General features: G+C 34.4%; 1 protein-coding gene and 1 pseudogene across 1 annotated transcript; one reads left to right on the forward strand and one right to left on the reverse strand.

Annotated features, from left to right (window-relative positions):
• Positions 1 to 16,246: 16,246 nt before the first annotated feature.
• On the reverse strand, positions 16,247 to 31,361 carry LOC114323860 (protein CLMP1-like; annotated as a pseudogene).
• Positions 31,362 to 52,492: 21,131 nt separating this feature from the next.
• LOC114304260 (F-box/kelch-repeat protein At3g23880-like) lies at positions 52,493 to 57,570 on the forward strand. Its single transcript, XM_082887110.1, has 3 exons — positions 52,493 to 52,744; positions 52,990 to 53,050; positions 56,169 to 57,570. The coding sequence occupies exons 2-3, from the start codon at positions 53,046 to 53,048 to the stop codon at positions 57,451 to 57,453; spliced, it is 1,290 nt and encodes a 429-aa protein (XP_082743236.1). The 5' UTR covers positions 52,493 to 52,744; positions 52,990 to 53,045; the 3' UTR covers positions 57,454 to 57,570.
• The last annotated feature ends 14,519 nt before the right edge of the window (positions 57,571 to 72,089 follow it).

The following is a 72,089-nucleotide window of genomic DNA, read 5'->3' on the forward strand; positions in this document are numbered from 1 at the left end:
TCCTAAGTTTTGGGCTGAAGCCTTAAATACTGCTGTTTATGTCATAAATCGTGTGTATTTAAGGCCCGGCACTTTACAAACTCCATATGAATTGTGGAAGGGTTTGAAACCTAATGTAAAATACTTCAAAACTTTTGGGAGTAAGTGTTACATCTTCAAAGATAGAGAGCCTTTGGGCAAATTTGACTCCCGAAGTGATGAAGGTATTTTTCTAGGGTATTCAACCACTAGTAGGGCTTTTAGAGTTTATAACCTGCGAGCTTCATCTTTAATGGAATCTATCAATGTGGTTATAGATGACACAGGTGCACCTACTCCAGCAACAAATGAGGATGATAATGATGAGTCTCCAATCTTGGATACGGAATCACCAAATCAAGGAGAAGGTGCGGACCCATCACAAGAAATGGTTACAGAACCATCTTCACAGGTAAGGTCAAGTCCAAAGAGTGCTCCAAGGGACATCACTCCTATTGCCCCTGTCACCGCAAGTCCTGAGCTTAAACCATCAGCTAGGGTGAAACTGAATCATCCAGCTCAACAGGTGATTGGAAGTGTCTCGGATCGAATGAAAACCCGAAGACAGATTCGGGATGAGGTATCACATATGTGTTATGTTTCATTAATTGAACCTAAGAATTTTAAAGAGGCCTTGCTAGATGATAGTTGGGTCAATGCTATGCATGAAGAATTAGGTCAATTTGAACGTAACAAAGTTTGGACTCTAGTTCCCAGACCTAGAGACATGAATGTGATAGGTACCAAGTGGATCTTTAAAAATAAATCTGATGAGAATGGTACAGTTGTTAGGAACAAAGCTAGGTTGGTTGCTCAAGGCTACACACAAGTAGAGGGTGTTGACTATGATGAGACGTTTACCCCAGTTGCACGTCTCGAATCTATTCGTATTTTGCTTGGTGTTGCATGTTTTCTTGGCTTTAAATTGTTTCAAATGGATGTGAAAAGTGCCTTTTTGAATGGGTACTTGAGAGAAGAGGCATATGTTGAGCAACCAAAAGGGTTTGAAGACCCTAAATGTCCTAATCATGTCTACAAGTTAGACAAGGCTTTGTATGGATTGAAACAAGCCCCTCGAGCTTGGTATGATAGACTTACTACATTTCTTCTTGACAATGATTTTCAAAGGGGTAGTGTGGATAAGACTTTATTTGTGAAACATACTAAGTCTCATATTCTTGTTGCTCAGATTTATGTTGATGATATTGTGTTTGGATCCACTGCTGAACATCTTGTGAAATATTTTTCGGATTACATGACACATGAGTTTGAGATGAGCATGATGGGAGAGTTGTCTTATTTTTTGGGTCTTCAAATTAAACAGTCTCCTTCAGGTATTTGTGTCTCAGTCTAAGTATGCGAAAAATCTTGTGTCTAAGTTTGGTCTTGAGTCTGCCAAACATGCACGCACTCCCATGAGCACCAGTCTTCACCTCTCCAAAGATTCCTCTGGTATTGATGTTGATCCTACCCTTTATAGGAGTATGATAGGGAGTCTTTTGTACCTCACAGCTAGTCGTCCCGATATTGCTTTCAGTGTAGGTGTTTGTGCCCGTTACCAAGCTAGTCCTAAGGAGTCTCATCTACTTGCTGTCAAACGCATCATTAAATATGTTAATGGGACTTTGGGGTATGGGGTTTGGTTTTCTACTGATACTACAGCTGAGATTACTGGTTTTTCTGATGCCAACTGGGCAGGGTGTGCTGATGATAGGAAAAGTACATCCGGGGGGGTGTTTTTACCTTGGGAATAATCTAGTTTCCTAGCATAGTAAAAAGCAAAATGCCATTTCTCTTTCGACTGCTGAGGCTGAGTACATTGCTGCAAGGAGTTGTTGTGCACAAATGCTGTGGATGAAGCAAATGCTTCATGATTATGGGATAGAACAGAACACTCTTACTCTTTTCTGTGATAACACAAGTGCCATAAACATTTCAAAAAATCCTGTCCAACACTCTCGCACCAAACACATTGACATTCGTCATCATTTTATTCGAGAGTTAGTGGAAGAGGGCCTTGTTGTTCTTGAACATATTCCCACTGAGCATAAAAAAACTGATATTTTTACAAAATCCCTTGATCTTCATCGGTTTGAGTTCCTTAGAAAGACCTTGGGTGTCATGCTCGATCACTAGAGTGTTACTTGTTACTTGAGTAGGTGTAAGTGTTTTGCCTTATGTATGCTTGGATGTCATAATCTCATTGTCATTGATAGCTGGTGTACTTGCATCTATCTTTTTATGTACACTACTCATGCTGCTTACAAGATCTCATTGTTCATTGGTCATAGCTCATTTTGAATGCCCATGCTCATTAACCTCATGATCTCATTCTGTACACATCCTTGAGATTAATTGTTGCAGGGGTTTCCGCACATGTGATCAAAGTTCTCTATGGACCACTAACAGTGTTTCTTGTACTTTTACAGTGGAATTGACCAATACTAGCATATCATGGGTGATGTTGAGTCTCTTAACCATCTACCATCTGTTTTTACTTCCACGGTTTCTCCCTCAAGTTCCTTGAAGTCCGGGCATTAGGAAAAGGCTACCTCAGAGGCACCAACCAGGCCATCCTTTATGATTTCATTCTTCTCTGGTTTGGTTTCCATACTCTTGAGAGTGAAAGCTACCAGTGAGTGCTCATAAGAAAGAAAATGTTAAAAAAAAAATAAAAAAATAAAAAAAGGGACTCATTGATTGAGGGGGAGCCTCCGCATTTACTGAACAAATACCCCGTGATTCCTAGTGGTTTGACTTTTCACAGTATTGTTGAGTTACTCTTGATGGAGGTCCAGCCATCCGATCACTACTAGGATTAACTCTAGCTCAGTGACCTCTCATGGATTGCACACACACACTTTTTATGTGAGCTCTCATATTGAATTTTGAGTTGTACATTCTCATGTAGCTTATGATCATTGATTATATTTTATCTACTTTGCTCATGATTCCCAGTGTCATTTTTTTTTAAATTGCAAGTTCACAGGATTCATGAATTGCGGATTATTTCATCTTAGTATTCACTTTTGGCTAAATATGATCATCTATTTTTGTTTTAGGTCTCACCTCTTGATTTTGAGTATAGTGTTGTTTTTATATTATTACAAAAAAAAAAAAAAATTGGTTTTTTTTCTTTCTTGGCTCGAGCAACGATTGCTTCGCTCGAGCGTGCTTTTTCCACTGCATTAGACCTGAGAACATGTTTTTTTGGCTCGACCGACCCATTCTTGGCTCGAGCGACCGCCTGGGCATTTTTAGCTCTCGATCGAGCGAGAAAGTATTCGCTTGAGCAACCTGTCGCGGTTCAAATTCTGAATTTGTGTCTTTTCGGTTCATTTTTTCCCCCCTTCGTCTTTTCTCTCTCTCTCTCTCCCCTAGGGTTTTTTGGTGGTTATCTTTGCTACGATCTTTTGCTATTTTCCCTCTTGATTTCGGAGTTTTTTTTTTTTGTTTCTTCATCTTCTCTCTCCGTTTCTGGTAAGTTTTTTTTTCTTTCTTCGTTTTATTTTTTTTCTTGGGTTGAGATGTGGTTGTAGTTTTTCTTTGTTAGACTCTAGGTTTTATTTTTGTTGGTTGTGGTTCTTCCCTCTAATTCTCGAGCCTCACTCTTGCATCTAGGGTTCATGATTTTGTCTATTGCACTCTCCATTGTGCTTAGGGTTTACCATTGGGGTTTTGTTAGGGTTTAACATTGGGGATTTCATTTACATATACATATATTGCCATTATGTGATTGTAATCTGTTTTCTCTCTATTGTTTCATACATTGATGTTTCGATTCTATAATGGCTGTAATATCTTTTTTTCTTTGTGGCTGATTGTTTGTCTCTTTAGCACTGCTAATCATTTCATTTCTTTTATGCTAATGTTACGAGTTTCACTGTTTTTCTAACCCCTGTTGGACTAATTTGTTTTGACTGGCTCTTTGTGTTTTGTTTTGGGGGTTTTCTGGTGCTGTTTATTGGATGTTCCTTGTCTTTCTGGGCTCTTGTCTATGTTGCTCTGTTTGGGTTGTATTAGTCATGGCCGAGTCCTCCAAGCGCCGTAAAGCTACGGTTTCTCGTTCTTCCTTCAACTCTGAAAAGTTCCCATCTAAAGAAAAATCTAAGTTGTTTAGGGAGTCTTTTGCATCTCGTAAAGTACATTTAGAGCGCAATATCCTCCCAACTGCCTTTGAGGTTCTTCCCATTCGGTCTTTATTTGATTCGTTAGGCGGAGATCAAGTGTTGCATTTCTCCAGGCCACAAAATTTGAGTCTCATCCGGAATTCTATTGCAATATCCATTCAATTCGCAAAGAACTTCCGGCATCCTTTGAGACTTGGGTTAGGAAGAAGTCACTTGTTATCACTGGGGATGTGTTTCGGGTTTTACTTGGTCTTCCTGAAGTTCGTAATTGTCATTTTCCGTTTCTTACCCGGTCAGGTGTTGATTTTAATTGTGTTGCTTCTGAGTTATGTGGTGTTGACCGGACTTGGATCACTGGGGATCTACTTCAGCAAAATGAGTTGCTTCCTCGGTTCCGTCTCTTGAATATCATCGTGTGTGCGAATCTTTATGTCACCACCCATTCCTCGCATATTACTCAAGACCAAGGTTATGTTCTGTATTGTATTCATCACCGACTACCTATTGACCTTCCGGAAATGATTGTTTAAAAAATGATTGGGGTCTCTGAGGGTAGAAAATCTTTGGGGCTTCCTTATGGGTGTTTGCTTACTCGTTTTCTCACTGCCCTTGATGTTCTTTTTTTTTGATGATGATGAGTTTGCTTACCCTATCAAACCCATTACTAAATTGACAGTCTCTCAGAGTCAGGCTCATGTAAGGGGGAGTGTGTCGGGGGTTGGGAGTTCTGGTGCAGGTATTGATGATCCCCTTGCCGAGGAGGAGGAGTTTGAGGCCGCCAATGCCGGTGCCCTTGATCTTCCTGAGCTACGTCCTCGCTCATTTCGTGGCCAGCTACAGCACTTTGAGCAGTCTGTTACACGTCGCCTTGATCTTTTGGCTACACGTCTTGATGCTTTTGAGGGCCGCCTTGATGAGCAGAGTGCCATGCTTGCTCAGATTCTTTCTCTTCTTCAGTTGCAGCAGCAACCATCTTCTCCTTCTTAGCTTTTGGCATATGCTTCTCTTGGACAGTTTTTGTTCTTACTTTGGATAGTGTTTTTTTTTTATGCTGTATCTGCCTGTTGTTGTTTTTGGGTCACTCCCGGACAAAAAAGCGGAGTAGTTTTGGGGTACTCATGATTTTTTTTTGCAGTTTTGGGGTACTCATGATTTTTTTTGCAGATGAGCATTTGGACGTTTATATGATGTGGCTATTATTGATATGGATATTGGGTTTATATGTTGTGGCTATTATTGATATGGATATTGGGCGCTATATGTTTTTATTTTATATCTTGATGGTTTGTTTTGTTATGTTACATTTCAGGTTTGATGGAGTTAGATTTCATTACAGGTTTTCCTCAAGTTTGGTTTATTGTTTCAAGATGTTAGTTCCAGTTTGTTTTGAGATTGGTTGCATAGTTGGTTTGCCTTGAGTTGTAATCGTCTTAGCTAGTTCGTTTGCTTTGAGTTGTAATCGTTTTAGCTAGTTCGTCTGTTTAGGAAATTGTGTTAGGAAGTTTTGTCCGGGTATTGACAAAGGGGGAGATTGTTAGGTCCCTAAATCTTGTCAATTCCACGAACAAACTTGTGTAATCGAGTTGTAATTTCTGTGCTGTTTTGTGTTTCTCGCTCGAGCGAAGGACTGCGTCTGGCTGCAAACCTGAAAGTGGTCATTGTGCGCTCGAGCGAAGCATTGGAGGCTCGAGCGAAGAACTGCGTCTGCATACAAACCTGAAAGAGTTTATTCCTTGCTCGAGCGAAGACTTTATGGCTCGAGCGAAGGTAGTTATGGAAGTCACCCGAGATAAGCTTCTCGCTCGAGCGAGATAAGCTTCGCTCGAGCGAGCTTCAGAATCCGGAATTCTATAAGTAGTTGGTTTCGCCAAACTTTAGGATTACTTTTTTAGATCTACTTTGAGATTTTCTGAGGTTTTCTTGTGGAGAGATTTTTGTGAGTTTTTCCTTGATGTTTTGAGAAGAGTTCTTCACCCATGATCTAAAATACATACATCAAGGAATTGGTTACTTTAAAATCAAGAGAGAGTTCTCTTCGGTGGATTCCGAAGATTCAAACGTATAGTTTCAAAAGGCGTTTGATTCTATACATAGTCGTTAAATCGACAAGTGAGGTTGTGGAATCAACTTCAGGATTGATCAGTTCCAAGACGAAGTCGTGGAGAAAGAGTTACAGAAGATTCGAAGACAAATTGACTGAGTTGGGTAATTTGTATGTTATCTTTGTAATCTTTTTTACTTCAGTAGTGGATTGATTAGTGGCGTTTCGCCCGTGGTTTTTTAATCACAGTTGGAGGTGTCCAATTGTGGTTTTTTCCACGTAAAAATCGTATTGTGTCGATTTATTATTTAATCTGAAAAACAAGCAATCTAAATCACTTTCGTAAGTGCTTGTTGATTTAGATTGTGTGTTTTGGATTTTTGGGATTTGGAATTTTTTTAATCTTGATCTAATCACGAATCACTTAGGATTTTCATGCTCAAAAAATAAAAGGAAAAGAAACGAGAATTGGCACAAACATTCCAAATTATCAGTGACATGAACAGTTGAATACTACCAATATAAGATCTTAAAAAAAATACATGATTATAATGAACTATCATCATATAAAAGAAATGGGAACAGATAATAAAAACGATAATCACATAAAAAGACACAAATGTGCAAGAACAAAACTTCACCTCAAATAAAATTTTTTTTTTCACAAATGGAAAATCAAATAAAAGCATAAGTTCCACAAAGAACTTATGACTAAAACAAGCTTTTGTTATAGTGAAGTCGCGGCCCAAAAATCACATAAAATTTCCATGTCGAATGACAAATAAACTTTCCTAAATCACTAACACATCTAGAATTTAAACAATTTCAAGGCAAACATATATAGTGGCATTGAACGGTCACACATATTAGCTTTCATAACAGCCAGAGAAGACAAATCTAGTCATTTTGAACATTCAAATTCTTCCAAAGAGAGGATCTGACAAACACACAACAACAACATAAAAGCTGTGGAAGCAACATAGCTCATGTAGAATTTGTGCTACGAAGTACAAGTGCGGGTAAGGATATAGGTACGGGTATGTTATACTGATATAGTAAAATTTAAAATAAAATAAGATACGGATATGACTGGGGTACGTCAATAATTTTTTTTTTTTTTTTTTTTTAATTTATAGTTTTAGATTCAATTTACAAATCAAAGTTTAATACCAAAAGTAAAAGAAAAAATTATAAAACTAAAAGAGAAATCGTAGTTTAACAACACTAATATGAAAGCAAAGTCTATAAGCTGTTTTAATGCCATCAAATAGGAAAAATTACAAAATAAAGTTTCATTCTAAAAGCAAGTTAAGCAAAATTTGAAAACTAAAAATTTCAATTTTCACTTCCATCAATTTCAACATTGAATAATATATTTTTCATCTATGGAACATCAAGTAAAGGATTTGCAATTTCAAGTAAATCAAAATTGTCTCATAAATTAAACATATCTCCACCAATATCTCATAGTTTATGTACCCTCGATATACCCATCATGTACCATGAAGTACCCACGAAGAAACTAACTGCCAATTTTTTTTTCATTGTTGTTCTCATTAAATCTTGAGTGGAGGAGTGCTTGTTTAAATGATTTAGCAGTCGTCCCGTTTTCATCTCTTCCCTTTTCTTCGTTCACTTCCATCATCTCTGTATCCGAGTGCGATTGCACTGTGGCTTCTGTCAATCGGGATTAGATGAGTCTAACTGTAAGAGCTGCATGGTCGATGACTATTCCCCCATGGGCACATCTAATTGTTCCGATTGATCGCCTTTAATTTTCTTCGTACTCCTGGCAATATGATCATCTTCTTCAGGCGAACGGCCATGGAAGGAAGTTTCAGCAGCGATGGTCATATTCTAGAGAGAGAAAATTTTCATCTAATTATATTTGGATAAATTATAAATGCACCGTAGGATCTTTAACCAGGGGGTATTCAACGAAAGGGTGAGCCGGAGTCACTTTAATTACATTCTTGAAAATCTTCAAACTAAGCTGGCTAGATGGAAAAGGAATGTTCTATCCTTGGCTGGTAGAGCTACCGTTGTACAATCGGTTACTATTGCTCTGCCTACTTACACTTTGCAAACTTTGGAATTACCTATAAGAGTGTGCAATGATATTGATAATTTAAATAGAAATTTTCTTTGGGGTGATACCCTAGAGAAAAAGAAAATCCACCATGTCAATTGAAATGAGGTTTGTCAACAGAAGAAGCATGGCGGCCTTGGCATTAAGAAGGCTAGAGATCATAACCTTGCCTTACTGTCAAAATTGAGTTGGAAACTCATTCACAGCGAGAATGGGTTGTGGATAGACGTACTGAAAGCTAAGTACCTGAAAAGCCTTCACTTCCTAAATGGGAAGAAGACTAGTAGAGCATCTCCTGTGTGGAGAGGCATGTTGAACTCTAGAGGCATCTTGAGAAAAGGTGCGAAATGGTCCATTGGTGATGGCACTAATGTTAATCTTTGGACAGATTGGTAGTGTAGGGAGAGACCCATTGAGGAGGTCATGACCTCAATGTCTCTCACACCAGCTGCTACTGCCATATCCAAGGTTAGAGATGTTATTGATGCGGATGGTGATTGGGATGTTAACATTATTAATCCCCCCCCCCCCCCCCCCCACTGTGGCTGCCTCTGTGTTCAAAGAGAAAGCCCCCAAATATAATCCTAACCTGGATCTACTGGTTTGGAAAGGGGCTTATGATGCTTCATTCTCCACCTCTAGTGCTTATGAGGTGGCTTCGAACTATGATGGCAAAAAGGTGGATTGGCACTGGATATGGAAAAAAAAAGTCCCACAGAAGCTTAAAGGCTTTCTGTGGACTCTCTTTCATGGGAAACTCCTCACTAACAGTATGAGAATGAAAAGAGGTCTGTCAGATAATTCTTGCTGCCCCTTTTGCAGTGAACCTGAAGATCTTAATCATCTGTTTCGAAAAGCTAAGGAAATTTGGACTGCTCTCCGAAACCCAAATTGGTATTTGCAGATGTCTGATGTGAATTGGATGCATTGGCTGCTATCTAACTATAAATCAAATGAAAATTTTGGAACCTAGTCTTCCTGGAGCACTATTTTCTTGGTCACCCTATGGAAAATTTGGAAAAACAGGAACTTGCATGTGTTTGAAAACAAATTGTTTAATCAGTTTGAAAGCTTGAAATTTATTTTTGATTATTCCACTGAAATTGATTCTGCTTTCAGTTCTTCTATTCTTAATCCTCGACCTCCATTTCATTTAATTTCTTAGCTTCCCCCTCCTATAGGTACCTTGAAACTGAACATTGATGGCAGCAAATAGAGCAGTGGACCAAATGGCTTTGGGGGTCTTATTCGTGATGAAAGGGGAGCTTGGATTTGTGGATTTTATGGGAGGATGGACAGTTGTACCAGCGTTGAAACTGAACTGTGCGGGGTATACAAAGGATTGACCATCATCCTTCAAAAAGGTTTCCACAACGTGATTGTGGAAATCGATGCTCAAGAAGTTGTCAAGCTGCCAGAGGAAGGCCCTGGAGACAAACCCCCTTACAGAGGTCAGGTGGAAGATGAGAGGATCATCTTCAATGGCTGCCAATGCACTGCCCAACATGTTTCTCATGAAGGGAACTTATGCGCGGATGCTCTAGCGAAATTGGTAGCTGTCCAACCTAAAGACATCCTAGTTGTTAATGATCCCCCAGCTGCGATTCGCGAGTTGCTTGTGGCTGACATGCTGAGGATGGGTAGAGAGAGGGCTTAGTTCTTTGTAATATGTTTTATTTCCGTTGTTAAAAAAAAAAAAAAAAAAGTGCCAATGAATGTATAAGAAGTGCCTGGTACATATTTCAAGTATTTACGCTATGTTTGGAACTTAGGAGAGAAAAGAAAAGAAAAGAAATAATTATTTAAGTTACAAGAGAAAAGGAAAGAAAAGAAAAGAAAATGAATGATTGTGATTTCTTACCTTCTTATTTGGATAAGTAAGAAATTAAAAAAAAAATGATTGTGATTTCTCTCCTTCTTGTTTGGTTAGATTTCATAAGAGAAAAGAAAAAAAAAACTGTTTTTTGTTATATTACCAAAATAACCTTTTTATATTTTGTCAATCGTTTTATTTCTTTAATTTTTACAGGGACAAAATTAGTATTATGAAAATATAATAATTTGTTAGTTTCTTTTTTCTCCCAATCTCTCAACTTTTGGGAAGATTGAAAATAAGGGTTATAAGAGAAATGGGTTTTTCTCTATTTCTCCTCATTTCTCTCTACTTAAGTTATTCAAACAAGTAAGAAAAATACATATATCTAAATTCTTTTCTTTTCTTTTCTCTCCAAATCACTAAATCCAAACATAGTGTTAGTACACATGCAACCCTATTAATATAAATACTAGTTCCGGGTACGCATGCAGCCCTCTCAGTATAAGTATCAATATCAATACCCAATAAATACCCAATATGAGTACGATAATATTTTTGAAGTAACCATCCTTTATAGTTTTTGTGTAAGCAGATGATTTCTTACCTTATGATTGTTGGAGGGCGGTGAAAGCAGAGCAACACTACCGTCCAGGCCATTGGGCCTTTCTATACAAGAAAGTTCTATGAGATAATGCAATCAATCAGCCACATAAGCCCACATCACTGCGAAACATCATTGGGTTGAGATTTACAATCAAGATGAGCATGAAAAAACAAGCGATTCAGTGCACAAGACCTATGTAAAAGCAAAATCTGAGGGGGTAAAATTTCAGAGCCGGCCCTGGCCCAATCCAATTTTTTGTCAAATTTTAAGGGCGCCCAATTAATTTTAGGGGCACATAGTAGTAAGTCTCATATATAAAATTCAAAACTTATCCAATCTCAAAACAAAATACTTGTATCAATTAGTCTTATATATTTTTAATTGTTACAAAAAAATCTCTTTTATTTGTATATATATATATATATTTTAAAACGATATTACATCCCACTACCGCTAGACTTCCGTTAGACGATCAACGGAGACTCGCCGGAATATTCAATGTCACTGAGAAGTTCATCGGAGTATCACCGGAAGTTCGCCGGAATATCATTAGAGTGTTCTAAGTGTGACTGGAAGTCGTCAGAATATCCAAAATGTTGGTTGGACGTCAAGAAAATCATTGGACCGAAATGTCCAGAATATTGCAAGGAAAAAAAAAAGAATAAATGGAGAAATTGTAGTGAAAAAAATAACAAAATGTGCTAAATATTGATAACTTGAAAAAAAAAAAACAAAACAAAAAAAAAACAACAACAACAACAACAATGGGAAAAATATATATTATTTTTAAATTTTTGTAGGGTTTAAGTAAATAATCTCAAATATTGAACAAACTGAAAAGCAAGCATGATTCTATTAAGCATTTATCCTTATTAATCAAACTGAAAAATATGTTAGGAAATTGCAAAATTTTATAGTTCTAAAGAATGTTATGAAATTGTAAAATTTTACAGTTTTAAAACATGATTTATTTCATCACTAAAAAAATTGTAACTATAAAATTTTACATTTTTCACTATCTGTAACTAAAATTCGAAAACAATTTATTCAGAATTTGAAAATTTTCTCAATTAAAACAAGAAAATAAAAGTGTGTAACTGAGAAAATGTAGAAAAATTGAGAGATCAAAAGAGAGAAATAGATATATAGAAGATTATACTCTAGCAATTATTTTTTATTTAGATCTAGTCAGTTCTCACGTAGATCTACTCATCTTTTTTTTTCGGAAACTTGTCTCCTTTTCCGTCGGTGAGAGTGAAGTAAGGAATCGGTGGTTGGTGGTTGGTGGTTGGTGGTTGGTGGTTGCCGGTGAACCTCAATCAATGGTGTTTGTTGATCGCCGGTGACTATATGTTAGAAAGAGAAAGAGAAGAAGTACGGTGTGATTGCTAGTTGCCGGAAAGGAAGAGAAAGGGACAGAGAAGAATGAATGCACAAAAAAGAGTGAAGAAGGAAAATACACAGTGAACTTTTGAGAGTATCCAAAAAGTTATAAGACTAAATAGACTAATCATCTTTTAAACAGGAGTTTTTAGTAATTTGCGCTTAATTTTAACGTGTATATAATATGATGTTAGTAGGCTTAAAAATGAGATATTTACATACAAGTTCTAATTTATGAACTTATATTCCGTTAAGTCCTAACTAAGATTTTTTTAGACCTTTAAGTCCCATTGAATTTTTAGTAGTCAGAATTGCCTTTCAAATAATGGTTGTTCATAATTTATGATTATCTATAAAGGAACATAATGATTTAACATTTATTTTGATTTTCAAAACTTTAAAATATTAACTTTAAAATTGAAAAAACTAAAAAAAAAATATGTGGAAAAAAAAACTACTTTTTTTTTTGAAAAAAAATTGAATTAATTTTTTTTTTTTTTGTGTAAAACTGAAAATTTTGTATTTATAAAGGAGTATGATGATGGAACATTAATGTGCAAAGCTATTAAAAAAAATTTAAAAATGAAAAAACTGATAATGTTCATAGTTTTAAAATTGGAAAAAACTGTTAATATTCTCAATTTTATTGGATAGTTGAATCAAACTAATAAGTAGAAGGGAAAAAACGTCTAATCTCATGCTCTTTTTTTTTTTTTTTCATCAGTTATGAAACAATTATATAGAACATTACTATGAAAAATTTATAATGTTCTTAGTTTTAAAAATTGGAAAAAACTGATAATATTCTCAATTTTACTAAATAAGATTTATTAATTCAAAAAAATTTAAGGAAAATGTTTGGTAGCTCAAAATTTTGTGGCTCAAATGGCTCAAATTTGTCAAAACGACGTTGTTTTATACTCAAAATCTGTCAAAGCGACGTCGTTTTGAGTGATTTGAGCCATTTGAGCCACAAAATTTTGAGCTACTTAGCATTGTTGATTTAGAAAATTCAATTAACAATAAGGAAAAATATCACCTGATCTATTAAAAAAGAGAAGAAGAAAAAGAAAAATATCAAAGAAAATCTAAAAATTAAACTACAGTAAAATATGAAATTAAATATTATTTTCTTGCATTTTTAAGAGTGAAATTACTAAATAAGTTCACATATAATTTGTAAGGACCTTTAATTTGGATTGTGAAATTAAATTAATTTGTTTGAAATTTTATTTTTAAGGAGTCAATTACTTAAAAGTCCTATTTATAAATGTTATGGTAGCTTAGGTCCTATTTAAATTTTCAACAATGCTAAGTAGCTCAAAATATTGTGGCTCAAATGGCTCAAATCACTCAAAACGACGTCGCTTTGACAGATTTTGAGTGTAAAACGACGTCGTTTTGACAAATTTGAGCCATTTGAGCCACAAAATTTTGAGGTACCAAACATTTTCCGTTTTCCAAATAGTATGAGAATGCAATATGAAGTTCTTGGTCGAGCCAAAGAGTCAAGCTTTGCCTTCAATAATTATTTTTGCTACAGAAGTTGTTAAAAGTTGCCGCAAAAGAATAATACTACTATTATAATTTCCTCACTATCCATATCAGGTCATCGTCAAGGTTTGTCCAAGTAATTGCTAAAGTAAACACTATGAGTGTGTTTAATTGGACGGACTAGATAAGGGAGAATTAGAATACATCAGACTTGAATCCTGTAACTGTGAATCCCTCAGACTATTTGGTTGGATTGGATATGTATCCTGTATTTATTTTTTAATGAGATATGTCTGGAAAGAATTATTTTTAGTGAATTGAACGTTTGGTTGAACGGACTGGATAGGATAAATGAACAAAAGACTATTTTACCATTTTTCAATTATTTACTAAGCAATAGCAATATTAAACATATCTTTAATATTTTAATTATTTTTAGCTATATTAAATAAAAATTTATTTTAATTTATTTTTTACACAATTAAATAAATTTATTTTTTAAAAATTAAATAAATAAATAAATAAAATATCAATAAAAAATTATATTATTTTTTAATTAAAATTTTAAATAAATTTGTTTTTAAAAATAATAATAATTAAACAATGAAATTAAATAAAACATCTATTAACACTTAAATAATGAAATTAAATAAAATATAAACAAAATTTTAAAGTAAAACATCAATAAAATATCTATAAAAAATTATTTAAAAAAATAAATAAAACATCAATAAAAACTTAAATAAAATTATTTTATTTTTAAATTGAGACATTTAAATTTTATTAAATTTTACTAAATATAATACATAATTAAATAGTAGAGGGTCAAAATGGTCATTTCACCACCTAATCCCAACAGTAAATAATCCTCCCAAAATTGTCCCACAACCCCCCCCCCCCAGGATAGTATAATCCCCTATATGGGGGATAAGGACTCTGGCCGGACTCCATGTCTGACGGACTAAAAAAAAAACAAACATTGGATTGGATTTACTGTGCGGATTACAATCCGCACAGTAAATAATCCCCGAAAAATGCCTCATACACCCACTGGGGGTCGACCCCCAGTGAGGTGGCACTTCATAATTGGACAAAAAAAAAACTGTTTTCTTTTTTTTCTTTTTTTTTTGGGTTTCGGCCAGTGGGGGCGCGACACCTCACTGGGGGTGCGACCCCCACTGGGGGTATGCAGCAGTGTTGATAATCCCCCCCCCCCCAATCAAACACATGTACAGTTTTTTTTTATTTCTTGAAGAATAGCAACAAGAACATGAGATTGATTAAGAATAGGAAAATTGTAGTAAACACTAGATGTACAATTTTTTTATTTGTTGAACAATAGCAACAAGAACAAGAGATTGATTAAGAATAGGAAAATGGAAAAAAAATTTAGCAGATCAAAAGAAAATGGTTGGTTTTAATTCTTTTACAATGGAGTATTTCATTAATATATATGTTAATGGTTATTACTTGTTTGAAAAAAAAAAAAAATTTAAAATCCATGTCCTGATAGAATGCCATCCAAACAAACCAGGCACTCAAACCAGCTCGCACATCTACTGCCTAGGTAATTTAACAAACCAAGGGAGATATAACCTTTTTGATAATATTGATTACATACTTCACTGAATTAACTAAGGTTGTATTTTTGGATCTGTGGATTTCAAATCAATGGATTTGCCACTGATCGTTTGAAGGTTTATGCATCCAATTCGGATTGAAACATTAGATTGCAGATTTCAGCAATGATTTTAAAGCTTTATATTTATGAATTCAAAATAACACCATGAAACTAGTTATTTCAAATTCACCCATGGAAGCATTCTAGTACAGCAAGGATCCTTCAGCCCTCCCCAATAGTTATTTCAATACACTATTAACTAGCAACCAAGCTTCCTATATTGTTTGTTTTATCTTAACCTCAAATCCTTTCATTTCAAATTCATCCATCCAAATGCAACCGGTATTGGTCTATCTAATGACAACATACCATCTGCGAGAAATACATCTAATATTTTATGATAACAACACATGCTTAAACTAGTAACAGGAATATGCCTCCATTTTAATAGGTAGATTCAAGGAAAGAAGACACGCCCTGCATAATTGAGCTCACTTACACAAGTTATCTTATTTTATTGCAAACCCAACCTTTAAAGAAATGGCATGGGGGATTTGTTCCTGTGCTCTTGATTTGATTGACAAAGTAAAATGTTGCAAAAGAACTCAACCAAGAATCAGTTTAGTTAAATAAGAAGTTGAGAACAAATTAGACAACCAATAGTATGACTCCCAGCAAAGAAACAGACCAAAGTCCAATAACAACCAAGAACACATAAGACAAACCTTAGTTGGAGCAGAGAGTGAAGACCAAAATGCACATCCTATGCAGTTAAGATTGCTCATAGAAAGCTCATCAGTGAGGGAAAAATCATGTAATCTTGACAGCAACCAGGAAAAAATGAAGCTTGTGACCTTCTCATTAACGGTTGTGTGGTTTTGGCACCTAACATCCTATTCAAAAAGAGGTGAATTTTTTTTTTCACATCCTGAACTTGGGCTGAGAAGAAAAAGCACATCCTCTTCCCAATGAGAAGAAAATCCACATACATCAAATTCACTCTGAAGATACTTGGCTTCATCATCTGCTTTATCAACCATATATCAGTAACTACATTCCCAACCTTCTTCGCGTCTCCTTCAATAACATCACCATTGGAGCAAGGTTCTTCAAAACTAAGGAAATGTCAGTTTCAGAAGCACCTGCAAGCTTAAATCGCTCAACAACATCATCTAGATTCTTTGTCCACCTTTTCAACTCTCGCACTTGGATTTTTTTAGCTCTCTTCTCTTCCAGTTTCTCCCACATCACAGTCGCGACTTTCATTTTCTCCTCCGCACTATTAAAAAGTTCAATAATTTCAGTAGGATCCCATTTTGAAATATCTTCTTTCTTGGAAAGTATACAAGACCAATGCAGTTTTGCCATTTCAAATTGTTGTTGCCCCAATGCAAGTAACCCCTCAAAAATCTGGTTTAATCAAGAGTGCATCCTGGTATTTCTCTCTGGCCAGAGAGTATTTTTTTCCTCACCCAATCATAAACTGTTTGGAATTGTGTTGCAACCACCTCTTTTGCCCCGAGTCATTAATTGGATATGTTTCCTCACAATACACATATGAACATTTCCTCAATTGAGGAAAGCAAGTGCAGCAACTTCTTGGAATTTTAAGGCAGCCTTATCAAAAAGGCTTTGAGCCTCTTCACTCGTTACTATCTCTTCGAGTAACACTTCTCTATCCCAATTACTACAACAAAAGACAGATTTGGTGACTAACTTTTTAGTCACTAAAGGTCCAATTTTGGTCGCCAAAACCTTTTGCCGACTAATATTTTTGGTCGCCACCTTTGTCGTTGAAAGATAGTCAAGAAAAGTAATTGGCGACTTTTTAGTCGCTAAAAGCATACAACTGGCTACTAATAATTTAGTCGCCAAAAATGTTTCAGCTATATTTAACATGACATTTTCAGCGACTAATATTTTTGTTCACCAAAACCTAAACTGTTTAGCTACTAAAACTTTAATCGCCTAAGGTCTAACATTTTCTGTTTGGCTACTAATATTTTAGTCGCCTAAAGCACTTTTTAGCGACTAATATTTTTGTCGCCAAATCTTAAATTGCTTAGCTACTAACACTTTCGTCGCCTAAGGTCCAATATTTTCTGTTTTGGCTAGAAATGGTTTGGTCCCCAAAAGTGTTTTTCCTTCCTTTTTTTTTTTTTTTTTTTTTTGGGCTACTAAATTTTTGTCGCCTAAAGTCTTGTTTGTTATGGCTACTAAATATTTAGTTGCCAAAAGATTTGTTTTCATTTAATTCTTTTTTTTAGTTGCTAACTATTTAGTTGGCAAAAATATTGACTTTATTTTTGGTTTTAGTTGCCAAAACATCATTATATATATATATATATATATATATATTTTTTTTTTAATTTGTCCACACCCACAACCTGTATATATTCCATGCAACCTATACGATATATACAAACTAGTTTATACATATATTATCACCCATTCAACAATCTACATCCATTTCACTTCCAACCATCTAAAAATTAATACCTTCAAATGTCAATAATTCCATACAAATCAAATACATTAATTCCAATTTAAAATAATAATTCCATACATAACATAAATGATCATAGGGAAATTTCATCCGCCGTATACAAAAATATATTTACTACTATGCCAAATGACCATTTGGCATGGTACAAAATACCATGGTAATATGTACCACGACAAAAGCTAATCAATGGATCACGACATCAATTATCTGTTCGAAGGCAAAAATATTATGTACCCCGCCAAAAGTATTCTATACAATTAATACAAACCTACACAAAAAGCAGAGGACGACAAAAATGCAGGAGTTTACAAAAGTGTAAATTGTCATCCATCCACAAAAATGGAATATCCGCAACTCCATGCCAAAAGCCATCTACAAAAAAATAAATAAATACACCAATTAGTTCCATATATAGCATTTGAGCATAATGTCACACCCCTTGCAACTGTAATAGAACTTTATCCTAACATTCGTAATTTAATATTGGTTTAACAATATTCTGCCTCATTATTTTTCCTCCAGCAAGGCTAGAGTAGCTTCCGTTTTCTTCCATCGCCAAAACATCATTTGACGTTCACTATTTGGCAGGGTTGATAACATTTTAGTCACTGAAATATGTACTTCCTTTTTGAGTACGAATTGTTGAGTTGCCAAAAAAATGGTCTTATGTTTTATCGCAAAATTGTAATTTCTCCACAACCTGTCTATATTCCGTGCAACCTATTGTATGTATATAAACAAATCAATACATATTTTATCAATCATTGCAAAATCCAAATTACTTCCATCCATCCAAAAATGAATAACTATAAATGTACATATTCCATAGAAACGAACTATTTTCCAAACTAAAATTATACTTCCACACAAAATAGAGAGGCATACAAAAATCCAACCATCCATATACAAAAAAATATAGTTAGTACCATGTGAAATGTCCATTTGGCCTGGTACAAATTACCATCGTAATTTGTACCACGACAAAAGGTGATCTATATGCCACGCCAGTAACTATCAGTTGGATTGCAAAAGTTATCTAACAAAAGTTGGTTGTCATATCCACACGGTGGTTCAGGGGCCGATTCACATTTTCGCCTCCTTACCACTTTTTTCAGTTAAGTTTAAGGCGTTATCGACTCGAACTCCCAACCTACACGTGCTAATTACATTATGTCTGTTGTCACAGGTCCTATTTGTCGTGAGGAAGCTGGTTGTGACATCCGTATGGTGGTTCGGGGGCTGTTTTGCATTTTTGCCCCCCTTACGCCATTTTTTGGTTAAGTTTAAGGCGTTTTCAGCTCTAACTCCCAACCTACACGTGCTAATGAAAGCCCGTCTATTGTCACTGGTCCTATTTGTTGTGAGGAAGTTGGTTATGACATCCGTACGGTGGTTCGGGGGCCAATTCGCATTTTCGCCCCCAATGCGCCCTTTTCGGTTAAGTTTAAGGCGTTTTCGGCTCTAACTCCCAACCTACACGTGCTAATTACATCCTGTCTATTGTCACAGGTCCTAATTTCCATGGGGAAGCTGGTTGCGACATCCGTACGGTGGTTCGAGGACCGATTTGCATTTTCGCCTCCTTGATGCCTTTTTTCAGTTAAGTTTAAGGCGTTTTCGGCTCTAGCTCCCAACCTACACATGCTAATGATAGTCCTTCTATTGTCACTGGTCCTATTTGTCGTGCGAAAGCTAGTTGTGATATCCGTATGGTGGTTTGGTGGCCAATTCGCATTTTCACCCCCTTTGCACCCTTTTTCGGGTAAGTTTAAGGTGTTTTCGTCTCTAACTCCCAACCTACACGTGCTAATTACATACCGTATGTTGTCACAGGTCCTAATTTCCATGGGAAAGCTGGTAGTGACATCCATACGAAGGTTCGGCGGCCGATTCGCATTTTCGCCCCTTAACGCCTTTTTTCAGTTAAATTCAAAGCGTTTTCGACTCTAACTCCCAACCTACACGTGCTAATTACATTCCATCTGTTGTCACAGGTCCTAATTATAACGCTTTTTTCGGTTAAGTTTAAAGCGTTTTCGGCTCTGACTCCCAACCTACACGTGCTAATTACATTCTGTCTATTGTCACTAGTTCTATTTTTTGTGAGGAAATTGGTTGTGACATTCGTACAGTAGTTCGAGGGCCGATTCGTATTTTCGCTCCCTTAACATTTTTCTGTTAAGTTTAAGGCGTTTTCGGTTCTAACTCCGAACCTGCACGTGCTAATTACAGTCCGTTTGTTGTCACATGTCCTAATTTTTATGAGGAAGCTGGTTGTGACGTCTGTATGATGTTTTGGGGGCCGATTCACATTTTTGCCCCCTTAACGCCATTTTCGGTTAAGTTTAAGGCGTTTTCGGCTCTAACTCCCAGCCTACAAGTGCTAATTACATCCCGCCTTTTGTCACAGGTCCTAATTTCCATGGGAAAGCTATTTGTGACATCCGTACAGTGGTTTGGGGGCCGATTCACATTTTCGCCCCCTTAACGCTCTTTTTCGGTTAAGTTTAAAGCGTTTTCGGCTCTAACTCCCAACCTAAACGTGCTAATTACATTCCCTCTATTGTCACAGGTCCTATTTGTCATGAGGAAGCTGGTTGTGACACCCGTATAGTGGTTCGGGGCCGATTCGCATTTTTGCCCTCTTAATGCCCTTTTCCGGTTAAGTTTAAGGCGTTTTCGGCTCTAACTCATAACCTACACATGCTAATTACATCCCGTCTGTTATCACATGTCCTAATTTCTATAGGGAAGCTGGTTGTGACATCTGTACGGTGATTTGGGGGCCGATTCGCATTTTTGCCCCCTTAACGCCCTTTTTCGGTTAAGTTTAAGGCGTTTTCGGTTCTAACTCCCAACCTACACGTGCTAATTACATTCCATCTATTGTCACAGGTCCTAATTGTCATGGGGAAGTTGGTTGTGACATCCATATGGTGGTTTGGCAGCCGATTCGCATTTTCGCCCCCTTAACGCCTTTTTTCAGTTAAGTTTTAGGCGTTTTCGGCTCTAACTCCAAACCCACACGTGCTAATTACATCCCATCTATTGTCACAGGTCCTAATTTCCATAAAGAAGCTGGTTGTGACATCCGTATGGCGGTTCACGGGCCAATTCGCATTTTCACCCCCTTAACGCTTTTTTCGGTTAAGTTTAAAGTGTTTTCGGCTCTAACTCCTAACCTACACGTGCTAATTACATTTTGTCTGTTGTCACAAGTCCTATTTGTCGTGAGGAAGCTGGTTGTGACAACCCTATGGTGGTTCGAAGGCTGTTTTGCATTTTTGCCCCCTTAACGCCCTTTTTCGGTTAAGTTTAAGGCGTTTTCAGCTCTAACTTCCAACCTACACATGCTAATTACATTCCATCTATTGTCACAGGTCCTTTTTGTCATGGGGAAGCTGGTTGTGATATCCGTATGAATGTTCGGGGGCTGTTTTGCATTTTTACCTCCTTAAAGCCCTTGTTTGAATAAATTTTAATAAAGAAAGCTACATAGGTTGTCTCTAGGTCTCTGATTCCTATAATTTAACCTGATAGCCAAGTACATTACAAAATATTCCTATTTCTTAACACATTCCATTTATTTTCTAGAATAGAATGGTGTGCACAACATGCCATAAAACATTTTATTCATATTTTCTGTATAGTTTTACGATTAACTCGAATTGGTAAGTATGTTTTGTAGGTGAATGTCTAATTACACATATTGGCTACATATTTTATACTCATATCCTTATCGAAGTATAATGTCTGACAAGGATACTCTATACATTTAGAAAAGGATAAATTTCACTGACCTCTCCTAAAGTTTACAGAAAACACAAGCATTAATTTCGGTGCATTTAGTAAGACTAAATGTACCGAAATTAATACAAATGGTGCAAAGATACAAAGGGAAATAAGGTAAAATAAGCATTTCAATGTAAAAGAGTTGATAATATCATTTTTTCATAAATATGAATAAATTATTGATGAAAAGGGGTTTAAGTGTTATGTAAATTAAAATTTTTAGGAATCCCAATGTAATTATGCCAAACTTGTGGAGTTCACTATAGTTTTTTTTTTTTTTTTTTCCAAATCTTAGGGGAGGTTAGTGAAATTTACCCTTAGGAAAGTATGTAACATAAAGATAATGAGATCCACATTAATAAATACATATGAAATCCATCGTCTTTGAGTTTAGAAGTAATAAATCGAAAATTGGGTAAGAAATAATACTCAACTAAATTATTGCATTTCACAAAACCATGGAAAATGGGATAACATCACCAAAAAGAGATTAAAACAATTTCGCAATAACAGTAAGTATCTACCCTCAAGTTTCATTGACAGAAAATTTATTTCTTTTTGCTAACAAAAAGCATCCAAAGCATGACAACAAACTCAACTTGACCAAAAAAATAACAATAAGTCAAGGAACATAAACATTAAACACAGAACTTGACAAAAATACATTGATGAAACATGATTTTTTAGAAGTGAGACTGTCAACTAATTTTGTAGAAATGATGTACATTCATGTGTTTCTAGGTCCGGTTCTGTGTTTGGTTTACATATTCCTGAACTTACTGAAAAACTATTATCAAAAGTACATAAAATGAGGAAGGGCGCGAGAACAACTACTCTTGGGGAACGAAGCTAATCTCACCTTTATTGAGCGAGTCATAGAATCCTGTGGTTCTTTTCTTCATGTCCCACTGTTTCTTCTTCTACACGCTGGCAACAGACATACCGATTATAATCCCCAAACAAATCTCCTTAATCACTCATGGACCTTTCAAGGTGACCTGATGACCAGCCATTTTCACTCTAGTTGTAAAGAAGAAATCTCTGCAGTTTAGAGAAGGATCATGAAGGGCATATCATAAGTTAATTGTTAATTAACATAACATGATAATTGGTTCAATTTTCTCCCAAAAAAAGAGAAGAAGATATAAGATCAACCAATTATCGGCCACCAAAGTATGACAACCTAGTACACGAAACTTTTTTCTAAAGCGAGTTTTAAGGAAGGCAAGATGTATGCAACCTTAGTCTCAATTTTCAAGACGTTGGCCACCAAAGTATGGGATTGAATTTCTTTTAAAAAATCTTCAATCTTATTAGTGACATGAATATTCAGGGTGTTTTCCCTCGCTCAACTATTCTTTATTTCTTTTTTTATTTTTATTTATTATTAGTTTTTTTCTGGTGCCCACAACTTTAGGCAAGGAATTTAACGTCCCCTAGATCTTTTAACCTCTTTCAAACTTTATCTACTGATTAAACTCAATTTTCTTAATTTAACCATTATAATTGCAACTTGTTCTAGCACTGTTAGCATGTATGAGGCCAAAGAGAAACACATCGGTGTACAAGCTTAATCAAAATATAATAAAAAATACAAAAGTCCCCATTTGACCGAAACATCCACTCCGTGCTTAGGCCCTCATATATTACTTCTTAATTCATTTTAATACATGATATTCCTACCCTCATCATCTCATGAAAAATTTAACACTAATTGGCTAAACTTTTTCAGCAATGCTTGGTGGCCCGAATTTTCATGGTTCGAGTGGCTCGAATGCCTTAAAACGACACAAATTCGGACCACCAAGCATTTTTCAAACTTTTTACATGTGCTTCCTAGTTTTTATGAAGCACAAAAGTCCCCATTAGACCACAACACCCACTCAATGCTTTAGGCCCTCATATGTTACTTTTTAATTCATTTTAATACATGATACTCCTACCCTCATCATCTCATGAAAAATTTAACACCAATTGGATAAACTTTTTACGTGTGCTTCCTAGTTTTTATGAATGCTAGAAAATAAACTAGGCTTTTCCTTTTTGGATTTTTAATTTTTTCAATGTGAAACTAAAGAAAACGATGATGGAATTGGTGTTCATGGAAATTTCTTAAGAGAAGTGTCCTATAAACAATCATGACTTGAAAAAATAGGAGCTTCACAACACACTATTGTATATCATAAAGTTAGACAAACCAAATTACAATGAACAAAGCCGTGCCTTAGGAATTTACATAATATAAAGGGGAGATGAAGGAAACAATTATACAATACCTAATTGATTAGATGATCATCTTTTTCATTACTTATGGTGAATGTCATTGTAAGTTCGGCGTAAAGCCTCATATAGCATAACCCCCAAGTGTTAATACAAGTATAAGAGTGATGTAATGTTATATTAGCAAGGTGCCATGCATGATGTGCGTGAAGTTTATTTATTTTTCTTTCTATCTGATCAAGTTTCACACTTCTCACTTTGCATTTGCAACAAAATAGAATGTTGAATTTAAAATTTAAAATAGTTACAAGCTAAAAACCAATTATATCGCTTGCAGAACGTAGAGATATTTATGAAAAACAAATGGTGTTCTAGGAAAACTAAATATTGACATGGTTTAAAAAACAAGTAAGGGTGTTCTCTCTTTGGAATTTTATAGATATGGATTATAGATAGGTATATGGTGTCCAGGTTTAGGCTAATTTATTACTACTTTTCCTGAAAGACATCTTGAGTTGAGAATCTCTAATAAAATTGCAAATAGGGGCCTTCAAAGTTTCTAAAAGCATCATAATAGTTATATTTTCCTTCTTTTTGTCAACAAAACTGGAGAATGAAGACAAACAAAAATACACACATACATATATATATATATATATGGCATCTGGCCCAAACAAACTTAATTACAAAGCATATAACTTAATTAAATGTTTCTTCAAGTAGATCCACTTAGCTAAACAAAAAGGACATGAATATAGGTTTGATATAGCTCAAGAGAACAATCAAATGAGAGAGATTGATATGAATAAAGCGAACAAGTCAAACCAATTTGAACCTAATTTCACTCCCAGACATCTATTTGATACTAATTAGCACAACACAACATAAAGAGAGAACAGGTGTATATTTCATAACATAATGTCACAGATTCATGGATCTGAAATAGAAATTAATGGAAAGCAAATGACACAATTCATAAGTACATAACAGCAATACAGAGCTTGAAGCTAGGGATAGAATCATAGAAAAGCAAAATGAATGCCAAAATTCTACATTTCAGTTTAAAGTTCGTAATCCATCTGCGTTTCCCACATTCACTTCAGTTTTCTCACCATCTTGATTGAAAGTGGACAATACATTTTGTACAAGTTCATTACTGTTACTAAATAATTTAGAATTAGAATACCCTAGTCATGTCCCTAATTCTTGCTCAATCTAGCTTGAATTTGGGAATTCTATGTAAATATCAACACAAACCCTATACCAAGTGTGGGAAATCAACACAACATTAACTTAAATTCAACACAAAATTAAACCAAAAAAAATCATATAAAACCCTAGGGCAAGTGTGAGAAATGGGGAAATAGAGGAAGGGGGAGAGAGAGAGACCGAGATGCACAGAGAAGGAGAGAGAGCTCCATTGACAGATAGAGATAGAGACTGAGAGCGACAAAGAGGGAGAGAGACCAAGAGTGACAGAGCAAGAGAAACATACCTGTGATTAAGTGGCGTTGATGCTTTATAGGTGGCGGTGGCGATGTGCGACGGTCTCTCTCGTCGGTGGCCAATGACGGTGGTGAACAGGGTAAGGCTTGGTAATGTCGAAAGAAAGCGAAATTTTTTTGAGACATTGTATATCGTGTGTGTGTGTGAGCGAAAGACATATTGGACGCCAAATTATATTTGTTTCCCTCTAAAAAAAAATTCAACTTTTAGCGACTATTTCACATTTTAGTCACCAAATAGTACTGAATAATGACAACCTGTTTTGCAGCCAAAAGATTACGTATTAGCAATTAATATATTTACTGATTTTATTTTTCGTCAGCAAAAAGTAAATATACACTGACTAAATTGTTTAGTCACCAAAAAGTGAATGTCCATTATATTTGGCGACTAAACTATATTTTTGTCGGCAAATTAGCTTGTTCTGCGACTAAACTTAGAATTAGTAGCGTAAAATATTAACTTTGGCAACTAATTGTTTTTTAGTCGCCTATAACTATATGTTTCACGACTAAATTTTTTTTAGTCGCCAGAAAACAATGTATGTCGACTAAATTAAAATGGTAGCCAAAATTTGAACCTTTGGCGACTAAAAAAAAATGAGTTGCCAAAAGGACTATTTTTGGCTACTAAAATTGTTTTGGTCACCCATTTTGGTTGCCAAATGTGTAAATTCTTGTAGTGCAAGCTCGCGCAGGTCAATATGCGCATTTGGGTCAATACCAACATGGGTCCGGAATAACTAAGCAAATTCAAATAACCAGTCATCTATCTCCACTTCTTTGCACTCCGGATCTTCTGAAGCTCTAGTTTTTTTTTTTCCTTTGGATTTGGAGCTACCTTTTCTGGATTATCAATCTCAACATCCACAATTTCAACAACAGACTCACCCAGAGAAGATTGTAAGCCAATCTCATCTCTTTTGAACCCCTCACTCTTAAGAGGTCTCTCATTCTCCTCTTCCAATATATGGGTTCTTGCTCAAGACTCACCTCAACAATATGCAACCTCAACATTCCAATTGAGTCAATCTTGTTTGTTTCTGGGTCATTTGGAATGAGGCTATCAACACATGACTCTGCCAATTTGAGTTCATTGGAACACGTTATAGTCACCGAATCACCATCATTATCCTTATATTTAATTTAATCAAAAATTGACTTTGAAGATGGAAAGCGTTTTTACAATCTCTCTTAACACTTTAAAATTGCAAGTCACAGGCATTTGAGCAAGCCTTATGTCATGATCATAAATAAGCTTCAATGGCCTAATTGCAGTCTCTGAAGTCTAACCACGAGTATGCAATGATACCAACAAAGATGTATGTTCTTTTTGGTTATCCTTAATGGCATTCAATTTGATAGAACCATTTGAGGCTTCAAAACAAACTTCTGCAATTGGGTTTTGATTTCAGGACCATTTTTAGTAGCTGGAACTAATTGGGGCTTATTCGACTTATTGTTAGGCAATACAACTGTAGAGGGTTAGAAGTTAAGGTCAAAATTAGGTATGGACCTAAGTGTGGAGGTCGCCCATGTTAGGCGACCATGAATGATTATAGGAGCATGGGCCAAAGCCCAAGGGAAATGGGTCCGCAGTGAACCGGAGCAGGTCGAACCCGCCAAGAGTCCGAATAAACTCTATGAAGAAAAATGTCTAAGTCAAGTTACGGAGGCAACACTTGGAACGGTCAAGTTGCTGAGACACTTTGTCTCAGCGCCGCCATTCCTAGTATTGTCAGTGTTGCCGTTTGAAGTTGCTAAGGGAAAGCGAAAACCGGAGCAACTAAGTTGCAAAGGCAACACTTGCAGCGGTCGAGTTGTTAAGGTACTTTGTTGGCACCACCATTTGAACTTGCCATAGGAAACAACTGCCGCCGTAACTAACTTGCGGAGGGAAGACTCCACCAAGGTGATAGCAGCCTTTGAGACAAACTTCCCCTCTACAAATAGAGGCTAATGCTTAGGGCTAATAGCAAGCCTCAAGGCATTACTAGCCTAGGGTTAATAGAAGGCCCCTAAAGTCATCATTAGCTCGGTGCTGATAGCAGGCCCCGAAGATCACTAACATGGCGCTGATAGTAGGCTCCAAAGCTTACTGGTTGGACCTAATAGCAAGCCTAGAAATACCAATATATCGCAGTAACCCCGCGAAAATTGAAGCAGGGCAACCCGAGAGTAAGGGGCTTCCTTTCCATTTACTTAGGTCATGGACCTGCCTTGGTTGCATAGGAAGGACCAATGAAGCCCCCTTGGGCTTGGTACTAAGGCATAACATGGCTAATAGCAGGTTTGGTTGTGGCCTTCATCCTGGGAAGTTGGGGAGTTTGTGGTTAGGTGGCTAAGAGTGGAGGCTTCGCTGAGGTGAACACAAAACATGGCTGATAACAGGCTATGAAGTGCTGAGAATGCATGTCTTGGCTAAATTGAACTGAGAAGGCAAGTGCAGTGACAAATCTTACCGCCGCAAGTGCACTTGCTGAGGTTCAAGCTGAGAAGGCAAGTTCCAGCGGCGCTGCAAGTGCACTTGCTGAGGCATCTGTGCCAAACAGATAGAACATAGTACATACAGAGGGACATGTGGCACCTTCAGCTTGGTTGTCCAAGGCAAAATATTCCATGTGATTCTTAGGGACATATGTCTTCGCTTTATTTGGCCACTTGGTATCCTATTAGTGCCAAGGCAAAGCCTATAAATAGGACCGAAGAGGTTAATCGTTGGTCTTTTGCTTCTAACATTTTTAGGTTGAAAAAGTTATAGTCAATGAAAAGAGAGAGAGAGAGAAAGAGAGAGAGACAGAGAGAGGCAAAGAGACAGAGAGAGATTAATTTGGTGGTTTGGTTTGATTTGGTTTGGTTTTGTTGGGATAGGGAAGGGTGAGAAGAGATTTGGATATGGGTGTGGTGTGGGTGTGAGAGTTGGGTGTCTTGGGCTTTCGTCGTTGTCGTCGTCGAATCGAGTACGCTTTTGATCCGTTTAACCAGTTGGGTGCGCCAAGTCAACAAAGGGAAAAATTAATTCTCAACCACAGGTTCTATGTAGCCATGAGATCTTCCCTTCCACTTTCTTTTTTTTTCCTCTTTTTGATTCTCCACTCCCTCCACCTCCTCCACCAAAGTGGACGACTCTTCTTTTCTGACTCAACATTTTTATTTTTATTTTTTAATTAGCTCCTTAATTTTACCTCTAAAACAAATAAATTTAAATTTTTAAATGAGTTGCGTTAGAGATCCTAAACAATTTATCAAATTTTCTATTAAATTTCTTACATTGGTGTGATACCTACACATATATGAATTTGTGTGAATCCCACACCCATAAAAAAAAGATTTATTAAAAAATTTGATAAATTATTTGAGATTCATATAATTTTTCTTTTTAAAAATATATATTATATAATAATTGATGTTTCACCTACCTACCATAGGATTTCATTTTAACTTTCAAACTTCATTAATGCAAGTCAAGTTAGTGAATATAAAAATTTATAATTTTTTTTAACTTGTATTATTTTTCTCTTTTTCAACCATGATGCTATCTATCACAAAAGAAATTTTAAAAAAATAAAAGTACCAAATTTAATTTTTGGATAAATTACGCTTACATCCCTTGAGGTTTGGGTTTAATGCATATCACTTCCTAACGTTTGGAAAATTACACTAACTCCCCTGTCATTGTAATTATTTAGAAGGAATCAAAACATTGAACTCATGCACTCTTTCTTTTCTTACTTGCTTTACTTCTTATGTTCTTTTTTTTTTTTTTTCCTTTCCTTTGCTTTACTTTTTTTTTTTCAATGTAATTTTTTCTATTTTTCTACTGGGAATTGTTGTCTTTTATATGAGAATGGGGATTTGTGAAATGAGACTATTAACCACAGTGGTGAGAATGTAATTTTCAAAACGTCAAGGGATAGGATGTAATTGAACCAAATTTTAGGACATGTCTGTGTAATTTACCCTTAATTTTTTCAATATTCTTTTAAGTACATAGTGTCTTTATTTACTTTTATTAGTTTAATATATAATATGACTTAGATAGTAAATAAAATATAATTAAAAAATAATAATAATATATTTTTAAGTGAATTTCAATAATAAAAATAATAATTCTTACACCACTTACAACAAATGACAAGTACACATACATGATCAGTCATATTCAAAAAATAATTATAATGAATCTTATGTTTTTCTAAGTATAGTAATTGTTATATCCACACATAATATGTTATATGAATCTACTTATAAAATTAAAAAATAAATAATAACAAAATTCACTATCATAATATGTATACGATAAGTTTATCACTTTTTAACAATGCATCTCCTTTTCTGGGCTACCCTACCCCATCCAAACCCCACTTTTCAAAAAGTTGCCCAACTTTTCTTTTTCTAAAACCTATTTATTTATTTTTTGTATTTTTCTTTTTCTTTCTCCTTATTATTTTAGTTGGACCAAGTACTTTAATTTTGATTTTACCTCCCAAATACATTTACGTGTAGAGCTAGCTACTCATATCTGACTTCAATGAAAGCTGAAAACCGGACCCAATCTAAACGATTGCGGATCCACTTTTACACCCAAATAAAATCTTGACAAATAAATAAGAATCACTCTAAAAAATTGTATGTATCTAAAACTTGTGCCTCAAAAATTATTTTAAAAATGAGATGTGATGTTGATTTGATGTGAAAATGTGATTTTTTTGTAATAATTTAACTTTTTTGAATATGTGACATTATTATTACTATAAGAAATTAAGGTTTTCAAAACAAAAATTTAGAAATAAAATATTTTTGTAGCTTAAAGTGTTATTATTTTATTTTTGAATGACAAAATTGGACATTTAGTAATTAATTACTAATCTTTTGAAATCAAAAGTTTTGTCTCAAAAAATAAACTTCTTTGGGATTAGGTTATTTTATTCCTAAAAGTACATTTATTAGTGATATTTTCAAAATTTTGTCCCTAATAGCTCTTTTTTTTTACTTTTTTAAACGACTTATTTGCGACTATTCTTGCGACAGTTGAAATTAGTTCTTAAATATTTTTTGTAATAAAATTTATACTTTTAAAGATAAAAAAAAAGAAAAAAAGAAAAAACAACAACAACAACAACAACAACAACAACAACAACAGCAACAATTGTTGTGCTTTAAGGCAACCCACTTGAACTACCAGAAATTAAACACACAATAAATGGACATAAGATTTACGTGGTTCGGCCTCAATGTCTACGTCCACGGAGAGAACCGGAGATTTCCATTAAAACAAATAGAGATTACACAGAGGAGGAGACACTCTCACTCAACTCACACACTCTCTACTGCCTTACACTCTCTGATTTTTTCTCTTACTCTCACAGAGATATACACTCACTTGTGTATAACTTGTGTTATTCCCTTCCTTGTTTTTCCCTCTTGCAAGTTATCCCAAATATATAGAGAGAGTTGAAGACAACATCCCATACCTTTCCCATGTAAAGGTATGGCTTGCCACCTCCCTAGGACGGTTTGTCTCCCTAGCTCCTCTCTTACCATTGTCAACATTCGGTGGCTTCTCCACATTTATTGCCAACCAATTGTCAACAATTGTGGCTGCCTCTCCACATGGGTGAATTCAACAAATCACCCCATTCACCCATGTAAGGTGATCCACAATAGCACCCCCTGCCTAGAATGCCCTGCACTCCCTCACTAGAGTGCCCTGCAAAGCTTACTTCGTTACTCTTTGTGATTGCATCTCTCCCTTCAATGTTGTCTTGGAGAGATCGCAATAGATCTCTAATTCAGGAGCAAAAGAAACTCTTTTCTTCCTTGGAATGAGATTTGTTGTCTTAGTCCCTTTGCTCTGAGCTTTCTTCAAAATTGGCTGCAATGGCTCCGTTTTGTGCTTCTTTGAACTGCTTCCATGCGTTCTTGTACATTTTGGTTGCCATGTCTGCTGAGCCCTATGTCTTTTCGGTGCGTGTCTTGTACTTCTTGCTCGGTAAGTGACAGTGGCTCCTTCTGTCACAACCTCTTCAACAAGTCTGTACAGATTCCCCTCTAGTTGTCCATGCAGCATCACTGTATCTCCATGGATAACTTTGAGATTTCCTTTACTAGAAGAGAAGTTGTAACCCTTCAAGTCTAGCATACTTAAGGAAATTAGATTCTTCTTTACCCTTGGCACGTGTCAGACCCCATCCAACGTGAAAATTTTTCCATCTTCCATTCGGAGTCGTACTATTCCTATGCCAATAATCTTACTCACTGTGTTGTTAACCACTCGAACAAAACCTTTGTCATTTGCTTGGTAGGTGGAAAAAATTTTTCTGTCCATGCATATATGGTATATACTTTCGGAATCTAAAATCCAATCAGGTTTAGTCATACTCGACGAAACTGTGAATGCATACTCATCCTTAGCATTCACTGCAACAGCGACATTTGATAAGCTTGCCTATTTCTTGTTTGCCTTGTCCTCCTTGAGCTTTGCACAGTCTTTGATGAGGTGATCCTTCTGATCACAATAATAGCACTTTCTTCTGTAGCCTAGCCTTGATTGCGAACGCCCTCTTGATTTGGATTTACCCCGTCTCTCATTGGACTTGCCTTTTCCCCGATCATCTTCTGATGCAACCATGGCATTTCCTTCTGTATGTTTGCTGCTTTCCCTTTTCTTCATCGCTTCATGGGAAATAAGTGTAACAACCACCTCATCCAGTCCAAGAGTATCTTTCCCGTACGTTAGAGTAGTCATGATATGCTCATATGATGGAGGTAAGGAGACCAACAAGATAATAGCCTTATCTTCCTTATCGGTTTTCACCCCAATAGTATCCAACTCCATTGTGAGCCTGTTGAACTCGTCCAGATGTTCTGTAAGGTTCGCTCCTTCTGGCATTTGAAGAGTGTGCAACTACTTCTTCAAAGATAACTGATTTGCCAAGGACTTTGACTTGTACCTCATTTCTAACTTTGCCCATAGCTCTGCTGGATCTTCTTCATTGATGACTTCTCGAAGTGTGTTGTTTCCGAGATATAACTGGATCGTGCTGTTTGCCAGTTCTTTCAACTCCTCTCACTTGTCACCTCCCATGTCTGCTGGTTTGTCAGACTTCTTGTTGAGAGCTTTCACCAAGCCTTCCCGCGTTAAAATATTTTTTACCCTTTGCTGTCATAGAGTAAAGTCATTATTACCATTGAAAGGTTTTATCATGAAACTTGCATATTTTCCTGCCATTTTGATCTTCCAAAAAAAAATCGTTTAGAATTTGACTATTCTGACCTCGTGGTTGTGACCGAAATGTCGTGTTTGGCTAAAAACACACTTTCTTCCTCTTTAGGGTCCAAACTGAAAATTAGCCCAAAAACCAGGGGCTAAATTGGAAATTCTCTAAACACCGAGGCCAAACTGCAATTTCACAAAATATAGGGACCAAAATGAAAATTTTCAAAAATTCAGGGACCAAATTATAATTTATGGAAATTTTAGGGACTAGATTGCAATTTACCAAACTTTCAGGGGCCAATATGCAATTTTTGAAACTTTCTGATGACGTGGCAAGACACGTGGTGCTGACTGTCTGTTGACCTAGCAGTGAGTTGGCGCTGAGTCAGCTATACCCAAAAAGGAATAAAATTTTCCAAGTGTTGTGGGTGAGACTTGAACACCAAACCAAAGGGTAAAACCCATCAACCTTGACCACTAAGCCAAACTCTCCCTTGTGGTATTATTTCCCCAAATAAATATTTAAAGTGTCTGTATTGGCTACAACAGGATCACCTCCAACCTCTAGTCGCGAGTGCAACCTAGTTCAAAGTTCATTTCACGTGCAAAACTTTGACCAGCACGTATGGGCCACCCCGACCTCGGTTTTGTTTGTTCTTTTTGCATATGGACTCCTCTCGTCGAGATCTTCTTTCTGGTATGCTTAAAAGTGAATTTCAAGTAACTTCATTTCTAGCAGTTTCAAAAAACAGAGCATCCGAGCCTCTGTTTTGCCTCCTCACTCAACCTTAGCTCTGATACCAATTGTTGTGCTTAAGGCAACCCACTTGAACTTCTAGAAATTAAACACACAATAAATGGACACAAGATTTACGTGGTTCGGCCTCAATGCCTACGTCCACGGAGAGAATCGGAGATTTCCATTAAAACAAATAGAGATTACACAGAGAAGACACTCTCACTCAACTCACACACTCTTTACTGCCTTACACTCTCTGATTTTTTCTCTCACTCTCACAAAGATATACACTCATTTGTATATAACTTGTGTTATTCCCTTCCTTGTTTTTCTCTCTTGCAAGTTATCCCAAATATATAGAGAGAGTTGAAGACAATAGCCCATACCTCTCCCATGTGAAGGTATGGCTTGCCACCTCCCTATGACGGCTTGTCTCCCTAGCTCCTCTCTCACCGTTGTGAACATTCGATGGCTTCTCCACATTTATTGCCAACCAATTGTCAACAATTGTGGCTGCCTCTCCACATGGGTGAATTCAACAACAACAACAACAACAACGTAATCTTTAAAATTGTTGTATGTTGTGGTGAATCAATATTGATATGTTCAACAACAATTGTACAAATCATCTTTATTTACCTCATAGGCTGTATTCAATTTTTCAAAGCTAACTTTTCTTATATTCTTTGTAACTATTTTTGTGTTCATAATGTTTGGTCAACATTTTCTACTTATGGTGCTGGTCAATGGTCCATATTTTCCACAAAATAGCCAGCTCTTGCTGATTGAAACGAATGTGAGATCTACACAGGTATAATAAAAAGATTAAAAAAAAAAAAAATTAAAGACCATGGTATTGTGATAGTGATGATTAAAAGCTCATTTGACAAACGAGTTAAAAGTTAATTTTTGATTTTTAATTTATTTTGGATTACATCATCTTTCATATTTTTTACTCATTAAAAAATAAAAATGACAAAAAAATCAAAAAAATTAACTTTTAATTAACTTCTCAAAACACCATTAAGATTGATAGTAATGAATCGTGATGGAGGAATCGTGGGTATATGTGAGAAGCAGTACGGTGGGGAGGATAATGGGGTGAGAAAAAGTTGGTAGTTCCAAAATAAACAATGTTTGGGACCTTTTTTTTTTTAGGACTCCCATAATTTCTTTTGGATCTCAATTATTAATGTATGTGTAGGACTCACTCATGTATGTATGAGGTCCACACCATTAATGATTGAGATCTAAAAAAAATTGTGAGTCTAAAAAAAAAAGATCTCAATCTTTGTTGGTTCCAAAATAGTGTGATGAACTATGAGGTGGTGGTTTCAAGTAATAAGATGGGTTGCAGTCTCGAGGTGGTGGAGGTTCTAGATGATAGTTTAAAAATAAAAAAGTAAATAAAAGGAAAAAATCCTACCAAAATGATGTATTATGATTTTAACGCTATGTTTAGTGGGGGGATTTGAGAAGTGATTTGGAAAAAGAAATTAAAAAGGTAGGTGAAATGTGAATAAAATATACCTATATTAGTTTAAATGAGATTGTACTTACTACTTTGGGTCTAAATTAGCCTCTCTTCGTTGGTTTAAACCACACTTACTACTCAATGAGACTGTACTTACTACTTTATCAGAATCACACTTATTACTCAATGAGACTCTACTTACTACTTTATCAAACTTGATTTATCAACCATTTAAACCACACTTACTAGTTAATGAGACTGTACTTACTATTTCATCAGACTTGACTTACCACTCATTTGAATCACACGTACTACTCAATGAGACTCTTCTTACTACTGTATCAGACTTGACTTACCACTCATTTGAATCACACTTACTATTCAATGAGACTCTGTTTACTATTTTATCAGACTTGACTTACCACTCATTTAAGCCACACTACCTACTCAATGAGACTGTACTTACTACTTTATCAACTTGACTTATCACTCATTTAAACAATACTTACTACTCAATAAGACTCTACTTATTACTTTATTAGACTTGACTTATCAATCATTTAAACTAAACTTAAGACTACATTTACTATTTCATCAAACTTGATTTTTTTTCTTACCACTTGAATCTCGTAATTTTTCTTTTAACTACGTGAAATGTTGTTCCAACAAAACATAAAAATTTATAAATTCAAAATATAATAGAAGTCAAAGTAAAAAGAGAGAGATTTACCTAAGAAGTTCCAAATCAACAACAATTCTATCTTAAAATCTTCAAAAGTTTTAGAAATGAACATCAAATTTTGTTTATGGAATCCTTAAATGAATTTGAAATTTTCCTATATTTTGTTAATCATATATCTCATTAATTGCATTTATTGTGGTAGATGAAAAAGATACTAGGTTTCATTTATTGTCATCAAGTAAATAAATAAAAAAAATCATATTCCATAAAAATTATAATAAAATTTATGAATTTCATATTTATTTTGTACATTTTTTTTGTTTACATTCTATTTTATAAATTTTATATTTATTTTAGAGGTTAGGTGCATTTTATTAATGTTTGAATGGTAAGTGTAGTTATGTGGAATAGTAAGTACAACCATATCAAGTATAAGTGTATTTAGTTGTTGTAGTAAGTTGGAAACCACTCATTTAAACCATACTTACTATTTTATCAGACTTACTCACCACTCATTTAAACCACACTTACTGCTCAATGAGACTCTACTTATTACTTAACAATCTTATCTTCAAATATTCAAAATTTTTAAAAATAAACATAAAATTTAGTTCATGGAATCCTCAAATAAATTTTAAATTTTCCTATATTTTATTAATTATATTTCTTCATTAATTGCATTTATTATTTTTAAGTGTGGTAAATGAAATGGAAACTAGGTTTCATTTATTGCCATTAAGTAGATAAATAAATAAAAAAAATCATATTTCATAAGATGTAATAAATTATAATAAAATGTATAAAATTCACATTTATTTTGTATATTTTTTTCTTAAATTCTATTTTATAAATTTTATATTTATTTTAAAGGTTTTGAAAATTTATTATAACTTAATTTTTTAAGTTTACCTGTTACCTGAATAGCAGGTTAAGTGTATTTTATTAATAATTGAATGGTAAGTATAGTTATTAAAAATAGTAAGTATAATCATATCAAATAGTAAGTGTACTTAGTTATTGTTGTAAGTTAAAAATCACTTTTTGGTTTTAAAACCATTGAAAACTACCTTATTTTTTACGAAACTACCTAGATTTCTTAACCTGGTTTTAATTATTACCAATCAATGGTTGGATTTATTTTACTTTTAGATCTAATGGTCCAAATTTATTTATGTATGGTACATAAAAACCACCTTCATGTATCATAGAAAAATCCGCGTGCACATATACATATGCATAGCCCAAGCATTTATTGCATGACCCTATATCGTGCTCGTTCCTTAATTTATCAATTAATATTAAAAATTAATACCAAGCTTATTTTTGAAAAAATATGAGATACAGAACATGTGTTATTGTATTTATGAGAAACAACAAATTAAAAATGTTACATAATGTTTTAAAATTATTGAATAATTATTCCATCAAAATATTAATTCTTACATTTGATTAACTTAAAACCTAAAGGTGTTTGGAGTCAATATACTAATTCTATTATAAATTCTTATGATTATATAAGAGTGCAAATAAAAGTGAAAGTTATGGATTTTTGGTAAAGTGAAAGATTACAGATAAACACTTTTAGGTAATAGTTAATTAACTAAATAAAGGTGGAATGAAATTAAATGGTCATCATGTGGTGGCAGTGGTGGTGATGAGGATGACCATGGTAGTTGGAGCAGCAGTGGTGGTAGCGACGACAGTGATAGTGTGGTCATATCAGTGAATATCGATGCTTATGTGTAAACAAATTATAAATTTAACTAACATAAAATAAATTTTCTATTATTTAAAATTGTCTGAACTTTTAACTTATATTCAAGAGTCATTTAAACTTATATAAGTTTCAAATGAGCTTGATTGGGCTAGTGGTGATTGTTGGGCTTTGATACCTCTTGTGTTTATTTCTTCTAATTATGGAGGTTATATGCAGTTTATTTTTTTCCTAGTTTGGGTTAGAGGTGATTATTGTTAGGTATGATGACTGTTGACTTTCTACCTATTATTTCAACTTTTGTTGTTCAGCCTTTGTTTGAGTAGCTCCATTTAGGAATTTTTTTTGATTTTTTTGTTTGTTTGTTTGGATGCGATAATTGTGAAAGAAAAAATAAAATGATTATAATTTCGATATGATATTTTCTTATTGATAAAAGTAGTTTATTTTATCTTTTTGTGTCAATTTAGCCACTTTAACCCTTCTCAAACAAGAACTAAATTTGATGTAATTACTCTTTTACTAATTTTAAACACTGAATTGAGTTATCAATTATCACCTAAACTAAGATTTGACTATAACAATCGAACTTGATACCATTGTTGAATTTTACCAACATTGTTTACTTGTTATGTGGCCTCTCATATTGTATGATAAAGTCCCCACCTTATACATACCTATAGAGTTTGTTATACAGATATGCTAAATTCATATCAAAGAGCATTGTAGAAATCTCAATGTTACTTAGGTCAGGTTAACAATTTCACCACGGACAGCATACTTGCATTTCAAAACTTGTCAAAATAGAAAACTTGGAGGTGAAAATGTGGACTAGCATATAAATTCAAAATAGAAAATAGCCCACATTGCATAAAAGCAACCCACATTGTAACGCCCCCAAAATTAATACACAATTACATCCACAAACATATATAATTGATAGCATAAATCAGAGTCTTACTCCTTTCATTTAATATAATTAATGATTACAAGAGTTTGACAGAAGTAATTGCCCTATTGACTTACACCTTTCCAAGCATTTAACTTGGTTACAACAAAAGTGAGCTTCGCTTATTACATCTTAAGCCCTTGGCTCTACAAAAATATACAATCAAAAGATGAAGCTCTTGCTTCTGAAAATTTCTCCAACGTTATTGCCTAGGTGGAGGCATGCCATCATTACCTGAAATGTTATTCCCAAATAGGGTGAGCCACAGCCCAGTAGAAATTATCTAACACGATATATGAAACTTAGCAAAGATATAAGTACAAGTGCATAAACAATGTTTAAGTCAAACCTTTCATGATTATACTAATATTCATCAAATATCAATTTAAAACCTTAACCCATTCACTTCTAAGTCTTATTCCGGTCATGGTTCAATATCATTATTCCTCAACTATCAAACTGAGACTACAACTCAATTAATTTCAAATCAAACCACACATATGCATAAAACACTTAAAATTCCCATTTTACGGATATTTCATCTGTAGGCAGCCGTCAAACGAGACCCATGTAAACGTAGGCTATACAAGCACTACAATCGCTATTTTATGGATATTTCGTCCGCGAGCTAGGCACCCATGCATAATTTCGAGACTTTTACCCAGGACACTCCGGCCAACTTACTTATAGTGGAGTCCAACCCCTTTCTCCTCCCAAACAAACACACATACATATGCAATGTATTTAAAAGGATAATCAAACATGAAGCACATCCCCTTTTCACTTCCAAACAAACATACATATACAATGTATATAATCACGATCATATTCAATGACAACCATCAAAAGATTTGTTTCAATTACCTAGTCCACATGCAATTTTTACAACAATCCAAAGCTATTCTCCACCAATAGCCCAATACAATTATCTCTAAACAGACATTCAATCTCAATAGATAATTTATTCAAAACTTTCAAAAGAGTAAATTTATACATAACCAATTCCACCATTTAGGTCAACTCTCTCTCAATTTCGCCTTTCCAATGCCAATTTCAATTTTTGTACAAAATAATAGTTTGACCCAATTAGAGCAATTTACCCCTTTTTCCCAAATATAGGCCAAGTGCCAAAATCATCAAATTAGACATGGTACAACATCATTTTCAAGCCCCATAAACATTAATTTCACCTACACCCAAAACTCATCTTTGTATTCTAAGCACAAACCCTAGGTTTGTTTAAAACATCCCCAAATCACTCCATTGTTACACAAGAGACAATATCTAAGCTAAACATCATATAAAAGTGTAGAAAGAATCCCTACCTCCAAAGAAGAAGATGAACCCAACAAGAGAGAAACTCCAAGAATGCCGAAACCCACTTCTATTCGGATCACAATGTAGATCTTCACAAGCTCTACCTTTTTCTCAAAGGCACTAAGGTGAAAAGAAGAATGGATCTAGATGAAATCTAAGAGAGAAGGTGAAATGTAGAGAGAGAAGCTCAAGAATAAGCTTTTTGGAGAGTTTTAGAGAGAGAGATATATGAAAAAGTGACTCAAAACTTCATCTTCTCAGACTGATATTTACGCAGTCCGCTCGAGCGTGGAAAGCCACGCTCGAGCGTCAGACACTGACTCTCGCTCGAGCGTGAAACTGGATGCTTGAGCGTCCAATGCATTCTCCTAGCATCTGCAGACCTGCAAAAAAAATGCTAAGAGTTATAGATTCCCGCTCGAGCGTGAGAATGCCCGCTCGAGCGGAGAGGCCAAAATCTGAGCAACATAGGTTTTATAAAAAAAAACAACCAACCTGTTCCAAATGCACAATCACAACTCGATAACCAAAAATAGAGGGGAGACAAGGGACACAAGATATGAACAACAATACGAAAGCATTAAACCCGAATCTAGAATACCATAGATAACGGGTCAGAACCGGAATCGCTATGCATATTGCTCACCAATCATGTAATATCTGAATCTGACTACTTTATACAAAGACAAAACTCAATAAAATCATTGCACAGCCTACAATAAAGACTAGGTATAGAAAGGATGCTTATCCACTTTGCACATGAATATCATTACATAGAATGTAATGCCAATGCAGTCAGTCATAAAGCTAAGCATAACTGAAGAAAATAATCCAAGCAATGATTTATCACTCAAACATGATACAAAAAAAAAAAAAAAAAAAAAAAAAAAAAAAAAAACCTCATCATAACATTATTTGTAAGATTTTAATTTAGCACCAATGAGAAAAGACCAATGAACAATTTGGAGGGGAGCAATATGTCAAGCAAACTAAGCTACATCTAGCACACATGTTCAAGGATCAACAAAGATAAAAACAGAGAATACATGAACTTTTAATTTAGGCCAACGTTAACATTAGCAACTTCAAAAGAGATAACAACAGTATAAATTACCTCCAAAGCAAAGCCACAAGTTCTATTATATGAAGTTCCATAAGTGCAAGTAACTTGACGCAAAATTCATAATCACAAATTGAGAATAAACATTTTAAGGTGCTGAAGCGCAAGAACAAAACCTTTTGGCTTGTTTATGAGTATCAAATGATTTGATCTGGTTCAAAAGGAACTGAGCCATTCCTTGATCAGTTTGATCATTGAATAACTTGTAAAGGAGGATGTGAGCGATTTGAGGCTCCTTAGAATCTTCAGGTGATGCCTTAAGCAAAGCTATTCTTGTTAAACAATCCAACATACGAATCTACACAAAACAAAGCTATTCTTGTTAAAAAGGACACTATAAAAATAGATGGCATTATCTTAAATCAAGTAGACAACAATTTTCCAAAAAATAAAAAATAAAATTAAAATAAAAATCTAAGAGGAAAGCGAGAAATAGGACAAACATAACCTACTTATAAGCAATATGCACTAGTGACAATTATTTTGAGGCTATAGCAAATGCACTAAATTGGTAGTTAATAAAGTGCCATTTCCCGACACTACAAACAGTATAACAAAACTAACTATTTACAGCATCATGTTTACGGCATACATTAAATGCATGTTGTAGTTAGTACATTCTACAACATCTTTTTTTTCAAGCCGTTAATGTTTTGTCAAAATAGCATACATGTGATGATCGGCTACGTCGTGTGTCCCTTCACTCATTGTTTTCATTGGGTTTGTTGTGTTTGGAGGACTTTTTTTTTTTAAAATTTTAGTTCTTGTTTACTCCGGTGTTGAGTTCACTTGTTTCGGAGGGTGCGGGCTCGGTCTAGAGTGCCAGGGATTGAACCGAGGAAATTCTGAATTGGAGGACCAGGGCCGCATATGAGGGGCCTTGGGCCGCACGTGCTGGAGAGGGGCCGCATGTGCGAAAATCAGGGGATTTCTGGGCTGCACACTACATTATATGCAGGTGCGGCTGGAGGTGTGGGAAAGGATCACCGCACGTGTGGAAGGACACTCCGCACATGCGGGCGTGGGTGCCGCACGTGCAAGACTCTGCTGAGTCCAAAAATTAGCTTTTTCTTCTTTCCTTGGGTTGTGTGTATGTCATTGTTTGTATGTCACTCTCTCTCTAAAAAGCCCTTTCTCCTCCTTCTCTCTATATTTTCTACACCAAACAAGATCAAAACTTTGATTTCCCTTGATCCATTAGAGTTTTTCCCTTTGTCCCTTCATCAAAATTGAAGAGCTCCTCGAGAGCAACATTGTGTGCGGTAAAGATTGGGATTCATCACCGTTGATTTTTGGGGATTTCATCTCTTTTCTCTCTAGGAACTTGAGGTAGGGATTTTTCTTAGAGTTATAAATATACTTTTGCAAGTTTTGGGTAATTTCGAGATTTCCTCTTTAATTGTTTTGAAAATTGATTTTTGGCTCTAAAAGTTAGTGGTTTTGTAAAAGGAACCCATCTTTTGTTTCTTTTTAAAGATTTTATTGAATAGTTGAATCACATTGACTTAAGAATGATGTTTTTGGTGAGGTTTTACTAAGAAATGAAGAAATGTCTAGTTTTGGGTGAAAAACCTAGAAGTTGAGGGTTTTGGAAAATGTTGAGAATCTATGAAATTTTCTTGTGTTAAATGAAAGAGTGAGTGGAAATTTCATATTGTTGTTTGCAATATATGGAAACGTTCTTGATGTATGAGGATTTGGAGACCTTGTTTGAATTTATTGTTAAATGCATATACATATTGTGTGAGTGAATTTCTAACCGCACTACCAACTCAGTATTCAGCTGGAAAGCACTGGCAGAATGGATGGCGCCTGAATGACCTGCAACAGAAAGAAGAGATTCTGGCGGTGGTTCGTCCACCCGGGGGCACTCCGATGATTAAGTTAGTAATCAAATATCTCCCAAAAATAATCAGTTGTGCTTAACTCACTATTCTTAATATAAATTGCATACCTTAGACCCATGAGGGTGTCTCTCTTTTATAGCCAACTCAATCATAGACCCAATAGAAGCCTAGCTTCAATGGACTTCTGCTCAGTGCTTATCTTGGACTCTCCAATAGATAAAGATAAACTCCCTAAGAGCTTTATCCTTATCCAGGCTGAAGTCCTTCCTTATTCTAGGACTCTTGCCCCTTATCCGCTTATCCCGGAATCCAAAATCTTCGGAGATAACCTCGGCCTAGCCTGAGATCACCTCGACATTATGACCAGGACACGTGGCACCCCGGTTGACACGTCGGCGTCACCTTGGCCACGTGTTGGCACTCAAAAAATATATCCTCACACATATGTAGTTATGAAATGGCAAATTGTTGAGAACGCATGAAATGTGGAATTGCTGCTACACTTGGATATATATATATACATATATATATATATATATATATATAAACATATATATTCATACATGATAATTAATGAAATCGCATTGGAAAGGAAAAATGGGAATTTGTGATCGAATTTGATAAATTGTGTGGGAAATATTGTCAATGAAGGATTATTATTTTGCCTTGATATATAGATTGCATTGGCATTTCTATTATTGCATAGTTACAAATTTTGAGTTGAGATTTGAAAAACATTTGCATTGGGAAAGAAATGTGGTGAAATGAAACTATCGAAATGTTTTGGGGTAAATATGTTGGCAAGTCCGGATAGAAGTTGTAGATGGAATTGATTAAGTTGGCCTGAGTGCCCGGGGTGAAAGACCGAAAACACGCGCGAATGAGGTACCACTTCACTTCCGGTTAGCAACCGGTAAAGTAGGGTATTGGTAGTGCTAATTATGCCTACTTGCAAACACCAACCGAGGGATTACCTGAGTCGTATTTACCACCCCCTTGAATTAAATTGATAGTTTATGCATTGTTGAGATTTCAAGATATCATTGAGAATAAAGGATTTTCAAAAGATAATAATGTGATTTTCATGTCAAAAAGCATAGCATGGCATATGCATTCTTTTTTATGAGGCTTGTATAAAATGTATATACTTTGTTAAGGATTTCTCTACTGGGCTTTATGCTCACTCCTATGCGATTTTGGTGTAGGAAAAGATGTGGTGAATCCGCCAAACTAGGGCGTGGATGTCTATATTGAGAGCACGAGGCTCTATTTTGTTATGAACATATATTTTTTTTTGTAAGCCAAAGGCTATATATGTATGGGTTCAAGAAACCATCTTTTGTATAATCGGGCTTTAGCCTTGGAACATGTAAGCCCCACGAGGGCATTTTATTTATTCTTGGATTTGACGTTCTATATGCTATAGATTCATGTATTTCATACCATTGAATGTATAATTCGCATGTGGGACTATTTTGTACAAGATTTAATGATCAATGTTATGATGATTTGGGAATTGCTATTATTCTATAATTAATGTTAGTTAATGTACCTAGATTATATTGGAGAAATTTTGGAGACGTTACAACTAGGTATCAGAGCTACCGGGTATGAATACTTGGAGCTCATAGGAAGTGGTTGTTATGCCACAGTGGGTTCATTTTGTGTTATTAGGAGAGGTTTTGTATTTTGTGATTATGTGATAACATGTTTATGTGACTAGATGGGTATGGGATTGGTCATTTGGGATGTTGTTTGTGCCTATTAAATTCCTTGATGTCTTATTAGAAGGGTACTTGATCAATACTCATTCTACTAGGAATTCTTGGTTTTTCGTGAGACGAATTACATCACAAAAGGATAATCCGTATGTGCTTACATGACTAAGTGCTTATGTAGAGTGGAATTGAATTGTTTGTATGGTAGAAAATATATGAAATTGTTGTGGTCAAACGTGTGAGAGAAGTCGCGAGCACATTTGAGATTATGTGTTGAATTGTTTATCTTATTCCTTAATTAGGATGTCAAGAAGGGGTCAAACTTGTGGTGGTAGAGGTGGAAGGCGTGATAGGTCTCGCCGGGGTGTGCATGGAGTACCGGCCCATGAGGTTCCAGTGCAAGAGGAGGGGTTGGGCCAAGCTAGTGTAGTCGAGCATATAGGACAAGTAGAAATTCCAAGCACGCGGGTCAAGCCACAATGGGGGCCCTAGCCCGAGAAATGGCAGGAGCTTTGAGGGAATCGATAAACATTTTGAGGGCGGAGAACCAAGCTAGAGAGAACACCGTAGAGGCAAGGGCGAGTTTCCTTACGAGGGAGTTTTTGCAAGCCAAGTTGGATGAGTTCCATGGTGGCCCCGAGCCTAAGAAAGCGGATGAGTGGCTCGAGCAAACAGTGAAGACATTTGAGATGCTTCACATTAAAGACAGTGAGCTAAGAGTGACTCTTGTGAGTTACTACCTCAAAGGAGATGCGGGCCAATGGTGGAAGTACGCCAAGGGTCGAGGAAAGTCAATGTATGAAGCATTTGTGATGGCTTTCCAAGATAAGTATTTACCTCCCACTATTAGGGAGAGGTTGAGGCAAGAATTTCAAAACCTCAAACAACTCAATATGTTCGTGGTCGAGTTTGAAGCGACCTTCTCTAGTTTGTTCCAGTTTGCACCAGAGTTGGTGGCAACGGAAGAGCGCAGTTGCATTGAATTTGAGAAGAAGTTGAGAACCAAGATCTTGTTCAAGGTTGCTGGAAATATGATCCGAAACTATGATCGTCTTGTGGAAGCAGCAGCACACGTAGAGATTACCATGGAGGCCGAGGAGGAGAGAATCCGGGGTTCAAGGTCTAGGGGTCAAGGGTCACAGGGGGACTATAGACCCAACAAGAAGAGCAAAAACACATTTTCATCCCAGTCCCAACCACAACAGTCTAGATCCACATTTCTTTTGCCTAGTGCGGGGCTAGGGAAGAGTGCACCGAGTGGTTTTTCATGTTTTAAGTATGGCCAACCAGGTCAAAAGGCATTTGCGTGTCCACAGAAAGGAGGAGGACAGCAGATGTTGCCACCACACCACCTAACAGATCCCAGAGTCAGTCTCAGAGTAGAGGGCCAGGACTTACTTGCTATCAGTGTGGTCATCCGAGGCACATGAAAAGAGCTTACCCGTAGTTGGGAGACACATCTGGCGCATTAGGGTTGAGGCAGACTCAGAGCCACCGGCAGGCTCACTCAGTCCAGACTTCGCAAGCTAATCAAGGAGCCGCTTCGGCTCAATCAGTACAGTAGGCCTATGCTTCAAGAGATGAACAGGTTGATCAGAGGCCACAGGGGCGCGTGTATGTTGTTACCGCGCCAGAGCAGTTGCTAGGATTCTCAGTTGTGAGAGGTATTTTTGTTGTGTGCAATTCTTTGGCTAATGTGTTGATAAATACGAGTGCGTCTCATTCATTCATATCTGCTGCATTTATGTCTGTATTGGGGTTAGAGGTGGCATGGTTAGCGTCTCCACTCAGAGTAGAGCCACCAGTTTGGGGTACAGTTGATTTAGATTGGGGGTGTCGTGGTTGTGAGATAGAGGTTACCGGGCGTCGACTCCTGTTTGCTTTTGTGTTGCTAGACATGTCGAGTTTTGATGTCATCTTAGGCATGGATTGGTTATCTTTGTATCGAGCTGTGATTGATTATTACCGTCAGAGTGTTACAATGTGCACCTCGAGTGGAGATTGTTTTTATTTTCTAGGGGACTGGGTTGATAGGGTCTTGTCGCTAGTTGTTTGCCCTTGTAGTAGAAGCACGCTTAGTGGCCTCTTTGCTACTCTCTTGGATAGTGAAAGTGACGGGACCCGTGTTGAGTTGCCAAGGGTAGTTTTTGAATACTCAGACGTATTTCCTGAGGGATCTTACTAGTTTGCCACCCCACCGGGAGATCGAGTTCACCATTGACTTAGTGCTTGGCACTGCACCCATTTCTGTGGTACCATATAGGTTTGCACCCGCCGAATTGCATGAGTTGAAGATTCAACTCCAAGAGCTTTTAGAAAAGGGCTTCATTCGCCCTAGCATATCACCTTAGGGAGCGCCGACTCTCTTTGCGAAGAAGAATGATGGGTCATTGCGATTGTGTATTGATTATCATAAGTTGAACCGAGTTACTGTCAAGAACAAGTATCCTCTACTCAGAATAGATGACTTGTTTGACCAACTTAGAGGGTCTTGTTGCTTTTCGAAGATAGATTTGAGATCGGGGTACCATCAGTTGAGAGTCCGGGAGAAGGACATCCAAAAAATGGCCTTTCGTATGCATTATGGCCACTACAAATTTCTTGTAATGCCTTTTGGGTTGACTAATGCACCGACTTCCTTTATGGATTTGATGAACTGAATTTTTTGAGAATACTTGGATCGTTTTGTGGTCATCTTTGTGGACGACATCTTAATTTACTCAACCTCCGAGGAGGATCACAAGGCTCGCTTGCGGGTAGTGCTTGATTTGCTTAGGAAGCACCAGTTGTATGCCAAATTTAAGAAATGCGAGTTTTGGCTCATCGAGGTGAAGTTTTTGGGTCATGTAGTGTTAAGAGAGGGGGTAACTGTAGGCCATTCAAAGATAGACACCGTACAGGATTGGGGGTAACCCAAAAAATGTTTTCGAGATCCGGAGTTTCTTGGGATTGGTAGGGTACTATCGACGTTTTGTAAGGGACTTCTCTAGACTAGCCGCTCCTTTGACTAGATTAACTAGAAAGGGTGTCAAATTTGTGCGGAGTAAGGATTGTGAAAGGTCATTCCAAGAACTTAAGACTAGATTGACTACTGCACCGGTATTAATAATTCTAGAAAGAGGCTTGGGTTACACCGTTTATTGCGATGCATCTCAGGATGGGCTTGGTTGTGTCTTGATGCAAGGACGAAAGGTCATGGCTTATGGTTCACGACGATTGAAAACTCACGAGAAGAATTACCTCACCCATGATTTGGAATTAGCAACAATGATTTTTGCCTTAAAAATTTGGAGGCATTATTTATATGGCGAGAAGTTTGAGGTTTTCTCGAATCATAAGAGTCTGAAGTACTTATTTTCCCCAAAAGACTTAAATTTACGCCAACGGAAATGGATGGAATTTATGGAGGATTATGACTTCGAGTTATACTATCATCCGGGAAAGGCCAATGTGGTGGCCGATGCCTTGAGTCGGAAATCCATGAGTAGTTTGGCAAGTGTGGCCATTCGAGAATGGGTTATGCTCGGTGACATCAGCAAGTTTGACTTGCACTTAGGTGAGTTCGGTGAGAGTGCAACCTTGTTTACTTTGAGTACTCAACCTACCTTGATTGGCAAAGTCATAGAGGCGCAACAAGGGGACCGTGAAGTGGAGTCAATCCGAGATATAATCTCCAACGAGAAAGAAGAGAAGGGTTTGAACATTCACTTGGATTTGAGTGTACGTTATCTAGATTGTTTGTTTGTACCAGAATCTTGTAGAGAGGAGGTATTTTAGGAGTTCCATCACTCACGCCTTACAATACATCCGGGAGGCACCAAAATGTATTATGATCTTAGTCGTCAGTTTTGGTAGAGGGGCATGAAACGGGATGTCGCTTTATTTGTATCAAAGTGCCTTACTTGTCAACAAGTGAAGGCCGAACACCAGAGACCAGCGGGTTTGCTACAACCCTTACCGATAGCCGAGTGGAAATGGGAGCACATTACCATGGATCTCGTAGTTGGGCTTCCTAGAACATAGCGAGGCAAAGATGTCATTTGGGTGATTGTTGATAAGTTGACTAAGTCTATGCATTTCATTTCGATGCGTACCGATGACTTAGTTGAGAACTTGGCAGAGTTGTACATTAGAGAAATAGTTCGACTTCATAGAGTTCCTGTAACCATTGTATCGGACAGAGATCCTCGTTTTATTGCCCGGTTTTGGCAAAGCCTTCAAGAGGCGTTGGGAACTAGGTTGACTTTTAGCACTGCTTACCACCATCAAACCGATGGACAGTCGGAGCATACTATTCAGATTTTGAAGGGCATGCTTAGAGCTTGCGTCCTTGATTTTAAGGGGTCTTGGGAGAGGCACTTACCGTTGATTGAGTTTGCCTATAACAATAGTTACCAAGCTAGCATCGAGATGGCACTGTTCGAGGCCTTGTATAGCCGACCTTGTAGATCACCGGTTTGTTGGGCCGAGGTACGTGATGCACCATTGTTGGGCCTAGAGATTGTTAGAGAGACAACCGAGAAGGTTGCCCTTATTCGAAAGAGGTTAGCTACGGCTTAAAGCCGACAAAAAAGTTATACCGATAAGAGGAGATGACCTTTATCTTTCGAAGTTGGTGACCATGTGTTCCTTAAGATCTCACCAAGACGAGGTTTGATGAGATTCGGTAAGAGTGATAAGTTGTCTCCGAGGTTTATCGGGCCTTTCGAAATATTGGAGCGAATTGGGGAAGTGGCGTATCAGTTAGCCTTACCTCCACAACTTTCAGGGGTTCACAATGTGTTTCATGGTCTATGCTTAGGAAGTATGAGCCCGACCTTTCTCATGTGCTTGAATGGGTTGATTTGAAGGTAGATGAGGATGCCTCTTACAAAGAGCGACTGGTTCAAATACTAGGTACCCGGGAGCAAGTGCTACGTGGCAAAACTATACCGTTGGTAAAGGTGTTGTGGAGACACCATGGGATTGAGGAAGCAACTTGGGAATGGAAAGCGGAGGTCTGCTCCAAATATCCAGATTTATTTGAACATGCTTAAGTTGTTTTTCATTAGTATTATTCCCTAGCGTTGAGGGGAAATGTATTGGAATTGTTATGTACGTGTTGTTATGTACATTATTGTTTCAAGCATGAAGTAGTTGTGAGTTATTACTAAATTTATTGAAAAGCTCCATGCATATGTTTATCTTGGATGGTCAATGTTAGTGTGGTAATCATGATGAGAATAGTAAATGTGTGTTAAGAATTTATTTTGCGGTTTGAATTATAACAGCATGGTTGTGATTGCTAGAAACTTTTCTTTTTGAGTAGTTGATTAAATTTAGGGGATGAAATTTCTTATGGTGGGGAGGTTGTGATGATCGGCTACGTCGTGCGTCCCTTCACTCATCGTTCTCATTGGGTTTGTTGTGTTCGGTGGATTTTTTTTTTTTTTAATTTTAAATTTTAGTTCTTGTTTACTCCGGTGTTGAGTTTCAACTTTTTTCGGAGGGTGCAGGTTCGGTCGGGAGTACCAGGGATTGAGCCGAGGAAATTCTGGACTGGAGGACCAGGGCTGCACGTGCGGGAGAGGGGCCGTACGTGCGAAATCAGGGGATTTCTAGGCTGCACACTATATTATATGCAGGTACGGCTGGAGGTGCGGGGAAGGATCACCGCACGTGCGGGGGTGTTTACCGCACGTATGGGAGGACGCTCCGCACGTGCGGGCATGGGTGCCGCACGTGCGCGACTTTGCTAAGTCCAAAAATTAGCTTTTTCTTCTTTCCTTGGGCTGTGTGTATGTCATTGTTTGTATATCACTCTCTCTCTAAAAAGCTCTTTCTCCTCCTTCTCTCTACATTTCCTACACCAAACAAGATCAAAACTTTGATTTCCCTTGATCCATTAGAGTTTTTCCCTCTGTCCCTTTATCAAAGTTGAAGAGCTTCTCGAGAGCTACATTGTGTGTGGTGAAGATCGGGATTCGTCACCGTTGATTTTTGGGGATTTCATCTCTTTTCTCTCTAGGAACTTGAGGTAGGGATTTTTCTTAGAGTTATATATATATTTTTGCAAGTTTTCGTTAATTTCGAGATTTCCTCTTTAATTGTTTTGAAAATTGGTTTTTGGCTCTAGAAGTTAGTGGTTTTGTAAAAGGAATCCATCTTTTGTTTCTTTTTAAAGATTTTCTCGAATAGTTGAATCACATTGACTTAAGAATGATGTATTTGGTGAGGTTTTACTAAGAAATGAAGAAATATCTAGTTTTGGGTGAAAAACTTAGAAATTGGGGGTTTTGGAAAATGTTGAGAATCTATGAAATTTTTTGTGTTAAATGAAGGAGTGAGTGGAAATTTCATATTGTTGTTTGCAAATATGGCAACTTTCTTGATGTATGAGGATTTGGAGACCTTGTTTGAATTTATTGTTAAATGCATATACATATGTAGTTATGAAATAGCAAATTGTCAAAAACGCATGAAATGTGGAATTGTTGCTACACTTGGATATATATATATATATATATAAACATATATATTCATACATGATAATTAATGAAATCGCATTGGAAAGGAAAAATGGGAATTTGTGATTGAATTTGATAACTTGTGTGGGAAATATTGTCAATGGAGGATTATTATTTTGCCTTGATATATATATTGCATTGGCATTTCTATTATTGCATAGTTACAAATTTTGAGTTGAGATTTGAAAAACATTTGCATTGGGAAAGAAATGTGGTGAAATGAAACTATCGAAATGTTTTGGGATAAATACGTTGGTAAGTCCGGATAGGAGGTGTAGATGGAATTGATTAAGTTGGCCTGAGTGTCCGGAGTAAAAGACCGAAAACATGCGCGGAGGAGGTACCACTTCCCTTCCGGTTAGCAAACGGTAAAGTAGGGTATTGGTAGTGCTAGTTATACCTACTTGTAGACACCAACCTAGGGATTACCTGAGTCGTACTTACCACTCCCTTGAATTAAATTGATAGTTTATGCATTGTTGAGATTTCAAGATATCATTGAGAATAAAAGATTTTCAAAAGATAATAACGTGATTTTCATGTCAAAAGCATAGCATGGCATATGCATTCTTTTTTATGAGATTTGTGTAAAATGTATATACTTTGTTAAAGATTTCTCTACTGGGCTTTATACTCACCGCTATCGGATTTTGGCGCATGAAAAGATGCGGCGAATCTGCCAAACTAGGACGTGAATGTATGTATTGAGAGCACGATGCTCCATTTTGTTGTAACCATATTTTTTTTTTAAGCCAAGGACTATATATGTATGGGTTCAAGAAACCATCTTTTGTGTAACCGGGCTTAAGCTTTGGAACTTATAAGCCCCTTGAGAGCATTTTATTTAGTCTTGGATTTGACGTTCTATATGCTATAGATTCATATATTTCATACCATTGAATGTATAATTCACATGTGGGACTATTTTGTACAAGCTTTAGTGATCAATGTTATGATGATTTGGGAATTGCTATTATTCTATAATGAATCTTAGTTAATGTACCTAGATTATGTTGGAGAAATTTTGGGGGCGTTACAATACATGTCATCTAAGTCGTTAATTCATATATTTATGGCATGCAAAAGTATGTCGTAAAAAATGTATGTTTTTACGACTTGTAAAAATATGTTGTAAAATATTTGTACTTAAGACGACATACATTTTGTGTTATAAAATATTATAACTTTATGTGATATGTTAATGAATGTCGTGAAAACTTGTACAAAAAAAATAAAATAAATACAATCTGATTTTTTTATGGCATGCAAAAGTATACCGTAAAAAATGTACGTTTTACACTTAAGACAACATACATTCCATGTCCTAAAATATTAAATTTTATATGTTTTTGAATTTAGAGATATTTTAGAAAATTAAAAACTAATTTTCCTTCTAAAGTATATGTAAATTATTTGAATTTAAAAAGTAAAATATATATATATATATATATATTTAAAAACTTATGTCATACTCCCTTTCATTCAGATCCATACTTGTTTTTGTACCAAACCGTCTCATTCTCTAGAAAAGTTATATTTTAATTATAAATAATAAAAAAAAATTCTAAACGTTCTTAATATTTATAAATTTCTAGTAGATATGACAATTTTTTTTTTCCCAATAAATTAGATATTCTAGTTATAATCTAGATTTTTTTTAATATAAAAATAATTTATAAACTTAAACTTAAATCTTTTTTCCTAAAATTTTGTACTCCAGATTTTATTTATTTATTTATTAATATTGTTAAAATTACACATTCTTTGCATCTCAAATTTGTTTTTATCAATATTGTCATTTATTTTTTGAACAGATTTATTAGCCATCTGATTTAAAATAACAGTTTTTTTTTTTTTTTGAACAGATTTATTAGCAGTATGTTAGCTCACACATTTAGGCCAAGTGTGACAATTCTAAAATAATTCATCTTTTTATTTTTTTTTCATTATATCACCTCTTTATTTTTCTGTATAACTTTTCATAAAAGAAAAACAACAAAAAAAAAAAAAAAAAAAAAAAAAAAAGAAGAAAAGAAAAAAAAGTCATCCCAAACGGCCCCAATTTCTCTTTTTGTATATACGTCTCTCTCTCTCTCTTTTTCTTCTCCGTCTCTCTCCTTTCTCTCCATCGACATCTCACACAAACACACGAGCACCACCAGCGACAACCACCAGCCACTGCCAATCGATTGATTCCGAGCTTGGCATTTGAGTCTAATTCCGAGCCTTGGATTTATTCGGTGAGAGCCTTGGATTTCATCCCTTATTCGATTAATTCAGTTTCTCCTCTCTCATCTCTCTTTGATCGATTAATTCAGTTTCTCCTCTCTCATCTCTCTTTGATTTTGATTTGATTTCTAGAGTTTTGATTTTGATTTCTAGGGTTTTAATTTTGATTTGATTTCTAGAGTTTTGATTTTGATTTCTAGGGTTTTGATTTTGATTTGATTTCTATTCAATTAACCTAAATTTTTCTCCCTTGCAGTTTCATTTCAACTTTATGATCTTAAGCAGCAAGGATTCATAGAGAGACAGGAGCTAATGAGGTATTTTGAATTGTGTTGTGTTTATGGCTCTTCAATGAAAATTTCTATTGATTTGGTTATGTAACATGTTTTGATGGTTTGAATGTCTCTGTTCTTACAGAAATTGTTTCCAATTGCTAGTTGAATTTTGCTTTGTTCTGAATTTTGATGGAGATATTAGTTGCTTAGTTAGTATTATTAAATTTAACTGCTATGCTTGACAACTGATTCACTGTATGCTGTATTACTTGTACGACTATGTAATATTGAAGTTCACACTATTTCATGGGTTTTAAGAATCCTATGAGCCCTTGCCTGTGCTTGAAGATCAAGCTGATAGGACCCCACAGAAAATATATACATATATTTAGAATCAATAAGTTATGGTTTGAATGCAATTGACAATTTAGTAGTCTAGACTTGGTGCTCATCTTCATCATTGGTAAGTTGGGTCTCTCAAAGTAAACAGGAAGTAGGCAAAACCTATGACTAAGCCAGTGGTGGTGGTGATGGAAAATGCAATTGGCTCCATAACATCCCATGAGAATTCCCAGAATGTAAGACGAAAGAAGAGCCCGACCTGCATGATAGCCAACTCTAGCCCTGACCAGAGGATGCGCTGGACCTGCTTATGTGCCAGCATGTCGATTTCCTCCTTCTCCTGGAGTTTCTTTAGCTCATCCCTCCTGGGGTCATCTTCAGGTGTCAGGGCAAGGGGCACTGCTCTTCTAACCAAATCCACCACCTCAATACTTAGAAGTAAATGGAACAACAAAAATCAATTTAAGTAATATCAAATATGTAAGGCTTCTAAACAGAAAGGATCATGGCTGTAAGAATTGTGTGATTCATGATTAGATTCATACGTTTTGAGTTTCAACCAAAACGAAGTTTCACTCCTCTATCAAGAAATAAAGAGATCAATTAATTATATTAATGAACATAATTATATAGACATGTATATATAATTTGGTTATATTGATATTCATTTTATTTTAAACATTGTGTGTATTTTTATATGTATATATACATGTATAAGAATATATTATTTTTTCATAAATTATGGTTCATTATATTAAACAAAGTGCTCTTATGATTCATGATTCACTATTGTAGCATAACAATTCACGGTTCGGTTCGCTATTTGACAATAATGGAAATGACAGATAGATTGGGAGAAAAAAAACTGTTGAGACTCACTAAAATGAAAATTCATATCGTGTCAACAACTCAAGCCAATTTATCCCAGTTGGATAACCGATACAAATCTAATCAACAGATCTACGGGATTCAAGTAGGCTAAATAAAGAAAGAAACACACCATCCACGGGTCAAATGTTTCATTTCAACAGTCTAAGAGGTACACTTGCAGAAATAAAAATCACCATATGGAGAGAATAATCGTAGAAATAATAAACCTCTAAGAAGGAAGGTTAAACTAAGAAGAAAAAGAAGAAAAAGAAATGGCAATCATAATTATGTCTAGTTGGACATGCACACATTATGTATTGAGTGTACCTCATAACTTTGCATAAAACTCTCATTTTTTTTTTTCTTTTTCTGGGTGAACATAAAACTCTCATTTTATGTCTAAAATACTCTACATTAGTTTATAAACACAATTTTACTCTAAATAAATAAAGTACTTAAGAAATATGAAATCAAGCCATATTTTGGTATCCTCTTGGACATGACAATTAGATGATATGACAACACACTTTAACACAAACCTGTACACAACACTCGTACCCAAGTCCAGGTATCCATATTTGATATACCACACAAGAACTTGGTACCTTTTGAATTGTAACACAATTTAAATTGAGGCTATACCAGTAACTGGTTGGTTGCTGTAGATAGTCAAACTTGGGTTTTAATCACTTGATTTGCAAGATATCACCTATTGCTTGGTGAGGACATTGCTTGGTGCAATGGCAAAAGGTTTGGGCTGTCAGGTGTAGTACACAGGTTCAAGTCTGAGAGTAACTACTTCGTCCAATTAAAGGTGAAGGTTAGGAATACTAAGGCCAAGTTTGGCAAGTTGCCAAAAAGTCAAAAAGTTACTCAAAAAGTTAAAAAGTTATTACTATTCACCAAAAGTTAAAAATTACAGCTACACAACTCTCAATCCTAATTTTTCCCTACAGACTAATTTATACAATTTTTTAATACACATTTTTTCATAAAAAGTCAAAAAGTTAATCCAAACATCCATATTTTTTCCTCAATTTTTTAGTCCAAAAAGACAAAAAGTGCACTTGTTTAGGACCCCAAACAACCCCTGAGTAACATAGATAATTGCATCAATATAAATTTCACTGTGCACATAGCAATAGCAACGGCAGCAGTCACTATGTCAACCGAATCATTTCTGATTATATAGTTCTTCACGATCAAATGCACAATGTATGAAATTGAAAACTAAACTTTGAGAAAGTACTGATTTAATCTGTCATGACCTTATCTTGACTCTTTCATAATATATTCAAAAATATATAAAAAAAAAAAAAATTGCTTACTAGAAAGAAAAAAATATAAAAAACAAAAAAACTCAATTTTCAGAAAATTGAATTCAGAAAATTAAAATCAAACACACTGATTAAAATTTTAAATTTTGAATTTAAGAAAGAAAATAAAAGGGGAAATAATTATTTATATGTATTCATTCCATTTATGATTAAAAAAGATCTTTAAAATTTAATGCTTACATAATTTAGCACCTTGTTTTAAGGGAAAAATATCTGTTAGTGTTGTCTTCAAACCTTAATTACAAAATCAAGAAAAATATTATGATTTTGCATATTAATATTTATAAAGAATATCATTCACTTGACGATACTTTTTTACTCATACACTGAGAAGAAGTAATTTCTCCTCGTTTTAATCACCTCTACCAATGATACGAGTGTCTAAAATGGGTGTAAAGGTGGGGTGTGCTTATCTTTATTAACATTAGATTGATTGGGCTTTTCTTGATCCACGTTTTCTAGTATTTTTATTGCTATTGGTTGTGAACTTGTAATGGCTAGCATATTGTAAAATTAAGAAGGAAAAAAAATATATATATATATATATATATGATTTTTGCATTCATTCTAGATTATTCTTGTAACCAAGCACTTTCATTTATGTTTTGAAGAAATGGATGCGCAATTTCGTTGGCTTTGATTGAGGGATCCAACTTTGGCCAAACATCTTTGCTGAAAAAAGAAAAAACAAAAGAAATGGTGAGTCATTACATACATGAAGATGTGATGGTTGACATTCTTGTAAAATTACCAGTCAAATCTTTGTTGCGATTTAAGTGCGTCTCCAAATCTTGGTCCTCTCTCATTACAAATCCCAGTTTCATAGCCAAGCATCTCACTAACAGTAACAAAAAGGAAAATGGTTGCCTCTTCGTTCATAGCATTGAACCCAAAGATGCAAATAACTTTCCTAGAAAATCTACCTTTGCTGTGTGTCGTGACAAATCCCTCACGGTTCCAGTATTTGAATATCTTGGTCTAAAGTTGAATGCAAAAGTGCACGTTATGGGTCCTTGTAACGGGATTTTTTGTCTCTTAACCTATTGGAATTCTGTAGCTCTATGGAACCCAGCGAACAGAGAATCCAGAGCTCTTCCGATACAAACATTCCCCAACTCCATTCCTCCAAGAATGGAACTCGAGAGAAATGCTTTTGGGTTCGGGATGGATCCTTTCACTGGTGATTATAAAGTGGTTTCAATTAGGATGTACACCTGGGGTTCTGGCCTTGATAATGATATTCATCCATCAAGTTTCCCTAAACACATTGCTATATATTCATTGCGTGATGATTCTTGGAGAGATTTCAAGGGTTTTTTTCCAGAATGTAGTGTTTCTTCCATTTGTGAGTTCTACACTTACATGGATGGAGTTTACTACTGGAGTGCATGTAACAAAAATGATGATGCTACGAAACTCTCATTTCATATGGGCTACGAGGTGTTTCAAAACATATTGGAGCAAGATGAACCGGTGCCGTTCAAAGGGATACAAGAGCTAGGTTGTCCTCACCCAGGAACTAATCTTGTCGGACATTATTTTGGAGTCTACAATGGCTCTCTTGCTTGGATACAATCTTATCCAACACATTACGTGGCACCAAACGTTTTCAACATTTGGGTATTGAAAGAAGAACATTGGACAAGAGAATTAATAGCTGGACCCTTTGAAGGAGCAATTCCGCTTGGCTTTTGGAAGAAAGGTGAGTTCCTCATCCAAGTTGAGGACGGGCATTTGTACTTGGTAGACCCTATTACCCTTGAGATGAAGGATCTTCGAACTGTGGCTTCTCAGGCTATTGTTTACCATGAGAGCCTGGTTTCAGTTCAGAGAAGAGACGAAGAATTTGATCATTCATATATTACACTTCGTCTTAAGTTCGATATTTTCTACTGATATGTATTTGGATTTTCAAATTAGGATGTATTTGAATTTTAAAACTACTCATTTGAGAACTTTCTTTTTGAATAATTTCTTTTGTTTTAAACATCAAGCATGTTTCAGTTTTGATAATTTTGGTTTCACTAAAATTTTCTTTTTATATCAATTTAGGTTTGCTTGCTTGAATCAAACTGTAGTTGAATTATGAAAAAAAAAAAAAAAAAATTATAACCAAAAATCACATAAGGTAACACTATAATAAATCAAATCAAAGACTAAACCAAAGGTACATATGTTGCACACTCCAAACAATTTTCCTTTAAAATGTTTAAACTTAAAGGGTTTATTTTTTTATTTCTTTAGATAGGGTAAACTTAAGTTACTATAAAACAAACCAAAATATATATATATATATATATATATATTCTTTATCAAAATTTAAATTAATAATGTTTTATAATGAATGCGGCCAACTGATCTCGAACTCATTATTCTACACAATTTAAAGATTAAACGGGTTTAAAATCAATCTAATTTTATTTATTTTAAATTTAAAAAAAGGGGAATAATACCTTAGTGGAAGGCAGAATCAAAATTAGGGAGATGACACTCAAATATTTTAAATAGCCTTCATTTAGAATGTGGGTCAATTTTTTGACTTTTTGAATTTTTTAACCTGATGTTAAAAGCCTTGTTCAGAATAAGCTTTTTGATTTTTATGATTTTTGTGAAAAAAAAAATGAAATGATTATGGTTTGGATGTAACATTTTATTTTATTAGGCTAAAAAGTCTATGTTGTCTTGTTATAACTAAAATAGCCCAAACCCAACCCAAATCTAAACCTTCATGCCAAATATAGCCTTAGTAACAAAAGTAGTAACGGTCCAGGGATTTTTTTTTTTTTTTTTTGGAGTTAAGGTGCCTCACGGTTTTAATTGTGTTGGAGTCTTGTTTGGGAAGTATGCTATTTTTGTTTGCTATTTGATTTTTTAATTATTTTAGCTTAAATGATTATGTTTGGAAAGATAGTTGATTTTTTTTTAATAGTTGATTTGATAGTTATGAGAGAAAAAATAAAATGATTATGGATTGGATGTGATATTATTCACTATTTTAAGGGAAATTTATTTCCAATTACTCTCGGTACACACACTTAATGAACATATCTCAATACAAATATTATAAAAATATAAATTCTCAGTACATATCTTGATATTCCAATATTATCTTCATTTTCATTTTTAAAACCTTAAGGCTATGTTTGGTTTCGATTTTTGAATCATTTTTTTTTTGAAATTTTTCTGAGGAAAAAAATAATTAATTTGATAAAAATAAATATCAAAAAATATTTTTAATTTTTTTTGCCCCTAAAAGGATAAAATCATATTAAAATAAGAAGTTTTATTTATTTATTTTTTAAAACATATTCTAAAATTGAACTAAACATAGCTTAATTTTTATTTATTTATTTATTTTTTTCCATTCTTCTACTTCTCCTTTATTGTTGTTGCCGCCGGTCAACCTTTAGTGATTTGCGGTGGTAGATTTGTGAGTGTATGGCTAATGACGGAAAATGATCACAGGAGAGGGAAAGAAGTGATGGGAGAGGATGGCGGATAAGAGTGGTGGCACTGGCGATAGAGGATGATTGTAGTGTTTTAGAATTAGGGTTCGGATAGAAGAAGAAGAGGGTATTATGGTATTTTTATTCTAGGATAAAATTGTATTAATGAAAATTTTCATTAAATGTGTGAATTGTGAAGAATTAGTGTGTGGAAATAGAATTACTCCTATTTTAGGCCAACTCTCTTCTAAAAAAAATACCAACTTTACCTTTTAATGATAAGTATTTGGTCTCTCACTTCTTCTCTTTTAGATATACTTTCTCTTTTTTTGTTTTTGTTTTTGTTTTTTCTCCCTTGAAGAAATTCGAAGACAATGATGCACCTCTGAAGTACTAGTGCATAACCCTAATGACCGACGTCACAGGCATCATCGGTAGCAGCTTCGCCAAGATTCTTCCTCTCTCCAACACCCCCAGTGGCCCTTGGAAAGTCTACGGCGTCTCTCACTGCCCTTGTCCGCCATGGAACACCGACCACTCCCATCGAATACATCTAGTGCGATATCTCCAACTCCGACGACGCCCAAACCAAGCTCTTAACCCTTAATGACGCCACTTACCTTTTCTACGTCACTTGGACCAATCGATCTTCCAAGAATTATAAAGCCAATGGATCTATGTTTCGAAACGTTCTCAATTCAGTGATCTCAAACGCCCAAAATCTCTAACACATCTGTCTTCAAATGGGTCAAAATATTACATCAATCCGTTTAATCTCGTCAAAGGAAAATCTCAATCTAATGATCCTTCCTTTATTAAAGATTTTCCCCGATTGGTATCTTTGAATTTCTACTACACTATCAAAGATATTCTCTTCAAAGAGGCTGTGAACAAAGAGAGATTGACGTAGTTTGTTTACTTATGTTGTGTTTGGTTGGGGGATTTGGGAAGAGATTTGGAATTGGAAAGGGAAAAAATATATGATATTAGGTGAAATGTAGGTACATTTTATATATTTTATTTACATTTCAACTATATTTTCTTTTTTCCTTTCCAATTTCCTTCCCAAATCTTCTAACCAAATATAGCACTAGAGAAATTTTAGAATTGCTCAGAGAAAAATTTGAATTTTCAATTTTGTGAGAGAATTTTTAGAATTGCTTAGAAATTTTTTTGAATTTTCAATTTTTGAGAGAAATTTCTCAATTTTCACTCAGAGAAATTTATGAAATTTCAAAAAAATTTACCTAGGGCCAAGGGGTTTGGTTTTATTTTATGCTTGAGTGCCTCATATCTTTATTTCTTTCTTTGCTCTCCTTACAACCCCTCAACGTCTCTTTCTTTCTTTGTCTCCATCCTTAAGTGAAATTTCTCTAATTAAAAGCCAAAAAAGTTTCATTGATAGCAGATAGTCAACTCAGTAGAATTTTGCCAAATTTTTTTTTAGAATTTTATATTCATCATTAATTTTATTTGATAGATCTCAATGAGAACATTTTAAAAATATAAATTTTATTAAAAATGGATATATAATCAAAAGTTATAGAATTTTTAAGTTTTAAAATTTTTCAAAAGTGAAAGGTATTGAATATTGAAACAATGTGTATCGTTTAGCGCTAAAATTGAATAAGGGTATTTTCGTCTGAAAATTGCTCCTCGCATTTTCTAGAAGAGTGATTCTACTTACACCACCAATCTAACTCCTTACACCCTCAAATTTTATTTTTTATTTTTTAATTTATACAATTCATTTATTACCCTCATCTCTAACATTTCTCCTCTTCTTTCTCTTTACACTCAAAACCTCAAAAAAACCCTAACCCTAGTTGTCCCTATCACATCCACCAGCCCACTATCGGCGTTGCCACTCCGCCACTACTCCACCACCTTGCCTCATTCTCATTCTGTTTCTCTCACTACATATATATACATCTATAGCTTCTCTTTCTTACTGCATCTATTGCAAACTGGCAACAATCACCAATGGGTTACGAAAATGATTTGCAAGTCTTCTCTCTCTCTCTCTCTCTCTCTCTCTTTAATTCTCTCTTATTTGTAGAAAATCAGCCGTAATGCTTTGCTTCGGAGCACCATCTCCGTCCACAATAATACGACGGCTCTGTTCACTGGATTCACAGTCCTTCCACACGCTTCAATCAAAAGAGACTGAAACAGAGTTGTATATAGAGATCACAAAATCCTCATCATCAGAATCAAAACGATATACAAATACTTATATATATATATATATATATATAGAGAGAGAGAGAGAGAGAGAAGAAATTACCAGGTCATTGGATTCGGATGCGAAGTCGAAGAGGATTGTCTGTGAGATGAGACAGAGGAAGAAATTACTAGGGTTAGGGTTAGGGTTTTTAAGGTTTTGGGTGTAAAGAGAAGGAGAAAGAGTCAGGTTAGAGATTAGGGTAATAAAAGAATTGTATAAATTATAAATATTTAAGATAAAAAAAATAAAATTTGAGGGTGTAAGAAGTTAGATTGGTGGTGTAATGAGAATTATTCTTTCTAGAAACCTTAGCTACTACTATAATATTTTTTTTCTTTTATCTTGTAAAATTTTAATATGAAAATCTTAAACTAAAACGCCCCAAAAAAATACAAATTCATAAAAATATTTACAAATTTAATTATTAATATTTATAAAAATAAATTACTAATTTGTAATTACTTTTAAAATATCCACAAATGTAATATTTTCCTTTTAAAAATAACAGCAATCCAACTGGACCGGCTTAACGCGTGAGTCTCCAGGCCATGCCGATCCCTCACACGATGGCCTAATTTAAGTTTAAAATCAATTCAATCAAGGAGAAAGCTGACTGAACCCATGATAGGTTTTGCCAATAAAAAATTTCTCCTTTTAAAAAATTATATAAAAATAAAAATAAAAATAAATAGGAAGATAAAAGAAGAAACGAAAAAGAGAGAGGGAAGAGGAAAAAATTGATCCGAGTGTGGGATAGAAAAAGAGACCCTCATTCTTGAAACGAGTAAGATGAAAAATAGAGGTGTCATTTGGTATGAAAGTTGGGTTGATTTTTTGGCTAAATTAATTATTAAAAAATAAAATAGATTAAAAATTTAATAAAATAAAATATTACATTTAAATCATAATTATTTTATTATTTCTCTTATAAAAGTCAAAAAAAATTTAATCCAAACAAATTTTTTAACCGAAACAAAAAAAACTAAAAAGTTAAAAATCCAATCTAACTTCCCAAACTAAACTAGAATGTCAAAGTGAATTCTTACACGGCATTTGGGAACCATTTCAATTTCAACAACCTCTTACTCTTCAATAATTTCACTTATCTAAACGAGTAATGTTCAGTTTGTTTGATTTAGTGTTTATGATTTATTTTTCAAAAAATTAATTTATTTTTATTTTTCATATTTATTTGTTTTCATTTAGTTTTTTAATATTTTAAATAATTTTTTTAATTTTTAGATACACCTAACATAAATACACTTAAAAAGTATAATATTTGTGAAAAAAATCTTTAGAAAATTCACTAAATAGCAAACATACTAAAAAATAAATAAATGAGAATTCAGTATATATTTCATATATTTGTGTATTTATTGATTTTTTAAAATATTTTTTTTATAAATATTTTACTTTTTAGATATATCTAAGTAAGGTGCATCTGAAAAAGTAAAAAACTTGCTTAAAATTTTAAAAATATTCACTAAAAATTAAAAAAAAAACAACAAAAACAAAAAACTTAATTTTTTAAAAATTGAATCCAAAAAATTGAAACCAAATATAGTGATTATGTTTCATGAAATAAATATGACAAATTTTATGAACATTCTCCATTCTTGAATTAATTTGTAGTGTTTATTGTATGTTATGTAATCATATACACCCAGTTACAAATCAAGATTTTAAAAGTAAAACATACTTATATTAATGTAATTCTCTTTTCTTATTTTATTACCTACTATACTAAATTATTTCTTAAAACTTCATGAGATTTTTTTTGATATTTTGTTTCGTGAATCCTATTACTCATTGAAGTACTTAAAAATTATAGGGAAAATCACAAACAAAAAAAGAAGAAGAAAGAAAACTCCAAAGTTTGAGCCGGGTGACAAAATAAATCTTAAATTTTTGATTTTGTCAATTTAAATCTTAAATTTTTTATTTGTTTTCAATTTTAACCATTTGTTGATTTTCATTAAGTAAAATTGATGAAAAAATAGATATTTTAATTATTAAACTCAATGAAAAGTATATTTTAGGCATTTTATGGATACTTACATCGAGTTTAATGATTAAAATATTCTTTTTTATCGATTTTACTTAACAAAAATAGACAAATATTTAAATTGAAAAGAAATCAAAAAAATTATGATTTAAATTGACAAAATTAAAAATTAAAATTTATTTTGTTAAAATGCTCAAATTTTGATATTTTTTTTTTGTATAATTGCTTCAAAATTATATATATAATAATGTGGTTATATCGTCTCTATCACTTTAAAATAAAAAACTTATCAATATTATTATAATTACAAAAATATGATTGTCACATTTTTTCAAGTGTAAAATGTTGTATCAAAGTTCTGCTATTTTTTTTTTTTTTTCGTGCCAGAGATGGGAAATTTTTTTAAAAAACTACCATATGTTCTTACATCTTGTTACATGTCATTTTCTTTTCTCCTTATCTCATGTACTTTTTGAATCCAAGGTGTTATGATCCACATTTAAGATTAATAAAGATATATAGATGAGTAGATGAAAAGAGGTTGTACCCCATAAAAAAAAAGAAGAAGATTGTACCTTTTTTTTTTTTTTTTTGTAGGAGAAATAGACTATCACATGTCCTTGTGTCCTCGTTTCATAATTTTCCCAAAGTGGGTAGCTCATGCTTTTAGAAAACCATTATGAAAATTTTGTGTAATGCAAATATTCATAATCCTGAACTAAGAATATATATATATATATATATATATGTATATATCAGAGAAGGTAATCTCACTAATAAGGACAAGCTAATCCTAATTTGATGCTAAATAAGGAGGTTGCTTTTTGAAATGATTAGTGAGTGTTTGGGATCTATTTATTTGATGACTTTTTTTTTTAGTGAACTTTTATTTCTTCAAAAATTTTAAATTTTTGATCCAGTTCGATGAGATGAATTGGAAATTTTTAAAATTTTCAAAAAAAAGAAAAAGAAAAAGGAAAATATAATTTTTTTTTGATTTTTTAATTATTTTTTAAATTTGTATATATGAGGATCAAAAAAGTAAAATAAAAATAGCATAATTTAAAATATAAAAAAAAAAACACTAAAGATAAAAAAAATAAAAAATAAAAAATTTGTAGTTAGTCCCTATTGTTTAAAGCTCTTGGGAAGAATAACCTTACTATAATTATTTATTTCAAATTTTTTACAGTAAATAATAATACATGTTTTCGTCCTTGACAAACCACTCCAGACTATCCCTAATTTTGTTAAAAAGGACCTAGAGCTTGACTTTCTTACATCTTGTCATGACACACAAGAATATATCAATTTTTTTTTGTGAAAAGGAATATAGATAATAAATGTTATTCTGGTGGTTTTAATTAAGGACGCAATGTAAAAAATTTATGGGTAAAATATTATATTGATTCACTTTGGTAGTTGAGAGATAAAAAATAATATAATTTTGAAAAAAATTATATAAAAAAAATCTTAGGACATGATCCTGTTAATTGTCATCTCAGTTAAAAGTTGACAGTTGAACAATTTATCAACTCTTTTTGCCAGGCAAAATCACCTCGGTTAAAAGTTGGGAGTTGAACAATTCATCAACTTTTCGTACTAGGCAAAATCACCTCGGCTGGGAGCTGGTTACCCCTTGTCCACTACAATCTATTAATACAACAAATTTGCTAAGCACAGTAATTCATTGCCATCATATACTAATTCAAAGAAGTCACAAATTTCACAAATTCTTAATGAGACTCAAAGAATTACATCGGAGATTGGAGGGATATGTCTTCCCTTCAGAAAAAAAAGTACATGAAAAGTTTAAACTAAAAGTAATACAACTTCAAATTAGTTGCGTTCCATAGTCGAGGTATGGCTTTGTCGTCTAAATCTTCCAGACTGTATGCCCATCTGCTTGCCAAACCGGTTATCTTGTAAGGCCTTTCCCAGTTTGTCCCTAGCTTTCCTTCGCTTAGCACTAGAGTGTTGCCCATCACCTTCCGCAAAACCCAATCCCCAACCTTGAATTGTTTGGGGTTAATTGCTTTGTTGTACTTCTTGGACAATTCTTGATGGTATGCTGTGGTGTGGATCAGTGTCTTCTTTACGTGTTCTTCTACAAAGTCTAACTCAGGGGCGATGCCTTCTGCGTTTACGCCTGGGTCAAAATTTTCACTTCGAATGGTGGGCTTGCCAATCTCTAGTGGGATGATCGCCTCCATGCCAAATGTCAAGGCAAAAGGTGTCTTCCTCGTTGAGTGTCTTAGCGTCGTTCGATAGGCCCAAATGACAGTCGGAAGTTCTTCGTTCCATTTTCCTTTTGCTTTCTCTAGCCTCTTCTTCTATTCATCTAGAATGGTCTTGTTTGATGCTTTGGCTTGGCCATTCGATTGAGGATAAGCCGATGTTGAGTTGTAGAATTCTATCTTCAGCTTCTCACAGAATCCTCTGAACAATCTTCTGTCAAATTGGGTGACATTGTTGAAGATCAAAGCTTTGGGGACTCCGAATCGTGTTATCACGTTCTGTCAAACAAACTTCTTCATGTCCTTTTCTTTGATGGTTGCCAGGGGGTTGACTTCTATCCACTTGGTGAAATAATCCGTCGTAGCTATAAAAGAATTTGCGGTTGCTCGGGCCAATTGGGAGTGTTCCCACGATGTCGAGCCCCTACATTGCGAATGGCCAAGGACTTATGAGAGGAAGGAGTTTTCTCACTAGTTGGTGAATCTGGTGCCCGAATTTCAAGCGCTTTTTGCATTTCCTCGCAAACTTCTGGTTGTCGGCCTGCATGTACAGCCACCAATACCCCTACGAAATAGCATGGTAGGTCAGGAATCTTCCCCCAATGTGGCTTCTGCACATTTCATCGTCTTGAAACAAAATATTTTTAATTATTTAAAATAATTGTAATTGGTGAAATCAATAAAAGTGGCGTTTAAGTCCAAGTTTCATTGCTAGAGACCAAATTTCTCGAAAAAATAAGAAATGTGAGTTCTCAACCCAACTTTGACAAATTGATCCAACCATCCTTTTATTTATTCTATGACTTTTCTAAATTTTTTTTCTTATTTGTTTAATGAAATTCTGCTAATTGGACAAAATATTTTACATAAAGTGAACCCACATTACTCTCACTCTCTCTCTTTTATTATCAATATTTTCATTAAATATTCATCAAATCAATTAAGGGCTATTATTTTTCTATCAAATTAAGAATTTATTAAATTTTGTATCATATTTGAATTTGATGAAAACTTATAAAGATGAAACATTGAAAATGATTTTTTTTTCCATCATATTTGATGAAAAGAAAAATTTGGGATAAGAAGAAAATTTTAAAAATATTTTGATGAAAATATAATGAAAAAATTAGAATAGTTCATATCAAATCAAAATTTTTTTACTCTAATTTAAAATCAGAGTAGATTAAAAAAATTAATAAAGGGTTGGAAATAGCTAACAAAATTATTTAGCACAATTAGCAATGTTACAAATCCAAGAAATATTATTCAAAATTTAAATTGAATGGACTAGATTTAATTGTTGATGAGGATTTACAATTCATCAAGTCTAATCTCTATTTTGAATAATTTTATAAACATTTGTTTTTTTGGTCTGTATCTTTCTCTGATGTAATTTGTGTTGTCTTGTTCTTGTACTACTAGTAACAATAATGATACATCACCTAATTTTAAAACTCCAATTAAGCTTTAATGACATGAAAAAAAAAATAAAAAAAGATAACAACAACAAAGACCAAAACATCACATTATAGTGAAACTCACCCCATTGAACCTCTTAGCACTCCTAAATAAAATAAATAATAATTAAAAGGTGCAGTAGGCCACCCTCCACTGCACGCATTAGTGCCTCTCTCTCTCTCTCTCTCTCTTCTTGGTTGGCCAAGCACTTGGCTAACTGTGGCCAGACATTTAGTGACTGACATACTTAGGGCATGTTTGATAACAATTTCGTTTTCAATTTTTAATTTATATTTACAAAAATTTAAAAACTATCATAAAACTTTATTTGATAATTTTTTTGGTTTATAAATGATTGTCTCAGTTTATAAATCTGAGGAAAAAACGTAAACTTAAAAAATGATTTTACGCTGGTTTTTAAATAAAAATTTAAAATCTTGACTAACAAATTTTTTTTTTCAAATAATTTTTTTTTCAAATATTATTTTTAATTAATTTTTTTTTCAATTATTTTTTCATTAATTTTTTTCCAAATAATTTTTTTTTCCAATTATTTTTTTAACTATAATTTTTTTTCCAATTATTTTTTTCAATTAATTTTTTTTTTCAATTATAATGTGTATGATCCCATTGCCATAAATAAAAAAATAAACATAAATATTTTAGGCCTAAATAAACATATTTTTTAGTTTATATTTTAAAAAATTTTCAAACATTTTGTTCAAACCAAACGCGATTATAGTTTATATTTTTCTAAAAAGAAACAAAAACCAATTTATAAAAGTTTTGTAAACATAAAATTTTAGCATTTGATAGATAGATAGATTGATAGCATTGCATTGGTAGAATGTTTATAAAAGAAAAAACCTGAATTTTGCCTTAAGCAAGCGTTACATGCTAATGGAATTGAACCAATTCATTCATTCTTTAAGCAATTACAGAGAGGTGTAATTTTATTATTTGTCCTCAATGAAAACAAAGTGATAAAAAAAAAAAAAATGATTTAACAATCACCTTGGTGGAGTGGGTGAAGAAAACCATCTCAATTTAAAAATGATTAGTCGGCATGCGGATGCTCTTGCTTGTCTAGCCTCTTCATCGTCATGTTGAGAATGCAAATATTTTGGGTTAATATTTCATCTCTCACTTTGGGGTTAATATTTAACCTAAGACCAATTTAAACCTTAACCAAGTTTTTATTATTCTCAACATAAACCTATTTTAAATCCACCCCGCCTTAAACAAGGTGATCCATTCTATGTGGACCACATCTACGTGATAGTCTATTTCTTCTATTATATTCATGTATTTTTATTATTATTTTACAAAATAATAAATATTTTATTAATAGCACAAAATAGTTTGTACAGAGATCACTTCTAACGCGAGAGGAGGAAAGGGTGGTGTGATCACCGGGACGCACCCGAATGTTTTTAACCAAAGCAATCCTAACACGTCTAACGCAAGAGGAGAAAAGGGCGGTGTGAACACCGGAATGCACCAGAATATTTTTTAACCGAAGCAATCCTAACGCGTCTCACGCGAGAGGAGGAAAGGGTGGTGTGAACACCGGGACGCATCCGAATGTTCTTTAACTAAAGTGATCCTAACGCGTCTCACGTGAGAGGAGAAAAGGGTGGTGTGAACACCGGGACGCACCCGAATGTTTTTAACCGAAGCAATCCTAACACGCGAGAGACGGAAAGGGTGGTGTGATACCAATTTTTTGTGTGAGTTAAATCAAAGAACATGATTGTTATTTTTTTTGAAATGACATGAATAAAAGATCTATATTATTTTATTATTTGATATGTATAAAAGTTACAGGACAAATATGCCATTTTAATCAGACAGAGAGTAAGTGTAATTTTTTAAATATGAGAAAAAATCTATTTAAACAGAAACTTTAGAGATATCAGTGTAATTTACCCTAAAAAAATAATTAAAAAAATTACTTATTTATGACATTAAATTAAAAAAAATTTATTTTCTGTATTGGATGTTGAGTTTTTCTCTTTCTTCCTCTGCTTTCTTTTCTGGAATGTGAGCTAGTAGTTGTAATGGCCTTTGAAGCCTTGTTTGGGAACAGACTATCTTAGTAATTTTTTAATTTTTTTACAAAAAAATGTACAAAAAAAATAGAAAGAGTGATATGACGATTTATAATAATTTTGTGACTTTTTAACTAAAATATATAGTTGACAAATGAAACCTAAGTGAGCCATGAAACTCTCTTTATGTCATGTCAATAGATACATCTTTTCCTCTTTCGTAATATTTTATTAGCTATTAATAAAATATTTATTATTTTGTCCAGTTAAAATTACATTTTTTTTTTATATTTGTTAGTTAAAATTACATTGTTCACTAAATTAATGCATTTAGGCGATGTTTGTTTAAATGGATTAGGTAATGAAATATTGTAATTTAAAAGATTGATAGTCTTGGGATACAGTTCATGACTTATTTGGCTAGAAATGATGTATATCATATATTTATTTTATTCGATTAGGTGTCTACAAATAACTGTTTTTGTGGATCTCATGTTTGATTTAAAAATTATAAATTATTGAAAGACCATTTTGTCTTTTGAAATTGTTTATATTTTATTTTATTTATTTGAAGTATATTTTATTATATTTTACAAAGATCACTTTTAATTTTATTTAAATATGACATTAGAAGTATATTTCTATTCATGATTTTGTTAATACCAAAAAAAAAAAAAAAAGTATGAGAAGACTATTAAATATTATGAAATTAATTTGCACATGTTTAAAAAAATTCAACATGTTTAAAAAAAATAAAAGAAATAAATTTTACATACTTGAGAGTCAATTGTGTCCTTTAACTAATTAATCAAGATGTTTGCTCAATCCATCCATTTTTGTTCCACATCCTCCGATGGATTAAGTAATCTTTATTAATCCGACCGAATTATTAATCTAACTTTTACTTTTTCAACCAAATATTCAACTATCCATTCTATTAGATATGAAATCCAATTCTATCATCAAATGACCACTCCCTTAAGAGCTACTTCAGTATAATAATAGTTGTGGCGAATTTGGCGTTGTATAAAGTTATAATATTGTACTATTTTGTACTACACTTTTGACTAGTTGATTTTTTCAATAAAGATTTTACTAACGTGTTACCTTTATATAATTATAATTATCATAGTTTAACTTATCACCAAGTTATTATCATTTTTATTCAAGAAATTAAAATCCTCACCACCTTATTAAAATCCTTACATATCTTTATTAATTTATTAAAAACAATTAAAACTTTCACGAGAATTTTTTTTCCCATTAATAGCAAATATCAAAGTGGCAAGATTCCAAAAAGCTAATGAATCATGAAATAACCCTTAACTCTATGTCCAATCTTCTTCCTTTTGAAGGCCTAATGAAAAGAAGAAGACAAAAAAGTAATAAAAAGAATAAAGTAAGAGATGATTTCAGCTTTTATTTTTATAATTTGATGGAGAATTCAAACACGCAAAGATGTGAAACTAAAGAGAGGAAGACTAGACTAGATGAAAAAAAAGTAAGAGTAAAACAATAGATGAATGAAAGGAAAGGGCAAAAGCAAAAATGATATGATTATGACTATAAACATTTTTAACATGGGGCATAAGAGACAAACTTATTATCAACAACATAAACATAAGATTTATGTTAAAATAATGGCACATTCAATCAATTCTATTTTTTTATGAATCTTTTTTGATTTTTCATGATTAGATATTGTATTTTTTTGTTTAATAAACCAAACCAAGCCTTAAATCTCATCAAATGAGGTCGGTTGTATGAATCCTTCTTCTCTACTCGACTCTATCCAAAGCCATTTTGTTAGTCAAATTAAGGAGATTCATATCTCTATTTACTACATTAATCCACGTCAATCAAGGTCTACCCCTTTTCTTAACACTACCATCTACCGTCATTCTATCACATCTTCACTACTGCCTCTGTTGGTATGACCAAACCATCTCAATCTATTCTCTCTCCACTTATCTTCTATTGGTACTACTCCTACCCATACTCAGATATACTCGTTCTTAACTCGGTCTTTTTTAGTCTTGCCATACATTTATCTTAGCATCCTCATCTCAGCAACACTTATCTTCTCTACATGTTGTTTCTTAGTTGCCTAACATTCCGTCCCATACAACATCGCTGGTTTAATAGTCGTTCTATAGAATTTCCTTTTTAGTCTAATGGGTACTCGTTTATCACACAATACTCCAGACGCACTTCTCCACATAATCCACCCCGCCTTAATTATGTGGACCACATCTGCTCCAATTTCCCCATTCATTGTAATAATTGATCCTAAATAACGAAAATGTTCACTCTTAGATAGTTCTTGATTCTCAATCTTCACTTCTCCTCTGCTCCCATTGTGACTGTTACTAAAATTACATTCCATAGACTTTGTCTTAGTTCTGCTTATCTTAAATCCTTTAGGCTATGTTTGTTTGGTAGATTAAGTTAGATGGGATTATTAGTAAGAGGATTGTTAGTGAAGGGATTGTTAATGTGAGGATTGTTAGTGAGGGTATTAAGTAAACGTATGTTTGTTTTGATGATAGTGTGAGAGATCACTACAAGAAATTGCATTTTTTGCAACGCAACAAAATATGTAGCTAAAGGGAAAATTCGTCGGCAAAGAGTTTTGCCAACACACAAAGCTACGTTGGCAACCCGTAGGCAAAAGTGAGTCGGCAAAATTTTTTGCCGACGAAATTATCATTGCATTGGTAAAAGTAATGCCTTTAGCGACGAACATAGTCGTCGATAAAAGCCTTCATCCATCGTCGGCAATTTACGTTGCGTCGGTAAAAGTCATTCAAATATGATGATTGTGTGACACTTTTCGCGACACAAATTTGCATGGGCAAAAAATATACTTTTAGCAACAAAATATGCATTGGCAAAAGTAAACTTTTGGCGATATATTTACGTCGGTAAATGTTGTCATTTGCATACGATTTGTTTGTCGATAAAACTTCATTTTTGGAAATGACAAATTAGCATTGGCAAAAAATATACTTTTAGCAACACAATATGAGTGGGTGAAAGCAAACTTTTGGCAACACATTTACATCGGTAAATATTGCCATTTGCCGACGATTTGTTTGTCGATAAAAG

Source organism: Camellia sinensis, chromosome 9, assembly GCF_055761805.1.
Source record: "Camellia sinensis isolate YWXY chromosome 9, ASM5576180v1, whole genome shotgun sequence".
NCBI lineage: Eukaryota > Viridiplantae > Streptophyta > Magnoliopsida > Ericales > Theaceae > Camellia > Camellia sinensis.